This window comes from Phodopus roborovskii, unplaced genomic scaffold (genome assembly GCF_943737965.1).
Source record: "Phodopus roborovskii unplaced genomic scaffold, PHOROB, whole genome shotgun sequence".
Classification (NCBI taxonomy): domain Eukaryota; kingdom Metazoa; phylum Chordata; class Mammalia; order Rodentia; family Cricetidae; genus Phodopus; species Phodopus roborovskii.
In genome coordinates this window covers 22,310,460-22,380,699 of record NW_026125059.1, presented here as the reverse complement: position 1 = coordinate 22,380,699, position 70,240 = coordinate 22,310,460, and the positions used below count along the sequence as shown (strand labels likewise).

Genomic DNA, 70,240 nt, shown 5'->3' with positions numbered 1-70,240 from the left:
CTCTACTGGCACTGCACCACACTGTACATCCAGGCAAAACACCCATGCACATAAAATAAAAAAGTCCAAGTTTTTAAAAGAGGGGAGGGGGAATGGGAAGGTAATGAAGTGCACGTGTCTAGGAAGCAGAAGGGAAGGACAATTGGAAGGAGGAAGGAGACCAGTAAGAGGGACAAGGGACTGCACCGGGGAAGAGGAACAAATCCGAACAAAGGATAATGAATGACACAGAGTATGGAAAATGCCACAGTCCAGCCCATCGCTTTGTGTGCCAACTTTAAAAGTTGTTTTTCTAAAAAAGGGCCAAAACTTCCATTATGTCAAGTGAAGGAAGCCAAGTCCCCAAGTTCTACACTGCGTCATTCCTTGTCATACTGGGGAAGTTAGAGCTACGGAGGCCAGAGTGTGGCCAAGGCATAAGGCAAGAGGGAGGCTTGGACTCCAGTGCTAGGGGAGAGCGATCCTGTCTACATTTGTTGTGGCGGTCACATGGTCCTAACACTTTTGTCAGTCCTGCACTGCATTCTCCAAACAGAGACTTCCACTCAATATAAGTTAACAGGAAAGCAACCTCTCCTGGGTGCTGCCGGTGGAGGATTATTTTTTACTACAATTTTAGGACTGCCTTCGTCACTGTTAGCTAGTTCTTTCCTCACCTCCCACAGGACATGAAATCTCATCCGTTGGCATTTTCCCGTCTGCTCTGGTTACCCCTTCTCTCTGGGGACAGTCCAGCTCCTGCTCCATTGGGAATGATGATAAAACATACTTTGCCATTAGCACTTCGCTCAGGATGTCGGGCTAACTGGTAATCGCAGGGTGGTGGTGCGCAGACCTTAGTGTGAGGAAGGAAAGGGAAAGGCAGACCTACAGAGTACACAGGCCAAGGAAGGACACTGGAGGCTGTCACAGAAGTGGGCAGTGTCCAACAGGGAGGAACTTGTGACAAAAACACTCTGGATTGATCTCACAGCTTGGCTTCTGGCTGGCTCTGGGTGTAGGCCAGTCTCCTTCTGAGCTTAAAATTTCCACTCTTGCTAATCTGTCCAGTCCCTGCTCACAAAAGGGGCTCATAGCCCTCTAGCTCACATCCTGTCCTAATGGACGCTACTGACACCCAGCTCGGCATCCACTTTACAGCTGTGAGTCTCATCTGACCCAAGGGAAGGAGGATTATCCTTCCTTTCCATAGGGGTAGAGAGGCCCAGGAAGGTTACAAGATTGTCCAAAGTCACCCTTTGAAGACTATGGTCTAAACAACTTCCATTGCTTATGCTCTGCTGCCCCCTACTGGAATAATCGCATATACATTAAATTATACCAAGTATTCACCTATGTGCTAGAAGCAATTCAGAAGTGGTCTGGGCCCATGGAAAAGACGGACTCACATAAATGACTTAGTTACAGTTAGATGAGCTCTGTGAAGTACAAGGTATAGGGCATGGAATAGGGAGTGTAGCCTTACAATAAAGAAGTTCAGGGGATCTCGCATGAAGTGGAGTCCATAGAAAGAAATTATTGGCTGACAACCGGGGGTGGGGACTAAGGAGTTATCAAGGGTGCTGCTCAGGGCTCAGGGATGAACAGGGAAGGTGGAATACTGTCACTAAGGTCACAGTGCTTAAAAGGAGACGGGACAGCAGGGCGGTGATGGTGCTCGCCTTAATCCCAGCACGCGGGAAGCAGAGGCAGGGGGATCTCTGTGTGTTCAGAGTCCAGCCTGGTCTACAGAGTGAGTTCCAGGACAGCGAGGGCTACAAAAGAAACTTTGTCTTGGGGGAAAAAAACAGAGATGAGATTTGATCAAGTACAGTGGTTTGGCTTTGTTGAAGTTTGGGAATTTCACAAGGAAAGGAAAGCAAAGGAACAGTGTCTGGGCTGTGTGATCTGTGCTGTAGAATGAGATGATATACACTAGAACCAGGGGGAACAGAACTTGGGAGCTGTTGGGTGTGCAGAGAGAAAGCAGATGGTATTTGAAACGGTGGCAGTGGATGGGCACACAGAATAGGAACCCCGAGAAACCTCTGCATTTACATTGAAGAGATTAAAACCAGTGTTGGAGAGCCAGAGGGAGGTCCCAGAGGGCCAAGGGGGAACATGTGGTCAACAGCTTAACAAAATGGTGTGGGGCCGGCGGGATGGCTCAGCAGCTGCAGGTGCTTGCTGCCAAACCTGAGGACCTGAGGTTCAACCCACGAGGTAGAAGGAGAGACCTGACTTCCACAAGGTGTTCTCTGACCTGCAACTCATGCTATGGTATGTTCACATGCATAGTTAAATAATTAAATGTTTTCAAGTGTAGAAGAGCCAGTTTGGGGCAGGGGGGGTTCAAGGACAGCAAGACACAATGAAGTTCTTTCTTCACAGGCACTTAAGGGTCTGGGTCTAGACAGCATCATGAGCTTATGGGCTCTGCATTCACACAGGGCCCCACGCCATTTAAATGCTCTGCTCTGACCATTTGAAATTCTTAGCATTGAACTCATTTTGTAGTCAACAATGGCCACCTTCTGATCCTCCTGCCTCTCCCTCCCAAGTGCTAGGATTACATTACAGGGGTATGTTTTAATTTGTTTTTTCTCTTTTTTAGTTTTTCGAGACAGGGTTTCTCTGTGTAACCACTATGGCTATCCTGAAACTTGCATTGTTTGCTTTGCAGATCAGGCTGGCCTGGAACTCATGGAGAGCCACCTGCCTCTTTCTCCCAAGTGCTGGGATTAAAGGTGTGTGTCCCCAACGCTCAGTCAGAGGTATGTTTTAACAAGTGGCTCTGAGTTCTCATTTTGCATTGGGGCTTGTAAATCATGTACCAGGCCCTGAAAGGAGGCAAATGCAAGGCAGAGAGAGACCCAGGCATGATGGCACGTGCCTGTAACGGAGAATTGCAAGTCTGAGAGTCTGTCTCAAAAACAAAAACCAAAACTTGTCCTATTTGTATTTTTTTTCCATTAATTGAGAATATATGCCTAAGTGAGCCAGTCAGTTACTAGTCTGGGCTAACTGAGACCCTATTTCAAAAAGAAGGAAAGGAGGGAGGAAGGAAGGAATTCACGAACTAAGAACACACAACGGGAACTGGAGAGATGGCTCAGTGGTTAAGAGCATTGGCAGCTCTTCCAGAGGACCTGACTTTGAGTACAGTACCCACCTGGTGGCTCACAGTCATCTTTAACCCTACTTCCAGATGGATTGATGCCCCCTTTTGGTCCCCTCAGGCCCTGTACACACGTGGTGCACATTCATTAAATGAAGGCACATAAAATGAAAACAGATCAATTTTTTTCTTTTTAGTTGACAGTGAAAGTTCTGCCTGTCTCCCTGTCCTCTAGCTGCCAGATCCCTGGCAGGAGGCCATTACAGCCGTCAGTTCCAGAAGCACCTTCCCATGTTTTACATACAAACAATCACAGAAACCACGGTGTCTTGGCACCGGTGCACACTGCGGTGTGCTACACTTAGGACTCTGCCTGTGGTTTTCTTCCTTTCAGTATTACACTTCAGCACAAGCAGCAGCTGCAGGCCATGCTGCCTGCACCCAGGAGGCTGAGGCAGGAGGATAAAACATGCGAGTCCACCCTGGGCTGCTGTTAGAGTTTGCTCTCTATCCCTGTGATGAATACCATGCCTTAAAGCATGCTCCTGGGAGGGAAAGAGTTCATTTGGCCTGCAGTTCTGATTACAGTCAATCATTAAGGCAGGAGCTGATGTAGAAATCATGGATGGCTGCTGCTGACTGGCTCGATCCTCATGGCGTGCTCAGTTTTGCTTTATGGTGCCACTCAGGACAGCCAGCCCAGGGATGGCACTGCCCCCCCCCCCAGTGCACTGGCCGCCCCACATCCATCATTAATCCTGAAAACGCCCTGCAGGTTTGCCTTCAGACCAATCTGATGGAGACATTTTCTCTCACCCAGGGGTTAACCAGGCCCTGCCTTGCTTAGCTTCTAAGATCACACAGCCGTTCAGAGTGGTACAGCTGTAGACTGGAGATGTTTCCACAACTTAGGTTTCTATTTCCCAGAGAACTCCAGCTTGTGTCCAGTTGACAAAAACCAACCAATAAGCTGCATAGTAAGACCTTGTTTAAAAAATACTAATGCTACCTTAAAAAAAAAATTCCTAATTAACCAAGTACTTCCTCTTATTAAAATGGGCACACAGAGCCCATTGTGTGTGCTCTGCCTTGGTGATGGTTTTCAGGGGAAAACGTCAGCAGGAATTACCTCCAAACCACTTGGGGCTACATCTGCAAACAGAGATGGGGGACTGAAATGGGTGGGGCTCTTCTAGGCCCTGGGTGGTTAAGCCTTTCTTTTTCCCCATGCTTTTGTCCACCGTGATTTGTCAATGAAAAGTTCAGTCGTTCAGTGATTGATGTGTGTTACATGGAAACTGGTTTTTAAAATCATTATGTTTGTACATCCTCATCTGAAAGGCCACCTCCTTTCCGGCACATTTCTTTGAGCTCCTGAGCTCCTGGGTTTCCTCAGGCAGAACGACGTCAGAGGCCTTGGATGTTCCTAAGCTGTAATTATTTGTCCTGTCTTAAGTGTGCTTGTTCTCGGCCCTTCCATCTGAAGGCTGTCCCGTTGTTCTGCTTCCTTCCAGTGAGCACCAGTGCACCTGCCTTCCAGGTCACAGTCTGTGCCCCATCAAGCCAGATTTGCCTACCCGTCCTCAATAAGCCAATTTTAAAAAGCCAAATTAATAGTGGAAAGCAGAAAAAAGCACAAGGGCAGTGTTCAATATGGTCGCCCTGGGAGATTTGAGTGGTTGTACCGGCTCTATGCCCATCTTCTCCCTCCCTCCCTCTCTCTCTCTCCCCCCTTCTCTCTACACTATTAATGGCTTATTGAGGACAGGTGGCCAGGTCTGTCTTGCTGGGGCATAGGCTGTGGCCTTAAGCCTGGTAACACCTGTTTAAGACAGTTTGTAGAATTTTGCAAGTACTAATGAACAAACAAAGGAGTAAGGGTTGAGGGCATGCACTTTGTGTTGGACACTTGGCTTCTGTGCTGTTTGCTTTCTAGATATGATCGGGTAAGTCCTTTCCCTCTCGGGAGAATTCAACACACAGCAGAGCTGTACGGGTCGAGTGATACAATATAGGTACGTTACCTCACACCTAACATGCTAAGCCCTCTTTAGCTTGTAGCAGGAATTCAAAGGAAGGAAGACGAAGGAGAGAAGGCTTCCAGACATGGACTATCATCCAACTAACCTTCATCTGTTTCCTTTCACATTCCTACTAAGAGCTTCACTTTTGTGGCTCAGCAGTTAGGAGCATTGGCTGCTCCGGCAGAGGATCTGGGTTCAGTTCCCAACACCAACATCCGGTGGCTCACAACCATCTGCAACTCCAGTTCTAGAGACACTAATGACCTCTGGCTTCCATGGGCATTGGGCATGCACATGGTGCATATACATACATGTAAGCATAACACTCATTCATATTCATAAAATCAATAAACCTTTTACAATAAAATACCTCGATTATTTCTCGTGACACTTCCCTCCTCCCTCCTCCCTCCTTCCTCCTTCCCTTCCTCCCTCCCCCCTCCCCACTTCCATTCCCCCCTCCCTTCCCCTCCCCACTTCCATTCCCCCCTCCCTTCCCCTCCCCACTCTCCTTCCTCCCTCCCCCCTCCCCACTTCCATTCCCCCCTCCCTTCCCCTCCCCACTTCCATTCCCCCCTCCCTTCCCCTCCCCACTCCCCTTCTTCCCTCCCCCCTCCCCACTTCCCTTCCTCCCTCCCTCCTCCCTCCCCACTTCCCTTCCTCCCTCCTCCCTCCCCACTTCCCTTCCTCCCCCTCCCCCCACTTTCCTTCCTCCCCCCTCCCTCCCCACTTCCCTTCCTCCCTCCCCCCCACTTCCCTTTCTCTCTCCCCCCCCACTTCCCTTCCTCCCTCCCTCCTCCCTCCTCCCTCCCCACTTCCCTTCCTCCCTCCCTCCCCACTTCCCTCCCTCCCCCTCCCTCCCCACTTCCCTTCCTCTCTCCCTCCCCCCCCACTTCCCTTCCTCCCTCCCCCCTCCCTCCCCACTCCCCTTCCCTTCCTCCCTGTCTGTTTTCTCATTTTGGCGGTACCTTCTTAATATCTTTAGCTGGTTCCTCTCTGTTTTCTTAATTTCTAATAACAGTTGCTTTAGGACTCATTCACTATAACTTTTCCCTCTCTCTGAATGTACTTATTCCCTTAAACATTTCTTCTGGACCCTTGGCTTAAAACCTTTTTACTTTTGGACTCTCCAAGGCCACACTTCACTGGACTTTTCTCCCGAGCTGATACCTGTATAGAAGGGGGCTGTGCCACATCGGCTTATTATTTAACAGCTGTCTCCCTCTTCACACGCCCCAGATAGGGCTCTTCAAGGAATCGTCTTTGTATCAAATAATGGCAGCTGCATTCCAGTGGCTTGGGTCAATTCTCTGTATTGTGACTCTTCTCTCCTACTTCATATCCAAAGCTTTGTCAGCTCCACTTTCAAAATCCTTAAAGAGCCCAGTTACATCTCACTGTGTACACAAGGATCCTGATCCAAGACCTCGCCATCTTGTGTCTGCATTATTGTGATAGCGAGCTCGCTGGCCTTCCTGCTTCTGGCCTTCCCAGCTATTCTCTGCCTAGTAAAGCCAGTGATTCTGTTAAGATCTAAGCCATAAGTTGTCTCATCCATTCTCAGAAACTTCCAGGAGAGCAGTCTTAGGATCCTCACCTTTCCACCACAGCTGCTCTGGCCTCCGCAACTTCTTACCCTAGAACGTTATGCTTACTGTCCCCTCTGCCACAATAATGGCTCCATGCCTCATCCCTTTGTTCTTTCAAAACCCTCATTATCTTCTTACAAAGGTCCTCTCTAGTCACCCTACCATAATTCCACAAAAGGCACAAACACACCCCTCAAATTTCAGGTCCTAACACCCTGTTTTTCTCAACAATTACTACTATATAAATACTTTAATGATTGTCTGTCACCCCTGTTTTAATATAAGTTCTATGAAAGCAGAGGTTTTTTGTTTTTAATTTTTATTAAATATTTAGGGGGAGCATGCATGTGTCACAATATGTGCGTGGAGGCCAGAAGACAAGTTACAGGGCTGAGTTCTCTCCCTTCATCCTGTAGGTCCCAGGAATTGAACTCAGGCTCCACAGGCTTGGCAGCAGACACTTGTGCCCACTGGGCCATCTGGTTGCCCCCAGAGTTTTGTCTGATTTGTTTACTGCTTTTGGAAGAGCATTCAATACAAAGTTCGTATTCAATAAATATTTACTGAACTAAGAAAATACTTTTCAACTTATGTCTCTCCTTTATTTAGAACTCTTTGGTGTTTCCCAAAACAGAATTCCTAAACCCTTTGGTCTCAAGAACCCTTTATACTCTCAAAAAGCATTAAGGACCCTAAGAAGATATATACTTGCGTGTGTGTGTGTGTGTGTGTGTGTGTATGTGTGTGTGTGTGTGTGTACATACATATATATACATATATATGTAGTGTGTGTGTGTGAGAGAGATTATCTCAAGAATTAAACTGGGAAGTTTAAAAATGAGCATCTCCATCCATTTGTGGTGATGATATGGGGCTTTGGGCTAGCTTAGCAGTATAACACTTATCTAGCCTGTGGAGCCCTTGACCTCGTCTCTAGCACCACAAAAATCAGCAAATAAATAGCAATCAAATGCCACAAATAAGCTCTATAATAATTTCCTAAATAAAACATAGCAAGAGGACTGGTGTTATTTACATTCTTTAAAATCTGTTGAAAACTTTGTCTTAGTAGGAGTTAACTGTATTTCCATGCCTGCTCCCATGTTGAATCAACAATGATAAGCCTAGAAGCTTCTAGACTAGTACTCAGCACTCTCATGAGAGAGTGTGAATCTAGACATTCATATACAACTGCCTTTGTGCTATCATTTCCCTCCTACTCCACGCGGCAAGTTCCTGCCCGGCTCACTCCTGCCACCTCTACACAATTCATTTCCTCCCTCCCCCCCCCCCCCATAATACTCTTCTCTTCTCTCTCAAGAATATATTGTCTAGATTCGTGTCTCTTTCCACAGTTAACTTTCTCCCTCCAGACAGCTAACTACATACCCAAATAATCTTTATTTTCCCAGCCCCCATTGCAGCATCTGGGACTCAAATGCTATGTAATAAATGCATGCTGAATGGAGAACTAATAGAGGAGAGAGGGAGAAGAGGGGTCTTTTCTCCTCGTAGTAACAGAAAACAGTATTTCTGCATAAAACTACAGATTTCAGAGTGGTAAATATGATGTAATCAAGTACATTACAGATAGGTGAACACATCAAAAATCTCATAATAAAATCATATTTTGTGTGACAATTACATACTAAGTTTTGTTTTTGGTTTTTTTAAAAGGTTGATTTAGGCATGGTGGCACAACCTTTAATCTCAGCACTTGGAAGGCAAGCAGATCTCTGTGAGTTCAAGACCAGCCTGGTCTATCTACATAGTGAGTTCCAGTCCCAGGTTAGCCAGAAATACACAGACAAGACCAGGTCTAAAAGAAAATTATCATACCGGGGATATGGCTGAGTTAGTAGAACGCTTGCCTAAGGAGCACAAAGCCCTGGGTTCCATCCTTAGCACCTGTAATCCTAGTAGGAAATGAAGAGCATCTTACTACACACTGAAATTGAGGCCAGTCTGGGCTGCATGGGACCCTGGCTCAAAGAAGGAAATTAACAATTTCAAAGTTGTCCTAACACTTACTCAGTTGGCCACATTGTTCATAAAGTGAATCGAATCTGAACTATTATGTGGCTTTCCATATTTAAAGTTTAGGTGACAGGTGGTGGTGGGGTGGGGGTTGGAGCAGACAGGACGCCAGAGTCATGTTACAAAGAAGGAACACAAGGCTCTGGAGATGAAGTGGCATTGCCTTAAGGCACACTGAAATCAGCAACCTGGCCCAGCCTTGAATCCAGGTGTCGGACTTGAAATGAAGTACCTTTAGTTATTCCATACCCATCTTGGTTGTGAGAGGCTCGGAAGTCTAGCGTTCCAATGGATACAATGAAGTTTTCTAAGCCACCTCTGGCTTCTGTACAGACTTCGTCATACTTCTACCTTGCTCTTGCTAGTAAGACCATCTTAGGAATTCATGATATACAACCATTTGCTCTCCCCCCCCAATTTAAGACTTATTCTATTTTTAATCATTTGTGTATGTGCACAAGGGTTCAGGTACCCACGGAACCCAGAGGCTCCCCCCGGAGCTGAAATTATAGGCAGTTGTGAGCAACCCAACGTGAATGATGGAAACCAAACCCCGGTCCCCTGGGAGAACAGCACAGGTGCTTTTAGCCACTGAGTCATTCTCCCGTGTGTGTCCATTTATTCTTATTGGCTCCTTCTCCTCACTCACCACTCACTGCCATCCACACCCCTCCATCATGGTAGAACATTCAGTTTGGGGTTAGCTCCTGGACATTTGGCCTTAAACAAAGGAAGCCATATCCTTTCCTTCCCCGGGTGTCTTATTTTCTCCTGGAACACAGCCCTCCCAAACCTTCCCAATATGAGCAATTCATTTCTTCCTTCAGTGTTTCTGCAATGCTTTGGTTTCATCTCTGCCATAACTTACATAACCTTGTTTTTTTTTTTTTTTTTTTTTTTTTTTTTTTTTCCTGTCTCCTCCCTAGATTGTAAGTTGCTCAACGCTATTTGCCTGTTTTCAACCTCCTTGCACTCCTGAGACTGCCAACTCCTCCTCTCTCGGAAACCTTTCTCCCTTTCCCATGACGCAGATGCAGATGTTTAGCTCTTTGGGAGGGCATGGGTGTATGGGGTGTATGTGTGGGAGGCTGCACTTGCTCATACGGACACCTTGCCTGCCAGAGGTTGGCATTGGGATGTCACCCTCAATCACATCTACATTTCATTTATTTACTTTTTCTGAGACAGGGTTCCTCACCACTTTAGCTAGGCTTGCTGGCCAATGGGGCCCTGCTGTCTACCTTTTTCTACACCCCCACAGTCCCAGTGCTAAGGTTACAGACACAACCAACTTTTACAGGAGTGCGATGGATCCAGACTCAGGTCTCCTGCTTATATGGCGAAGCTTTGTCCACCAAGCTCCCAGCTTCGGCCCTGTGTGTTTCAGTCCTTATCACTCCGGGCTCTTCTATAGTCTCTTCTTTAAATGGATCCCAAAGGGGCCTTGGACCTTTGCTCTGTTCTGCTCCCCCTTTCAGTTTCCCCTGCCACACTTACCTGAAAGGTCACAAAATATCCCTTCTTCTCAACCATTCCTATGCCCACCCCATCACAGTCTCCAGAACCTAACTCCCAGCTCCTTGTCTCTCTCTCACACACACACACACACACACACGCACGCACGCACGCACGCACGCACGCACACACACACACACACACGCACACACACACACAAGCTAATCCTTCTCATGAGAACTCCAGTTCTATGAAGATGCCACTGTTTGTCTTCCGCATTGGCAGTCACCCCAAACTCCTTTCCCCCTTCCTCCTCGGATGCCCTTTGCCATGCCCTATCCCCTGCCATGCTAGCAAACAAAATGTGTTTTGAGGACAGATTGCTCGAGCTGCACCCTTATGAATCATATATGTTTGGCAAACTCATTCAGAGTTTCCTCCTTATCCTAAATTGGTTTACAATAACAACCTGTTTCACAGGGCTTGTCTATGAGGACTGGGGAGATACAGTAAGTGAAGCTTACTTAGCCCAGTGCCTGGTACGTAGTAGGCAGTCATTAAACAGTAACCATTGTGATCCGAGTGTCCTTTTATGGGGACTATTGAAGTTCTCTCCCAATCTTCTTGTCATTCTTTACCTTGGGAGGAGACTAACATGAAACATTTATTAAATGCCAAGGAGCAACTGTATACAGCAGTTCAGTACATCATTTTGTAAGTGAGATGAGCCAATGCTTGAACATAGGTCTGACTCTCCTATGTCCTGCTCCATACCGCCAAACTACCAAACAACCATAATTTACACACTATCCTGCTCAAGAAACCCTCTAGCCACCATCTCCATATGGGAAGAACCCAGACACCCCAACTCTTACTCGCTGCCTTCGCCGTTTCTGACTTCCCAGCAGTTCTCTGTAGAAACCTTACAGGGACACACAGGTACTCTACAGAAACCACCGCAACCCCATGCTGTACATCCTCCACTCCTCCCTTGTCTAATCGCAGCCTTTCCTTCAGGGCCTTGCTCGGAAAGAGTTTCTTCTCCTCCCACCTACCTTTCTCGGGTCCCCTTGAGCCTGGATCCCCGGACTCTTTTCTGATATTAGGTAGGCAGCGCCCTGTTTTTCTCAGTGCTTATATTTTCTTATTAGGTGCGACACCTTTTTTGCTTTTGTAGCCCCAGTAGCCCAGACCACTGTGTGTCCCATTAATGTGGAACAATTAGGGGTAAAGGAGAGAGAGCTCCCCAGCTTCCCCTCCCAACCCCAAGCACTGCCCAGGTCTGTTCCTTTTGCTTCTTAGCACCACCCCTCGAGGGAAGCCCCTGAGACCCCCTTCTCCTTGAGCTCATTCTCTTCGACCCAGATTGTCTCCCCAGCCCCTTCTCCAGTGTCACCCTCAGCCTTTCTCCTCCAGTGCTAGCCTAGGGCTGCAGACCCCAGGCCGGTCAGGGCCACCCCAGGGCCAGCTTTATTTATCTGGTCTCTTTGCCCTCCCTCGGGGTTGCCCTCTTTGCACCCGGCGCCTGGAGCTAGCGCCTCCCGCAGCCCCGCTGCCGCCGCCGCCCGCAGGTCCGGCTCGGGCGCTGCCCCCGCGCCCCCGGCCGCCCCTCGCCGGGGCGGGGCGCGCGGAGGCGGGGGCGCGCGGCGGCCGAGGCGGCGGCGGCGAAGGCAGGCAGGCGGGCCGGGCGCGCGTCCGCGGCGCCGTGACTCGGCGGCTCCGCAGCGGCTGCAGCGGGAGGACCCGGCCGGAGCCGCCGCCGCCGCCGCCGCCGCCATCGCAGCCGGGCGGCTGGGCCCCCGCCGCCGGGATGCCGAGGAGCCGGGGAGGCCGCGCTGTGCCGGGCCTGGCCGCGCGCTCGAGCGCCTGGCGGGCCCCGGGGCGGCTGCTGCCGCTGCTGCCCGCGCTCTGCTGCCTCGCGGCGGCGGCGGGGGCCGGGAAGCCGGCCGGGGCGGACGCGCCCTTCGCCGGGCAGGTGGGCAGGCGTGCGGGGCCGGGGTCTGGGCCGGGGTCGGGTGGGGGGCGGCACCGGCCGGGCCTCTCTCGGGAGGGGGTGCTGGCTCCAGGTCAGCGCTAGGACCGGGCGGGGCCCGCGGGCCGGGCTCCGTTCAGCACCGCGGACAGGGGCGGCGGGCGGGGGCGGAGCGGAGGGTCGGGATGGCCGCGGCGGCGGCGGCGGGGCGTGTGGCCTGCAAGGCTGTGTGTGAGGGAAACCGTACGACGCCTCAGAGTAAATAGTAAGCGCAGCCAGTGTGTTGTGGGCTGGAGAAGAAGCCGAGGATGTTGGAGCTGGAGAAGGGGGAGGGAGGAGGGCGAGGACCGATCGGATCGCTCGCTGTCTTGATGGCTGAAGGGCCGTCGGGATAGACTAGATCGGCTTGGCCTCACCGGGCAGGACCGAGGCCAACCGACAGTAGGGGGTGGGGGGTAGCAAGAAGGCGCATTTCGGCCCAATGCAGGAAGTTTGTAACAATCGGAGGTGCTCAGCCAGCCCGGGAGGCGGTGAGCTGCTCATCACTGGCATGTGAAGTCGGAGCTCCAAGAGGGGATTGGATGGATGCATGCATAATGCCTGCATGGATACATGCATAATAATAGTCGTGCACTGTGGGCCAGGCTTGGCGCTACATTTGATAGGAATTAGCTCATTTAATCCCAGTATGTATTTTGTGAGGTATCTGGAGCACCTGTCCCCATTTTACAGACGAGGAAAGAGACCCTGAGAGCTTAAGTAATTTGCCCAAGGTCATAGAGCTAGTGAGTTGACTCTAGTCTCTTCATGTTTAAACCAGGGCATTATATCACACGGTGTCAGGGGCAGTTGTACTAATTTCTCTGCTCTCTCACAAACTAGAAGCCTGAAATTCTAATAAATAATGTGGAAATAGTGTCAATGTTGCTGGAGGAAATTAGTGATTGCCTGAATTATTCTGAGAGGAGTGTTTGCTAAGCAGGAATTCTGTTTAGAAGAATCTGCCAGAACAGCAGTTTTTTTTTTAACTGGGCAAGAGACTCAAGGGATCATAAATTCTCTGAAATTTTCTGCTAATTTGTATTTACATGTGAAAGTGTATGGTTTTCTAGGAGAAAATCCCTAGAATTTTTTTAGCTCTCCAAAGAAGATATGTTGAAAGAAAATTAGAATGTGTGAAAGAATCCTTTGTCTCAACCAATAGTTGGCCTCCTAAGGGTTTATAATTGTTACCTGACTTTGTGTGAAAACTTTCTCTAGTTTGTTTGTGGCTTTGGCTCTATCACACATCAAAGTGATGTGATTCATGGGTTTCCACGGTAGCAGAAGTAGGATTCTTCCGGACTGCCCGAATGTGTGCAGGGCCAGTAGGAAGGGCCCTACCCTGGAGATAGGGTATGTGGGCTCTCATCTAACCTTGGCCCCTGGAGGTTTGTGGCTTTAATCCATCTTTTTGCTGTGGCTCTCATCATCTGAGAGATGAAGCTGAATGAGCTCAGGTTGGAGACCTTTTATGCCTGTGGTATTTTTCGAATTAAGAGAAGACAGTTTGTCAGGGTTTGAAGGGAAGGTTACATTTGCTCAGTGCTTATCCTTACCAACCTTACAGGCATCCATTCATTATTCCACTCTCAAACCCTTCTCCGTTTTCAACTTAAGCTTCTTCCATCAAGACGGCCACACACACACACACACACACACACACACACACACATTCTCCCCCCCCCCCCATCACATTTATCCCAGGTTATTTTTGTTGTTCTCTGTGGATAACAGGAGGAGCTCATTTTTTCAACCTGACCACTGTCTCCAGATGTGGTATTCTCTTCAAGATAAAGGATAATTTCTTCTTTGATTTTTCTGGTCCTGTCCTGTTGCATCCTTTTGTTAGATACCCTGATCTACGCATATCAGACCACAGCTTTGGGGAATACCCACAAGAGCACCCTGGTCCCTTTCACAGGCTAAAACTGATAGCCCGGAACATAACACCTTGCTGTGGATTATGTCCATCGGACTGATTGACGTATATTTCTCCACATTGATGCCCCCCCCTCGGTGTAGCACTTCCCTGCCCGAAAGGGTTTAATATGTGCTGCAGTCCTGGAATTTTCTCTTTGCTCTACTTTTTCTGGATCACTTATAAAAAATTAAGTCAGACAGGTCCCCGTATGGTCTCTTGGGGCTCTTTGCACTCCTTCTCGTCTTCCATTCAGAGAAGTGACTGGCTGTTTCCATCTGGTCTTTCTTATCCCTAAGTGCATTCCTGGGCCTTGATGAAGACATGGCCATTCCAGTCCATTTAAAATATCTGTCCAAAACTTTTAGAAATTATTGAGATTATTTGCACCTAATTACCCCTTCACTGAACACTCCTGGGTGACATGACTGAAACGTTATAGAAATATCATTGCTTTTTAGCCCACAGATAATATTGCCCACTCTTCTGTCTGTCTTGAGGCCCCTGGAGTCTGACCCGTCCCCACCTCTCCATTAGTAAGCCTCCTTTCCCACTGTCCGTAGATAATGCATCCTGACTCCAGATAAGCACACCCCTAAGACAGGCTGCCAGGGTTCCCTGGACATGGCCCCGTGTTGTACCTCCACCCGTTTCGTCAGAGATCTTTCCTTAAGGTTCCGGCTCATACCTGCCTCTCTAGGAAACCCCTCCCTTACCCCAGCATCATTTATTCCTCTCAGGGGAACATTTAGTGGCACTCCTCAGCCAGGGTGTCATTTAATTTTTGAAAACATTCGCACATTGTTTGGAAAGGAAGTTTCTTCCTGACCAAAATTTGACACAATCCTTAACCTTAAATATTTACCATTAAGCATTGTGTTCTTATGTCCAAGGGTTATACTCCCTGAAATAGGCACCCATGGACACAAAGGTTTCAAGGTCCCTTCCAAAAAACTGTTTTTAGGGAATAGAGATATGGTCAGCTGGTAAAGTGCTTGCTGTGTAGCCTGAGCCCAGAATTCAACCCCCAGTACCCATGTAAGAAGCCTGGGGAGGAGGGAACTGGGCCCCTGGGGGCTCAATAGCTATTCACCTAATTCTAGTTGGTGAGCCTCAGGTTCCAGTGAGAGACCCTGCCTCAAAGGAAAACAAAACAAAAAACAAAGACAAGATGGTGGCTCATGAGGAACAACACCTGAGATTGATCTATGCCTTCCACATGCGCATCTAACACACACAGAGAAGGAGAGGTACCACACACACGCTCACATGCACATCTAACACACACACAGACACACACACATGCTCACATGCACTTCTAACACACACACACACACACACACAGAGGTACCACACACATGCACCTCTCTCTCTCTCTCTCTCTTTTACACACACACACACACAGGAGGAGAGATACCATACACACACACACATGCTCACATGCACTTCTAACACACACACACACACACACAGAGAGAGAGGTACCACACACATGCACCTCTCTCTCTCTTTTACACACACACACACAGGAGGAGAGATACCATACACACACACATACTCACATGCACTTCTAACACACACACACACAGAGGTATCACACACACATACTCACATGCACACATACACAAAGAACTTAAAGGATGCATTGCCTGGGCTTCCTTCCCTAGAACTGGAGTCTATTCCTCTGTTGTAAGCAGTAGCATCACAATTCACCTTTGAGATCTGTCATACCTCCTTACAGGGAATGTCATCCAATAATGGTGACCTACAGGGAAGAGGGACTGAGGGCAGTGGCCATCACTGTAGCAATCACCAAATACACCACAGCTCTTCACTGCTATTTCTTCAAGTGTCTTAAATCAGGTGTCCAAGGACACAAACCTTAATTGCCAATGATTCAGACCAGAACTGGTCCCTGGCCTCCTGGCTTCTAAATTGAAAGTGTTTTTCTTTACTGCCTTTGGCTTTTGATTTCATATCTCTGTTCTTTCATTACCAAGCGAAAAATTGATTCAATCTGTTTTTGCTTTTGCTTTCTTGAGTGCTTCTTTTGTACTTTGTATGTGGGGTGAGGGAGGGGCGCTACCAAGTGTCGAATTGGCTCCTTGCCTTTGGTTTATTTTAAAGCACCCCTTTCTTTTAGTGCTAGCTGGGGAGAATCCCCATCTTCTGTTCTGTCCTTCCAACTATAATTTGATTTTGAGGAAAATCAGAGCAGATAAAAATGAGGTAAGTCGGTGAGCCTTGGCTGCATGAGTACGACTCTGAGATTCAGGCTCTAATGGGGTCCTGCCCATGAGACTGGTTTTGAGTGATGTGCTCTGAGCAGATGGAGAGCACTTTCTGGTTTGCACCTGGAGTCCAGGAAGTAAAAAGCCCTGAATGGGTCTGAGGCTGAGATAGCCCTATTAGGAAGCCCTGACAAATTCCCAAGTCCCCGATGGAAGCTTCCAGTACCTTTGTAGCCTCACGTACATCCCTCTCCTGTCTGGGGGAAAAAGAGGCCATTAAAAGTTCTCTCGGCGACACGAGCTAAACTCGTCCTACATCTTCTTGTGTTACTGTGGATTTTCCTAGTGTTCTACCAGCCTTAGGGTGTGTGAGGAGCTTCGAACTTTCCAGACCTTATCATGTATGTGTGGTCCTGGCAACGGCCTCATGAAGGAGCCAAGGAAGGAGCTCCCTTCAAGGATGAGTAAACAGCGGCTCAGAGAGATGACAGGGCTTCCTGTCAGCTCCTCCAGGGATCCGCCCACAGCTAATAAACAATAAGGAGGAGACCAGAGCTGGATTCTCTGTCCTTGCGTTCAGTGCTTCCCCCCACCCCATGCACAAATTGCCCTGACTGTGGATTACTGGGGCAGCCATTTCCCACTTTCAAGCATGGCCCACGCCAGACTCTGAAAGGTGATAGTTTGAAAATCAGTAAATTATACTGCTGGAAGTGAACCCTAATTGTATCAAGACAGTCGTGTTAGCAATTGCTTAGCCTTGCAGATAATATGGAATTGTGTGGACTTCCAATGAGGAGGAAACCATTATCCCCTCAGTGCCCACCCAGCACAGTCTGACACCTACCATGAGAAATGCTTTTCCTCTTGTCTGTGTGTCTCAGACATAGTCTCTGGACAGTGCTTGGTATTTAAGTATTGAGCAGTTCTCTTGAAGAATGCAGTGGACTAGAATATGTATGTATGTATGTAATGTATGTATTATATATGGTATATGTATATTATTAAAATATATACATACATATGTTTTTTTTTTTTTTTTTTTTTTTTTTTTTGAGGAACGGCTTTGCTATGGAGCCCAGACTACTGGCCTTGAACTTTCAGTGATCACCCTGCCTCAGCCTCCCCAGCTCTGGGATTACACTCAGCTTTTTCCTAGAGGCAAAAAAGAAAAAAAAAAAAATCAGGTGTAGGAAAGCCCTAAGGGGGGAGGGCATGAAACAGCTCAGCTGAGCTTGGGGCAGTCAGAGGATGATTCTGGAGAAAATGGCAACAGAAAGGAATCTCAGACAGAGCAGAAGAGTGGAGAATGATGGGTCAGCAACCCAGGCAGGGAAAATGGGGAACCATGGCTCCCCCGCTTAGGAAACACTGGATAACTGGATATATCTGGGGCATCAAGTTACTTGTTTGCTTCCAGTAAGTGTGTGGAAGAGGCTGGAGAGGGAAGCTGTGAGCAGACTATAAGATTGGCTTTGGCCCCGAGGCTAAGGGGCCTTGTTAAAGGCACCTGAGTGGAGAAATGGCTGTGAGGAGGCTGAGGGGCCGGGATGTGCTCGCTCGCCCCTGAGCTGCCCTGAGTACTGGTTGTAGCTCTGGGCTTTTCAAGCTTACTTAGCAGGACTTAGGCCTGGATGACTGTGGTAGGAAATGGTATATGGATAAAGCTATGACCTCTGGCCCTGCCCCCACCCTTACTGAAGGGTTTTGTTTTTTCATTTGTTTATTTTGCAGTGCTAGAGCTTGATCCCAGGTACTTATTATCCTTGTACTGTGAGCTACTCCAGGATTCATTTCACTCAAGTTCTGATAAGCTTTATAACACAAACTTGTTTTAAAAATCATCTTTGATCCATACTTTAATAATATGTATGACAATAGCAAAGTCTGTGTGTGTGTGTGTGTATGTGTGTGTGTGTGTGTGTGCAGGTGTGGATGTGGCTTGGATATCTGTGTGCCCATAAGTATATAGATAGATAACATTTTATGAAAGGTTATGCATATAGCTCTAAAAAAGTAGAGAAAACCAGACATTGTTATTCAACATTTACTGGCAATGAATACTTTATAAATTCAGTCCTGCACCACACACATTTATGTGTCCCCAAAACAAGAGTTCTTTCACCTTCTTCTCTCCCTGCCTAATAGTAACCAACCCCAGCCAGTCTGGTGCTGGCTCTCTACACAGCTATCTTAGGCTAAACTTATTTAACTTTAAAACCTCCCCACCTGAGCATCCCCTTGCCCACTTCTAACCCTCTATGAAGGAGTAAGAAGGATGATTAAAAAAACAAATCTAGCCCGGCATTGGGGGTGCATACCTTTAATCCCAGCACTCGGGAGAGAAACAGAGGCAGGAAGATCTCTGTGAGTTCAAGTCCAGCCTGGTCTACAGAGCAAGTTCCAGGACAGGCTCCAAAGCTACACAGAAAAAACCCTGTCTTGAAAAAAATAACAGAAAAAAATCTATATGGCTCTAGCTGTGTAGAGTGGCACACACCTTTAAATCCCATCACCTGGGAGGCAGAGGCAGGCAGATAATTCTTTCTGAATGCTTAAAACCTTTAGTAATAACAAAATTTTTAATGCACGCCAATAAGACCTTTTTGTTCCCACCCTCCTCTTGCATAAATGACTTCAAGGACAATGGGTAACCCATTATTACTAAATTGCTACTAATTTTTTTAAAAGATTTATGTTTGTTTTTTGTGTATGGGTTTTTTGCCTGCATGATGGATGTCTGTGTACCATAGGCATGCAGTGCCTTCTGTAGTCAGAAGAGGGCACTATATTCCTTGGAGCTGGAGATACAGAGATACAGAGCAGTCATGTGGATGCTGGGAATTGAATCTGGGTTCTCTGGAAGAGTAACTAGCGCTCTTAACCACCGAGCCATCTCTGCAGCCCCAACTGCTACTCATTTTTATTAGGGAAACATTTCAAACACACACAAAAGTAGGAAGAACAATATGGTGAGCCCCTTGTGCCCAGCGCCCGCCACTCTGCTTTTCCTGGCCTCTGAGGCCCTCTGAGGCCCATCCACTTCCTTTTTATTCCATGATTCTCTCAATGGTTGCTGGACTCCAACCACCTTGGCACACTTTCTACTTTTCTAGTCTACAAACTCCTTCTCTTTTAGAAATTGAATGGAATCAGTTTCCTGAATTGATCACATTTTTTAGCTTTCACTGGTCTCATCTGAGATGTTATAAACTTGGGAGGTCACCCCTGGCATCACAGCCAATGTTTCTGACTAGCACTTTCCCGGCACTTTGTCCTGGACTTTCATTCCACTTACAAATTGAAATAAGTGTTTAATACTTCCATGTCTATCTCCCAACACCAGGCTGGGAGCTCACAAGCAAGAGTTCAGTGGGGATGACGGGCATGTAAAGCTTTGTTGATGCTGTAGTATGAGACAGACCCTGAGGGATCTGATGGTGCCACTAGGAGCACGGACCGAGTCCACTACACCTGGGACAGACTGCATCCTCGATGCAAGGCACATTTTGAAAGATATCTAGTAGTTCATCAGAAAAAGGCCAGAATACAAACAAATGTGGTATTCTCTCATGAAAGCAAGGCTTAGTCTACAGGATGTGTTCGAGCAACATGATAGATCAATCAGAGCTAGAGGGTAGGTCTTTGGGGAAGTCTGGATTTAGACTTTGCAACTGGCATTAAGGAAATAGAGGATGGACTCCACACTCAACTCACCTGAGCTCAACCAATGGAGACTTACATACTAGCTAGAGGTTATCTAGCTCGGCCATTTTCCCATTGAAGAAACAGCTTTAACCACTAGTCTTTGTCTCCTCTCCCTTGTTCCTTAACTCATCAGGAAGCAGAGGGAACCAGGAAGGCAAAGGAGAGAGTAAGGAAGACCAGGCTTCCTCCCTCCTCAGAGTGAATGAGAGAGTGGCCACACTCCTGGCCTTGGCCAGAGGCCTTCCCAGAATTAGAAAACGGATATCCCAGTGCCGATCCAAAACCCCAAATGTGCCACCTCCCCAAGCCTGGTGATTGTCTGGTTTGTGGTGGCCTCTTGGGAGTGGGCCAAGGACACTGTAGCGCTCCCGGGAATTCCCAAATTACTGTTAGTGCACTTATCACCCACTCAAGAGCCAATGGCAGCCAACAGGCAGCACTGCACCATTAAGGTGTTTGTCAAGAAGCTCAGCTGGGTGTTGTGGGTGATTCTGAGGGCCCTTTTTAGACTGGCTGGAACTGATGAAGGGAGAGAGAGAGTAAAACTAGAGTGGGGGTGTGGCACGCCAGAAAGATCCCTTCCTGGGAGGCAGGACATTGTGCTCCATTTCTGCCCCCCCCCATTTGCTTTGCATTTTTAAATAAGGGATTTCTCCTCCCTGCATCTCATTTTTCTCTTCAGCAAAACATTCCTGTGAAATTATGTGACCTAAACATTCAGTAGGACATTTTTTTAAAAAGCAGTTCTAACCCAGGGACCAGCAGCAAGGGCCCTCAGTTGCAAGGCTAGAGCAGAAAGGCTTTAGTGGGACAGGAATTCAAGGGAACAGACCCAGTGACCAAGATGATCCTGGAGAAGCCACCAGAGAGATTGGGACAGCAGAAGTGGGTGAGGGTGGTGGTCACTGTATTGCAGGGTGTGGGCACAAGAACACAGTGACACTGTCAAAACCAAAAGCTTTGTGTTCATGTATTCGTTTTTTACTGTTGCTACCACAAACTACCACCAATTTAGTTCAATAGAATAATCTAGCTGTTGTCCAGGCATTGTGGCACACGCTTTTAATCCTAGCACTTGGGAGGCAGAGGCAGGTGGATCTCTGTAAGTTTGATGGCAACCTGGTCTACAGAGAAAGTTCCAAGTGAGTCAGAGCTATGTAGTGAGACTTTGTCTCAATAATTACAATAATAATTATAAAGCTGATCATATAGCTCAGTTGTACAGTGTATGAAAGGCATTCAATTCCATTCCTAGCACCATGAAAATAAGTCTGGAAATCACAAGTCCCAAGTGGGTGTTATGGGACTGAAGTCAAGGTGTAGACATGGTTGCATTCTTCTGAAGGCTGCAGGAGAGACACTATGCCTCTCAGCTTCCCGGGGTTGCTTCATTTCCTGTTTCACCCTCTGCTTCTCTCATCCCATCTCTGACTGACTCTTCTGCCTCCTCCTCTAAGGGTTCTTGTGATCCCAAGGTACCCTCTTTGACACCCCAGGGTAATCTCCCTGTTGGAAGACCCTTGATCCCATGGAGCAGTCTGTTTTGCTACGTGACATTCACAGGCTTTGGGAACACTGAGGCCTCATAACAATTCTTTCATTGCCCTCTGTTACCAGATGAGGAACATGACACGGAGAGATGTTAGGTCATTTGCCTGAGCTAAGTTAGCAATATCCAGTATGTGGTGGGTATGAAGGTTCCAAGAGAAACTATCTTCAGATAGGACGCTGACCATCCCACGGATGTAAAGAGAATTTGTATAACTCTCTGGAGGATGCTTGCTAAGATCTACAGCCTCAAGCATGCTAGGGACATGTCCTGCCCCTGGGCCATTCCCCTAGCCCTCCTGCAGTACTCCTGAATTAGTATTCACATGGCCCACTCCTTTGCTTCTTTAATGTCAAATGTGTGGGACCTTCCCTGACCACATCCTATAAAATAGCATCCCAGAATCCTGTCTCCTCAGCCTGCATTACTCTTCGTCACACTTACTACTATTGATCCTCCAACTAGATGACAACTAGAAAGTAGCTGAAGTGTTTTGTTCTGTTATAGCCCTAGTACACAGAGCTGGTCTATAGTAAGTTGCTCAATAAATATCATTGGGGCTGGACTGATGGCTCAGCAGTTAAGAGCACTTACTGATTTTGCAGGGGACCCAGTTTCACTTTCCAGTGTCCACAAGGTGGCTCACCGTAACTCCAGTTTTCTAGGGTCTGACAACCCTTCTGACCTCTGTGGGCTCGTGGGCTCCTGCACATATGGGGTGCACACACACACACAAACACACACTGGGGAACACACAGATATGTACCTATGTACCTAAATATTTACATTTTAAAAAATAAAAAGTAAGTATTGAATGAATGAATGAATGAATGAATGGGCAGAAATAAGCTGATTTGATGTTTGGGAGGTAGGACCAATGCTTTTTTTTTTTTTTATAAAACACTGGCTATGAGTAGTAAGGAAGAGCAAGGAATCATGGGTCATATGAGGACGCTGGGAAAGTGATAGTGTGGTATTCTGGCATAGGAACTGTCTTCGTTGGAGTTTCTGTTGCTGTGATAAATACTGACTAAAAGCAACTTGAGGAAAGGGTTTGTTTTGCTTACACACTGATCACAATCAGTTATGAAGGGAAGTTAGGGCAGCAGCCTGGAGTTAGGCCATGCTGCTGACTGACTTGCCCCCACCCCCATAGCTTGCTCAGCCTGCTTTCTTACCCCACTCACAACCTACTCAGGGGTGGACCCACCTCCAGTGAGCTGGCCCTCCCACACCAACTGTTAATCAGGAAAATGCCCACTCCCAGCCCCAGACCTCCCTAAGGCGAATATGATGCAGCCACTTCCTCAATTGAAGTCCCTTCTTCCCATATGACTGTTGACTGTAGCTCCTGTCAAGTTAACAAAATCTAACAGCACAGGAGCCATGGCATCTGAGCACTTTACGTGTGTGAGAAGCAGAAAGTCCCAGGAAAGGGGAAGTCTGCTTGATCATGTGGAAAGATTAAATCCTGCTGCTTACTGGTCTTGTAACTCTGGGTAATCAACCAATCTGTCTAAACCTCAGTCTGCAATTGGGACTCACCATTCCTCCTTTGTGGGCTACTACCTTCTGAGTGCTGAGCACAATGTCAAGGGGAGAGTCCCACTCTGATAATAACATCTATGATATTATTGAAATTAGATCATCTCCACCCACCAAAAAGTTGTTTCTTCTAGAGTCAAGCTCTGTGTCCTACAGTCTCTCATTCTGTACTCTGCCCACAGGGCAGCTCTCCTTCATGGCATCTCATTTTCCTGGAAGCCCTTCTCCTCCAGCCTGAACATCTCTCGTGTATCCTTGCAGGACAGTCTCTGGTTTGCTTGCTTTCCTTTGGGGAGTTGCACTTTGTTTCCTTTACTTCATAGACAAACCCTTGAGACGGCACCCGAAACCCTCTTCATACTGAAGTCTATGCTTTGTTGACATGGCTCATATTGGCACCCAGGTTATGGATTTGATTGCCCAGACAGTGTGTGTATCTGTGTATATGTGTATTTGTGTGTGTGCAGATGTGTATGTGTATGTCAGAGGTCAGAGGCCAATTTAGGGTATTGTTCCTTAGGAGCTATCTATGTTGTTTTTTAAGACAGTTTCTTACTAGTCTGGTACCTGCCAATTAGGTGAGGTTGGTTGGCCGGCCATGGAGCCCTGATGACCCGCCTGGACCTTCCTTCCCAGTACTGGGATTAGAAGCATGCATCACCCTACCCAGAATTTGCACTTGGGTTCTAGGACTCTAACTCGAGTCTCCCTGCTTGCACTTCACTGACAGAGTGCCCTGTCTTCCCCCACCCCAGGTTCTTTTATCACAGTCTTTGATTCTCTCTTCCTCATTCCAATCCAGAGTTCCAAACCAGACACCTGATTGTCTGCTCCTTCTTGATAGATTTAACCACTAGCCTTTCTGACAATGCCAGCAGACGGGCCCCTGATCATCCTTCCAAGTCTCTCCTTCAGCTGGACCATCCCAGTTGATGTGATAATGCTCTCGAATGCCCCAGGGACCATCTGATGTAATTGATGCAGCTTCTGCCTCCTCGCAAGGCCATCATGGCTTTCCAAGTGTACTCCTTAGCCTCAGCAGTGATCTCCTCTTTCCACCCCCATCGATACTTCTAATCTCACCACCGCCTCTGCTGTCTGCCGCTCTCTTTTCTCTTAGGGCTACCTCTCTCTCCTTATCCTCTGTTTCCTCTTTCCCTGTCATTCATTACTCAGCTCTGGCTCCTCAGGGACTGAAACCCCACTCTGTGGCCAGCAGACCAATCACACTGTTCTGTCTATGATCTCCATATCGTTGGTTCAGCCCAGCTATTTCGGTCGGCTGTACCTGCAATTCTTCTCACTTTCCTCTGGGTTTTACACCTCTTTTGGCGCTTAGAAGGTGTCAGACATCTTAAAGTTAGTTAACTGCTGTCAAGGTTAGACTTCTGACATGGCTGATGATTGATTAATGGGTCAAGGTGTCAAAAAGATGGGAAGCCAAAGCATAACTGATAAATTTCAGCAAATACTTTGTTTTCTACCTTTACTAGATACCAGGATTTATGCTGCATGTCTTCGTGCATTACTTATTAAGCCTTCTCAAGATGGATTCCTTTCCTTGGTACTCAGACAGTGCCTCCCAGGCCAACTGTTCATTCATTTACTCATTCATGAACCTGGTGACTATTGAATCAGACACTGTGCTAAATACTGTAACAGGTTTAAAGAAAATGACAGCCTCTATTCCCCAGGAACTCAATGTGGCTGGAGAAAACAAATGCAATCAGTGAACAGGTGTGATGCATTGCAGTAACTACATTTAGCAGTGTATACAAATTACTTCAGCAATAATAAGGCAACCTAGCTCTACCAAGGGTTTTTTAAGGAAAGTAAATTTGAAGTAGGCCTTGAAGTTTGCTACCGTGTATCAAGAGAATGAAATTTGTAGCCATCAGGAAGAGCATGGAGGAAGTATTAAAAGAAAGAATGTTTGGGTGTGTCTTCAGTGTGATCAGGGGCTTCTTCCTAGAGAAAGCAGAGGAGCCCTTGGGTGGAAGAGATGAGGTAAGCAGCGGATTTGGGAGTTCACTAGTCTCTGATCCATGCCCCTTAGCAGAGAGAATACAGCACAGAGATTTAGTGCTTGATTTAACCTGGGAATAGATGTTAAGGCAGGTGAATGGCTAAGTGACTTGGCCACTTCCCTGACATTTGTACCTAACAGTGTTGAGCTTTATGGCTGGTCCTGGGCCAAGCCTCCAGTCCTAAGTGATTCTTTGTTATTTGACACTTTGAGAATAGATCACTATGCGCTACCTCCCTCCTTCCAACCTCCTCACCTACTCTCACCCAAAGTTCTAGTCATTTTTACACATTTCCCAGACTGTAGCACCCATATCTGCTGGATAATTCAAATTTTGTCTCCACCCGGATGTCTTCCATGACCTCTCCTTTCTTTTTATCCTTCTGCCTCCTGTGGACAAGACAGCTCCCTTTTCCCCGACAGAATCCCCTCCATATCTGTTCTAGGATGCTGTGTCTATCACAGGTCAGTTTGTGACCTCCTTCGTCATCACTCTACCCCCAAAACCTTATGCAGTGCCTAGCATGTTCAATGTCTGTCGAATGGACATAATGAATAACTAAAGCATGTCCAACCCTGTCCCAGGTACTGGATATATAAAGATGGAGGGAGCCTTCCCACAAAGAGCTTAGAGTCTGGTAGATGATGATATGCAGTGGTTGGGGCTCCATCATATCTGCAATGGGGGTTTAGTGAGCACGGAGGAAAGAGAACTCACTTAGCCTGGGAAGTCTTCCAGGGGTAGTAATTTATGGATTGAACATTAAAATATGAAAGGTTTTTGCCAAACTAAGAGTACTCGGCAGAGAGAAGCGTATGTGCAGAGGCATAAAAGAGAATCGGTGTTGGGGGACTATGAGTATTGACACTCTACAGCGTCATTCTGAAGGCAAAACATGTTTTAGACACCAGCATGAGAGGAATAAAGTTGTCACTCTTGCGGATGTTCCAAGACTATTTATTATTCTGGCAATTTGGCTTTTAATCCGTTTTATCACAAGGCAGTGAAGATGTTATAGACATCTTTGGTGAAAAGTAAAGAGTAATTTACTTATAGTTTTCTGGCAGCTACCTTCTAAAAGTGGTTTGATTGACGTACAATAAGGGACACAGACACAATGAAGCTGTATAGAAACAAAACCCAAAGGCTCTTGGGCTCAGTTGGTAGAGTGCTTGCCCAGCACGCATGAAGCTGTGGGTTTGATCCCTAGTACCCAATAAAACCGGGCATGCCTGCAATCCTAGCACACGTTGGAGGGAGGAGGATGAAAAAGTTCATAGTCATCATTGACTACATAAAGTCCAAAGCCGGCCTGGTGTAGGTGTACCTGACAAGGGGTAGTACCATTTCCCAAGGTGCCTCCCTACACTCACTCATCAGAACTCACGATGACCTTCTGAAGGTGGGCAGAGAGTTGGGTTTTGTGGCTGCGAGCCTGGCATTGGGGGTGTTCCTGACACATTAAGAATGTAGAAGTTCCACTCATTTTCCAGTAGACGGCACAGGGACCCTCGGTGCTGTCGTTTCTTTGGGTTCCCACGCCCTCTCACCTTTGGGGTGGGGTAGGCTCCTTTACCTTGCTGTCTTGCCATCTCACTGCTCACTTGACCTTCACTCAAACCCCTTTTAGTCTCTTGCCCCTTTCACTCTCTCTCCTTTTTAATTTGTAGTGTTTGAGATTGAACCCAGGGTCTTTGTGCTCACTAGTTAAGAGCCCAAACACCGAGTCACATCCTCAGCCATTTTTTCCCTTTTTAGAAAATGACTCCATGAAAAACAAAAACATGGAAAACAGAAAAGCATAAAAGAAGTCCTCTGTGATACTCTATAACCAAGAGGTATTCAGCTAGGTTGATTTTTATTGTTGTTGTTTAATTTTGGAGGGAGCTGAAGCTGTAGATGGATACAAGAAGCCATGGGTTCAATCCCCAGCGTGTGTATGTGCACACACACACACATGCATAGCATACGCATCTGCACACGCACACACTGTTGACATCAACTAAGACTTTCAAGAAGTTGACAAGACCAGGACGAAGAACCGACAGCCCTTTGCCTGACTCCCCAGCTGTTAGCATTTTACTGCATTTACTTCATCTAGCTATCTCTTTCTCTCTCTCAAAATATATTTGTGCATTTATTTTGGAGCCCATTAAGCACCAGTTGCAGATACCACACATTCTTATGTAAGCCTTCAATGTGTGTTTCTGAAAGGCAAGAAATTCTCTTACATAATAGATTTTTCTATGCATTTATTATTTATATATATAGAATATGTTGCTTTGCTTATTTATAATTGTTTATAATGGATTTCTTTGTGGGAAGATGGTTTAGCAATGAAGATTGTGCGTGAATTTATATATATATATATATATATATATATATATATATATATATTCTCTTGCCAACAGATATGGTGCAGTGTGACGCTATATCAGATTGACTTTGGGCACAATGTGTTTTAGGAGGGAAGGTTTCCACGGGCTATTCTACCTCTGTGAATTAGCTGTTCCTGTGCTCTTACATGTTAGGCTTGAGTCAGTGGGAAGCATCAAATGCATGAATGAAAAGGTCAGGGGAAAGCTCTGAATACTAAGTTAGAGTCACTCTGTAGCCAGTAGATATCCAATGAGAGCGAATCCATCAGAGTTTCCTGTTCTGGAGATTAATGTGACCATGTCTCAGGGTGGAATGGAGGAGGGAGCAATCAGAGTGTGGGTCCTAAGTACTTCAGGTAAAATGATCCCTGCGTTTAAGGGCAAATCTGTCCTTAGATGGAGCCTCCTCCAGCATAATGCAACATTTTCTCTCACATGTCTTTCAGAACTGGTTAAAATCCTATGGCTATCTGCTTCCGTATGAGTCACGGGCATCTGCGTTGCATTCAGGGAAGGCCTTACAGTCAGCAGTCTCCACTATGCAGCAGTTTTACGGGATCCCAGTCACCGGTGTGTTGGATCAGACAACGATCGAGTAAGATTTGTATAGGGCATTGTGCCTTTGAACTTCCTGGACTGTGTTCACATTTGTCATGGCCATCCTATGCCCATGCTACTGCCTCCTTAGGAGATAATACCAAAGAGTGCCCTTTCATGGTTCCTGTTCCGGTTCATTCTCCACGCCACTGCTGCTCCCCACCCCCACTTCTCTCTGATATTAACTTTATGCTGTGTAATTGGGGATACGTCGCTTAACTCTTCTAGGCCCGTTCCTTGTCAGTACAGTGAGGGAGTGGGTTATAGGTCTCTGTAGTCTTAGCATGTTCCAATAACTAAGAGCTCTCTCAGTCATCCTCTGGGGTACCCAAAGACGTGTGTGCATGGTTCACTTGACACAGAGAACTGTGGAGCTATCACAGGTTGGCAGTTCTTGCCCTCCTTTTCCCATTTACCAAACACCTGCTGGGTGCCTGTATGTGCCAGGCACTGTGCTTAGCCCCAGCCTCCTACTCAGCTGTTTTGTGAAAAACACAGTCATCTGGCCATGCCGTCCTAGGGCTCAGAAATACACCAACCCCAGGGAGATAGATGCTGAGGAGGCAGTAACAAAAATCCAGCCATGAGAATACTTCTCATCACTCAGGGACAGTGCAAAGAGGCTAGAAAGGAGAGGGTCCAAAGCCAGCCTGGAAGGAGTGGCCAGGGAGGTGGAGAAGACCGAGGGGAAGTGATGTCACAGCAGTGGAGATGGGCCGCCAGCTGGGTTAGCTGCTGAGTGGTCCAACAGAAAGGTGGCTGAAAGGCATTGCTGGGCTTAGGAATCCGGAGGTTGTGGGTAAGCTCAGGGGAATGGGGGAAACAGTCAGAGATGATGAGGAGAAGAGACAGGAGCAGCTGGGATGGCAGGAAGGGGAAAACTTTTGAGAAGCCTGAGAACAAAAGCAAGAAGAAGAAATAGGTGGTGGGTTGAAAAGGATACATTTTTATTTGTTTCTCATGGGAGAAGTTGTGCCAGCAAAGTAGCTCACTGGGTAAAGGTCCAGCCATTTGTTAGATTCCCCAGAATCCATGTAAAGGCAGAAGGAGAAAACCAGCTTCACAGAGTTGTTCCCGATGTTCTAATGCATGTGTGTATGCATACATACATACATACAGACAGACAGACACACACACACACACACACACACACACACACACACGTAAGGGCCTGGAGAAATGGCTCAGCATTTAAGAGTACTTACTACTTTTGCATAAGACCCAGGTTCAATTCCCAGCACCCACATGGTGGCTCATAACCTTCTATGACCCCAATTCTGGGGTCTGATACCTTCTTCTGACTTCCAAGGCCCCCTGCATGCCCCTGCTGCACAAACATACACTCAGACACATACATACCCATAAAAATGGAACACATATTTAAAATAGAAATAAATAGCGATTTTAAAAGATGAGAGTAGCTTGATAACATTTGGTTTGGTTTTGCTTTGATTGAGACAAGATCTACCTACATAGCCCAGGCTGTCCCCAAACTCATGATGTAGACCAGGCTGGCCTTGAACTCACAGAAATTCTCCTGCCTCCCAAGTACTGGGATTAAAGGTATCTTGCTTTATTATTCCTAGCCTGCTTTGTTTTGCTTTTTGTTTTTTTTAACAGCCACAGGCTGATAAGATGGCCCAGCAGGCAAAAGTGCTTGCCATACAACCTAACAACCTCCATTCAATTACTAGATTCCACATTGGAAGGGGGGAAAAAAAGTCTCCTAAGAGTGACATGTGTGGACACATACACACTAACAATAACAATAAATATGAATAATAATAAGAAAAATTCAAACTAAAAAGAAAATCTCTATGAAAGCCACTCGAGCTGTTTCAGCAGAGACATTCTGGAAGGCATAGAAAGAGAGATGAAGTTCCAAAGGGAGAGACGGGAGCCCACGTGAGGGCAGAAGCAGATGGCAGGGCTGGTTGAGGACACGGGAGAACTGGCAGAAGGCAGAATGGGAAATGCACACAATTGTGGCTTGAAAATCAGTTCATCCCTCAGACAAGTTACTCTGGGATGGAATTATCTCTGGGGGATTCAGAGTGCTGGGTTTGGCTATCAAATCCTGAGTCCGTTATTCCAAGCTGCAAAACTCTCAAAAGTTGGTGATCCGTAATTCTATCCAAACATTCCCCGGTCCTTCCGTCTCTTACTGTGATATTGTGAAATTTGGAGGCAGCACATCCGAGGGCTCCTGGGAGGCTGTGAGCAGCATCTTTGGTCTGGGGCCTTTCTGGTGAGTGCCTCATAGCTCCTAGCCTCCTTCTCAAGCCGGTGTTATTTTGAGGCATTTGTGCAGGCTTCAAGGCAGTGCATCCTGGGCCAGGAGCACTGATGTCTCTGCTGAGGCACCACCTGGCCTTGAATTTTACTCTGTTCCAGAAAGCCCCAGGCCTGCTGGACAGGGTTCAGACCACAGCAGGTGGATGGGAAAAGAGAAGACACAGGGAAGCAGCTGAGGAAAGAGGTAACATTGCCTGACCGCACGTCTGCCCGCACCTCTTTTAGGGAGACCGGAGCAGTATTCAGGACACACAGGAAGGAAAAGGCTGTTCACACTGAGCCCAAGCCTGGAGTGGGATGGGTGGGATTCAGAGGGCTCCGCCTTAGCTCTGTGACTCTGCGCTCAGCCCCTGCCATTGGGCTCTCGGGTCTGGCTCAGCCTTGCAGTAGCAGGGATGGCTCTTGCTTCTTTCTCCAGGGCATATGGGTAAAAAGGAAGCTTGATTCACAATTTCAAGTACGATTTTTGAGTGCTTACCTTGGGAAGTGTCACACATTTATTCCTTCACATAGCTCCTCTAACTCAACTTTGTGCTAACTAAACTGCATTTATAGTCCTCCAAGTTAGTGAAGTTGCAGCCCTGCCTCACTGACTTCTGTGTTCCCAGTGACCCAGTTCACCCACGCAATCCTGACGACCCGAGTTCGAGCCCTGGAACCCATGTCAAGGTGGAAGAGACCATGTCCCATGTACCATCCTCTGGGTTCCATATTTGCCATCACACACAGCACTCCTCAATACATCATGTACATGAAAAAGTAATAAAGGAATAGTTAAATTTTTAAAATAAAAATTCTGTCAGGCAGTGGTGATGCACACCTTTAATCCCAGCACTCAGGAGGCAGAGGCAGGCAGATCTCTGTGAGTTTGAGATAGCCTGGTCTACAAGAGCTAGTTCCAAGACAGGCTCCAAAGCCACAGAGAAACCCTGTCTTGAAAAACCAAAACAAATAAATAAATAAAATAAAAATTCTAAAAGCAGTCCAGGTGTAACTGTGTCTGCTTGTAAGCCTAACACGTGGGCGATGAAGGCAGAAGGATCATGAGTTTGAAGCTAGCCTGGGCTACCTAACAAGATCCCATCCCATATCAAAGAACTCTAAGAGAACACGAATGTGTGGGAACTGCAAATGTTTACATGGATGTGTGCTGTTGCTGTCATGGCAATCCATTACTGCTGTGAGTGTAGGTCACTCTCTGAGTGGAGCACAGCAAGATGAGTAAGGCCTAGTTCATTCCCTCTAGGGGCTTTTCATATATGGTTCACACGGCCGTCTTCTTTTCTCCATTGCCAATGGCAACTGCCTTTAACAGCTGTGAGTGAGGTCAGACATTTTCCCTTCCTGTGATGCCAAGCTATAGTTCAGCAGGTCGGTTGTTAGGGCCAGTGCAAATCATAAAATACAGGGTGGTCTGGCCCTAGTCAGTTGTGGCTTTTAAAATCTCCTACCTGGGCCCCAGTGATGTCCCAGGCTTGTTCCCTGGTGTGCCTTTACCTGACAATAAACAAGTGTATCAAGATTTACTGAGTTCCAAGCACTAGACTAGCTTTGGGCCACAATGACAAATGTAATATGGTTCCTCAAAGAATCTGCTACGATTAGAAGCAACAAATCAGTATCTAAAACCACAATATAATGTAATAAGGGATACAGAGTTACATTTTACATCCTGTATCTGCTCAGAGATTTCTTTTCCTTTGAGTCAGGTTCTCGCTGTGTAGACTAGGCTGGCCCAGAAATCACTGTGTAGACAGACTAGGCTGGCCTGAAACTTTTGATCTTCTTGCCTCAGCCTCCTAAGTCCTGTTTTTACAGGATACCTGGGTATTGAGCCACGTCTTTTTGTTTGTTTGTTTGTTTGATTGTTTGTTTAATGTGCATTGGTGTTTTACCTACATGTGTCTATGTGAGAGTGTTGAGTCCCCTGGAGCTAGAGCTACAGACAGTTGTGAGCTGCCATATGGGTGCTGGGAACTGAACCCAGGTCCTCTAGAAGAGCAGTCAGTGCTTATAACTTCTGAGCCATCTCTCCAGATCCTTGAGCCACTTCTTAAACACCTGTAGTGAAAGGCATTTACTGTCTGTCATGCTCTTCTGTTGTAGTGTTGAAGAGTTCTGATTCATTAATTTATTTCATCCGTCCATCGTCAGTTAAAAAATCATTATTGACCCCCTTCGATGTGAGGCAGTGCCAGCCCTGGGGATACAGGCAACTCCCCTATCCTCGTCCAGCTCAGAATATGGTGAGGAAAATAAAGAGTAAACTTCGGGGAGTGAGAACTGCTGGAAGGAAACATTAAGCAAGTTAAGCTGTGTTGGGATCTCATTGTTTTAGATCAGTTCATCAGGGAAGCTCTCTCTGAAGGGGAGAGACTGGAATGAAGTGAAGAAACAAACTACATGAAGACAAAGGACTACAAGCAAAACAGAGAGCAAAGGCAAAGACTCTAGAGCAGGGATGGTTACCATACAGAACAGTAAGACACCACTGTGGTAACCACCACTGTGGCTGACAGTCTTGCTGACTACAGAAGGGTAACAAGCTGCTGGATACATGGGCAAGGACTAGACCATGTGGAGCACTGTAGACTGAGCTGGGGATTAGAATTTTATTGCAGTTATGGTGCTGCTAAGCAAACTGGGGTTCGTGTTGATTTCATCCCTTGCCTGGGATCCTCACTTGGTAGAACTAGAACTTACAGGTGTCTCCTGACTCCAGGGTCTTAAGTGTTTCTTACACTCAAGTGTTTCTCCTCGGGAGAGAATGAATTAATGAATCAATCCATCTATCAAATTCCTCCTGAGGGCATGCAGAGTGAAGGTCCCAGAATCTAAGCTGAGAATGTGCACTGCCATTCTGACTAGAGTTGTAGACTGGACAATGCCTTCCCAGAGTGTTCAGTGACCACAATACCTATGTGTGTGTGTGTGTGTGTGTGTGTGTGTGTGTGTGTGTGTGTGTGTGTGTGTGTGTGTGCCTTCTCTCTGCCCAGGTGGATGAAGAAGCCTCGGTGTGGTGTCCCTGATCATCCCCACTTGAGCAGGAGGCGGAGGAACAAGCGCTATGCCCTGACTGGACAGAAGTGGAGACAGAAGCATATCACGTACAGGTGCTGCAGCCCCTTGCATGCTCCCTGCTTTTGATCCCCAGATCACTCTGTTTTTCCCGCCCAAGTTTCTGAGGTTCACGTGGCAGGTGTCTCGGGGTGAGGTTGGGGGAGTTAGGACAAAGGCCAGGCATGTGGACATCAGGACCAGTGCTGAGAGCCTGTGACCCTGTCTTCCTTGTGACCTCCATGAGTGACTCTGGCTTCAGGTTTGCTGGCTTGCCTGGTCCTTTGGGAATTAGCTGTGTTCTGTCTAGACACCTACAGTTTTTAGTTACTGGACACTGGGTATGGATTGTTTGTAGGATTCTGCTGTATAAAGACCCGAGGCAGAGCTCACTGTTCATGCTTAAAAACTGCCCTGCCTCTGCTGGATTCCCAATTTCAGCCTGTCAGACTTCACCCAAGATGCTCAGTGCAGAGTCTCCGCTGTTTCTGAAGGGGAGTATGGGATGGAGACATGGGAAAGCCAGGGCAGAGCAGATTCTGTCTCCAAGCCCCACAGTGGCTGACACAAGGATCGTGAAACCCAGCACAGCAGAGCCAGACACCAGGGCTCACAGAGGCTTGGGCAGGGACCAGGCTAGGAAAGGCTCCAATGCGCTGCGCTTGGCACCTACCCCAGCTGCTGACAGACCAGCAATAGCTAGTTCTTTTTCACTTAAAGGCCTCTGGACTATTTGAGTATGTTTGTGACTTTTACAAATGTATATATTTTCTGTATCAGGAGAGAAAGAGTTAAATTTAAAGGAGTCTACCTATCAGTTTTTTACTGCACATTGGATGGAATCCCTTATGCAACACAAGCCTTGTCAGGGATAAAACCTCTGATGAAAACAAAGCTATTCTGATGGGGGTGGGGGACGTCCTCCCTATTTAGCCTGGTCTTCAGCCCCCACAGCATCTCAGTAGAATTCTAGGACTTGCAATGTGCAGACCACTGGACCATGCTGGCTCTGACATCCCTTTCAGAGCCACTGGTCTCTGATTCTGTCTTTTTTTCTAATGATCCTTCTCTCTTTCACCAGCATTCACAACTATACCCCGAAGGTGGGTGAGCTGGACACACGGAAAGCTATTCGTCAGGCTTTTGATGTGTGGCAGAAGGTAACTCCTCTGACTTTTGAAGAGGTGCCGTACCATGAGATCAAAAGTGACCGGAAGGAGGCAGACATCATGATCTTCTTTGCTTCTGGTTTCCATGGTGACAGCTCCCCATTTGATGGGGAAGGAGGATTTCTTGCCCATGCCTACTTTCCTGGCCCAGGGATTGGAGGAGACACTCACTTCGATTCAGATGAGCCCTGGACACTAGGCAATGCCAACCATGATGGTAAGGGCATGAGAAGATGGGCGAGGGAGCCAGTGCTGGGATGTTTAGTTGTCAGGGAAAGATGTACCAAGGATACACTTGAAAGCACCATTAAGGAGAGAACTACTTTCCAGAACTTCTTGTTTAAAAACTAAGGACTCCAGAAAGTGAGAACTGTGATCTCTGTTAACATTCAACACTTGACCCTGATCCACCAGGACCAGGGACATAAAGATGGGTGAGACCACCTAGAAGTTGGTCCAATCAGGCAGGATTGAACCATGAACAAGAAAATGGTATGTCAGAGGCTGAAGAAAGAGGTTAGAAGGCTTTAAAATAGAACTGGAGACCTGATGGGTTCTGGTCCCAAAGTTACTCTAGGTCATGGCCCAACCTTTCTAGCATCCTCAGGTAACTTGCCCTGTACTACTGTGATTCTGCAGATATCCGCAGAGCAGCAGTCAGTATCAGGCAGGGTAGCCGCTCATCATTAAAGAGCTCATCCATATGAGCTAAGACACTTGCTTAACAAATGGGAATGGACACAATTTTGTGCCCATTTAAATTTTTTGTATTACATTCGTTTATTTGTATGTCTTTATGTGTGTCAGTGTGCATGTGCACAGCTCTCATGTGGAGATCAGAAGACAACTTGGGGAAGTCAATTTTCTCCTCCCACTGTGTAGGTGAATCTCAGGAATCAGACTCAGGTGGTCATTCTTGGTGGCAGAACTTCTTTACCTAGAGCCATCTTACTGGTCCAATAATCTATTTATTAGACTTATTTAGTTAATTATTATTTGTGGGGTGAGTGTGTACCATAGAGAGTTCAGAGGACAACTTGTGGGAGTCCTTTCTCTCCACCAGGTGGGACGTAGGACTTGAACTTGGGTCATCAGCCTTGGTAGCAAGTGTCTTTATCCACTGAGCTGTCATGCCAACCGTTATGTCCATTTTCTAAGATGAAGAGCTCGGGACTCAAATGTATAACTGGTAGGTGGCAATGCTAGGGCTCAAATCCAAGTTCAACATTACCCTATGAAAGGGCTAAGGATGTAGCTCAATTGGTAGAATGTTTGCCTAGCATTCATAAAGTCCTGGGTTCAATCCCAGCATAAGCAAGGAGTGGTGGTACATACCTGTAATCCCCAGTATCCAGGAAGTGGAGATGAGTGACAGATTAAGTAATCTCTAAGGTCTCTTCCAATGTTGGTGTGACATGGTGTAAATCCTGCAAAGACCAAGGGGTATGTGAATATTTAATTAAGGGAGTAGGCAGAGTCTGCCCTCTGAAACCCAGAGTCGGGTGACTATATAAATAACCCTGGCATAAGGCAGACTCTACTGAAGGCTGTAGCACATATACCAAGAAAATGCAACAAGAGTCAGCCTTCAGATCATAGTAGATAGTAATTAATAGATGTTAAGGTTCTAAGGTCCATACCGAGTACCTTCCACACATCATGCCATAAGTAGGTATTATCATCCCCATTTTACAGATAGGCAAACAAAATCATAGAGAAACATTATGCTATCTAAGGCCCCAGAGTTAGTAAGTAGTTAAACAAGGCTTTGAATTTGGATATTATAACCTGGAGCCCATACCCTCAGCTACCATGCTGAGTAATAGGTTTTCTGTACCCCCAATAGGTTTCTCCACCAACACAGTTAAGTCAGATCAAGCTGAATTGAAAAAGTACAACAGCAGGTTTATTTGAGCAAAGCAGCTTCTGGGTGGATTATCTAGTCCCAGAGACCAAGGCCAGAGAAGTCACATACCCAAACTAAAGCAGGGAGATTATATAGCTTTTAGGCACTTGTCTGCCACAAGTTGGGTTTGTGTCCAAGTATGGTCAAAAGTTGAAGGTTTAAGCTGCGAGTTGGGCTGCTGGTGGCAACAGGGGAGGAAGTTGCAATAGTCACCAAGAAGGCTGAACTGGTTTTTGGGTGCCTTTTCTTTGTTGGAGATTCTCTGAGAAGGCAGGGTTTGGAGAGAGAGAGTCAGGAATGGGGCTTCCCAGATCAAGCAGGAGTGAGGTGAAAGTCCCAACTGAACACTGAGCTTCCATGGATCTCAAACCACAGGGCCTATGAGAACCACCTAGAAACTTAAGAACGCAGAGTCCAGTCTTAAGAGACATCTCTGTCCTCGAAGTTTCCCTACCCAGCCTGATCACGAGAACCACCAGGTCTCTTTAGAAACATGATTCCTGTCCCTGGAGGTCCCCATCCTTAGGCTGGATCAAGTTTGGGAAACAGAGAACACCTGCTCCGCCTTGGCACAGCTTATGGGCATAAGCAGACTCTTGTCAGTCCCTTCCTCCAGAAGCCATGTCGGTGTAGGTAGATGGGCTTCTCCCTTGAAGACACTCCAGACCACCATGTGAATTGGGGCTCCCTCCTCTCAGCATCTCTCCAATACTGGTCCCTAGGAGGAGGTTTGGCCAAGGTACCACCCAGGCAGTTAGGAGACAGTTAATTCCTTTGCTTCTTCCCTCTTCAGATTTTTGTTCTGTTTCCTGCGAAGCTCCATTTCCTCTGGCTTGGCGTCATCTCTCTTACGTCCTGCATAACTTTCCTGGCCCTTTGTGTACCCTTTATCTTATTCTTATTTTTGGAGTAGTGCCAACAAGTGACTGACGACTGATAAGGAGTCAGGGAGAAGTAATTTATCATTTTCAGGCCTGTAATGTGCCAGGCACCATTAACTAAAAGGGTTTTAGTTTTAGTTCTGGTAAACACACCTGAATTTTCTTTGTGGGAGGGGTGTTGAGACAGGGTTTCTCTGTAACCCTGGCTCTCCTGGCACTCACTCTGTAGACCAGGTTAGCCTCAAACTCACATATATCCACCTGCCTCTACCTCCCAAGTGCTGGAATTAAAAGTGTATGCCACCACTGCCCAGTTCAAAATTGAATTTTCAAAGGGTTATTTTCCTATGGAGGTGCTAAGAAGAAATGCCCTTGCCTCCCTTTCTGCCAAGCCCCAGGGTCTCCACAGTCATGCCCACTCCCTGCTTTTGAGGAGCTTACTAGGTTCAGCCTCCAGTCCTAAGAACTAGTGTGTGTGGCATGTGGGAAGGCCCTTGAGCCTGTAAATGGACACCATTGAAACACCCCTCCCACCTGATTACCCCGTCTTTAATGAACAACCTCCAGTTCCAAGAGAACTAATGTCTTCTCTGGACAGGAGTCGGGACGATGCTCTGAAAAGCCAAAGATGAACCGGGTACCACTTACAAGTACAGTAGTAGATCCCTGGCTGGTGGGGGTAAGCTGGTGAGCACCATCCCAAGATGGGTTACAGCAGGAGGAAAGGAACCACAATTTATTGAGCACTTGGATGGTGTGTCATTTGATTTCCACATCGACTCAGTGAGGGAGGGAGCAGGTATAGCTGGTATTTTCATGTCCCGCCAAGTCCCACTGCCCTTCAGCCCCAAATAAGCACTCAGACGCTATATTAATTATAAAAACTGTTGGCTGATGGCTAGGGCTTCTTACTAGCTAGCTCTGTCTTAATTATTAACCCATAATTACTAATCTATGTATTTCTACATGGCCTTATCTTACCAGAGAACTCCTGGCATGTCCAATCCTCCTGGTCTCTACATGGTGTCTCCTGTGGTGCCCTCTCTGCCTACCTTTCCTAGAATTCTCCTCATCTCTTAGCCCCACCTATCCTCCTGCCCCTATTGACCAAATAGTGTCTTATTCTTCAACCAATAAGAGAAACATATATACAGAAGGCCATCCCCCATCAAGCAGGTTCTCCTGGGACTTTCATCTGATTTCTGGCTTTCTTTCATTATTGAACATTTGCAAACTCTCTAGAGGAGGGAGCCTAAGGAGGATCACTGTCCTCTGCTCCAGTGGCCAACACTGTTGTTCCTACTGTGCCTAACTCTTCCACTTTTAATTTGTTTTCCACTGAGATTTTGTTTTGTTTTATCTTTATTTTATGTGTATGAGTGTTTTGCCTACATGAGTGTACCACAAGCAGTATCCTTGGAGGCCGGAAGAGGGTGTCAGATCTTATGGAGTCACAGATGGTTGTGGGCTGTCATGTGGGTGTCCTCTATACGAGCAACAAGTGCTCTTAACCACTGAGCTCTCTCTTTAGCCCCATGGCTGATGTATTTTAAAGAAAGAAAGACCCAGGTATTATAGCATTTTAGATATGACTACTTTAGCATGTCCCTCTAACAAAGACTGAATTTTAATATAACCACAAAATCATTATCAAACTCAACAAGGTTAACAACTTCTTAAAAATCTAATGCCCAGAGCTCTGTTAAAGTGTTCAAGCATAGAGGCCTGAGTTTGACTCCCAGAACTCATGCAATAAAGCCAGTCATGGTGTCATATGCTTGCAAGCCCAGCACTGGAGAGGCAGAATCAGGCAGATGCCTGGGGCTTACTAGCTACACAGCCTAGCCTAGTAAGGAAGCTCCAGCTCCAAGGAGAGAACCTGTCCCAAAACACAAAATGCAACAATGCCAAGTTGACTTCTGACCTCCACATACCCTCACACACTTATAGATGCTCACATAAATACAAACACACACACACACACACACACACACACACACACACACACACAGCTCCCCAGACTGCCACTGAATTGTACATATGGTTCTCATTCCCTACTCCACTGAAGTGTACAAAGGGGCAAGCTAGCCGCTAGCCCCTCACACCATTTTCATTAAACTTTGTCCCCATTTCTTTCAAATGAGTCAACCAGTGAAGTCAGCAGATACCCACTTGGCTCTGCCAGGAGGGACCCAGCCCAGGGTTCCTTTCTAGAGGAAGGTGACAAGCCAGGAAGAGCTTTCATGACCATACCATGCTTCACAGAACAGAGCCTTTCCACTTAGCTTACTAACTCATCCTCCACAGGGGACCTAGGTGAGGTACTGAAAAAGTCACACAGCTGGAAGGCAGCAGAGCCAGATGTGAAGGTGAGATACCATATCTCTAACAGTCCCCCAAAGGGTCTGCAGCAGGGGATCCAGGGACAGTACATGGAACACTAGAGTAGTTTGGGCATTGTTCCCTCCTGGGTGCTGTCTCCTTACTGTGTCAAACTCAGGCAGCTGAGCCATTTTTTTTTTTCTAGGACTACTGCCCCCAAGAAGCTCAGTCTTGAGGTGGAATACACACTCATGGCTGTAATGAATGAAGGTTGAACAGTGGTCAGCACCTAAAGCTGACTGATACTAAGATGCTGGCAGGATGGAGAAGGCGACATGCTCAGCCAGCTGGGAGAGCCAGGCTGGTTTCCGGGGAGATGAGCACTGGGGTGAACTTTAAAGAAAGGAGGGTACTGTAGGGGCCATTGCTGATGAGCACGCAAAGCTGAAATGTCTTGGGGTGGGTGCTATTGGAATCATGAGAACAGGAATCTGCAACAAGGAAAGTTCATCCTAAAAGAGGCCAGGTCCACTGGAGAAGCCAAGCAGACTTTCATGCTACAGGGCCCAGAGACTTCTGGAACACACACACTTGGAGATGCTGGTCCTCTCACACAGTGGTAATGAGTAATGATCCATCTGTACCAGGCCCTGGTGTGGCAGTTTGTTTCTCTTGACTCATTAATCCTTGTCCCTGTTCTTAGGACGGCAGCCATTATTCTCTTCACTGCAGAGAAAGGGCTCTTAAAATGCCACGCCACTAGGGCATGGCAGAGCTGCAGAAACCATGATCTGATCACTCTGCTCCTACCTCCCACCCTTTGGGGGAGTGAAGACCCTAAGAACTTCCTCTTCGTGAGGCACTGGGCTCTTTTCCATAGCTGGCCCTTACTTTGTCCCTCTGTTCCCTTACAAGTTCAGTGTGGCTGCCCTCCCCTCCCCTCCTCTCCTCAAGTTCTCCAGGTTCTGTGCAGTAGGATGCTGGCTTCTCGGTGCTTCTTTGCCTTTTAGTCCTGGGAAGAAACTTACAGGCCTCTTTGCTTCAAGGAGTTCACTGTTTACAGAATGGGCACAAGCCAAGGGCAATGGCTGAGGGTGCTCAGGGGCTCCCTGTCCTCCTGCTGAGGTCCCTGTGGATGGTCCCAAGGAGAGACCTGGTCAGGAGAGAGTTCCTGAACAGCTTGTTCAGGTAGAGCAGCAGGCTAGGAGCAGAGCCAGGACAGGCTGCAGGAAGCTGAACTGCCTTCTGCCGGCTCCAGCAGCCACCTTTGGAGTGAAGCTAAAAGATGAGCTCATTGCTTCCCTGCTGCTGAAGGGACCAGGACCTGAGGAAGGAGCTGGGGGCAACCTGGCTTTCTCCTGTCAGCCTGCCTTTCTCAGCAGAAGGCCAGCCCAGGCTTTTGGCCAACCTTGCAATGATCTTGCCCAGCCCCCTTTCCTCTCCATTGCTCAAAGGTGGCTTCATGGATGACATGTTGGTATCAGTGGAGAGCCAGACATGTAGAATTCTCCTCTTTCCCCAAGACTTGATTCAAAAGGCCAGACAACTCTCATCCTCATCCAACTCTCCCAGGGCCTTGATGGGCTGGGGTAGGACAACTCTGCCAAGGGATACTAGACTCAGAGTGGGCAGTAAGGTTCCTCACCTCTGGTGGCCTCCCTGGACTGTGAGGTGGCAGAAAGGTACTGAGACATGCCTAGTATTGGGAGATAAGAGGTAGGTCTCAGGGGTAAACAAATGCCAGAGGTGTAAGTAGGAGTCTATAACTGTGCAGAGAGGAGCCAGATACAATGCCCTGCCCAACTGCTTGGCCAATTTCTTTCCCAATACTACAGTTACTTGATATATACAAATTCAGGCCTTGACCTACCCACAGATTAAAATGGAAATTGAAGGGAGCTAGCTTTAAGAAAATCTGGTTGCTGAAGCCCCACCAACCTTTTTAGCTAATTCTGGCCTAGCTCATGTCTTTTCTGTTATAGCAACAGAGCAACCACCACCCCTGGTACCATGCAATTTTTTTTTTTTTTTTTTTTTTTTTTTTTGGTTTTTGAGACAGGGTTTCTCTGTGGCTTTGGTGGGCTGTCCTGGAACTAGCTTTTATAGATCAGGCTGGGTCTCAAACTCACAGAGATCCACCTGCCTCTGCCTCCCCAGTGCTGGGATTAAAGGCGTGCACCACTACCGCCCGGCTTCTATGCCATGCATCTAACACCTGTTAGTTATTCAGTCTTCTCCCAACTGATGAGTTGGGGCCAGCTTGTCCTTTCTACGAATAAGGACATTGAGCTTGCAGGTGTGGAGTGGAGGTGACCTATCCCATCTCAGGGTGCTCACAACTGCCACACCTCGCTGCCCCTGTTTCATGTTCAGGGTCCCGTGTCCCTCTTTCAGCAGCAGATCTCGACCTGTCCTTGACTCCACACTAGATTTTGGTCAGTAGTTCCAGGACTAGGGTCCTGCTGTGCCCCCCCCCCCGCCTGCCCTATTCACACCAAGCTGCCCCACACTGAGCCCTGTTCACACCAGCCACCCCAAGGACTTTGTCTTGTGTTGCCATGGCCCACCAGCACCCCAGCACCTGCATCCCACCTTCTGAACTGACCCCACTGATCTACCTGCCTCTGGGCTCCTTTGCCTCTGATCCTCTCTCCAGTGGTAACCAGGGTGACTTCATCATGCCCCCTCCTTTCCTGATATCCCTGCACACACCCCCAATGGCCAAGAAACTGATCCAAATTACTTTGTAAGGCATCACAGAGCCCTGCCTGCCGGCCTGGCTGACCTCATCTCTCTCTGGCCCTCCCTTCATGCTTTGTTCTAGAGCCAAGTGGAATGAACTGCTTGTCCCTGGACCTGGTTTATAGCGGTACCTCTGCCAGGAATGGCACTCCACCCTCTTCCTCCCTAACCCTGAATTCTGCAGACCAATGCTTTACCTTTCAAGGCTCAGCTTAAGTCTCATGGGTGGTGTCCTTCCTGAACACCTTCCTCCAATCCAAATGGGATTTAGTAACACAGACATGTAGCCCCAGCCGAGGCAGGATGGTTTCAAGTTCAAGAACTCTCAATCAAAAACTAAAAGAGGTCTTGGGAGACTGTTCACTGGGCTATGCAAGTCCCAAAGGTACCTTGAAAAAGTTCTCAGTCTTTGTACCCGAGGGCCTGGATACTGTACAGCCTTTGCAATTGCTGCATGTACCCCTCTGTACCAGGTACATAGGCAAAAGGTTGTGTTTGATTTCTCTATGTCCCCAGTGTCCAACAGAAGGTCAGGGGCAGAAGTAGGGGATATGCTAAGTGTTTGTTATGCTGAGTAATGAACTGATTAATACTAAGTGGGTGCCCTGGGTACCTCTATGCCCCTCTCTACAGGCAATGACCTCTTCCTGGTGGCTGTGCATGAACTGGGCCATGCATTGGGACTGGAGCACTCTAATGACCCAAGTGCCATCATGGCACCCTTCTACCAATACATGGAGACGCACAACTTCAAACTGCCCCAGGATGACCTCCAGGGTATCCAGAAGATTTACGGTGTGTGTAGTTTGTGTGTGTGTGTGTGTGTGTGTGTGTGTGTGTGTGTGTGTGTGTGAAAGACTATTGTTAATGTGAGCATGTGCTGTGGCGAGCATGGGGGCCACTGTTGTTAATGTGAGTGTGTGTTGTGGTGGGTGTGGGGTCAGGAACTTTGCCATTGTTAGCATTGCTGCTGTGTCCCTGTGCTGACTTTGATGAGGTCCCCCAGCACACTAGGAAACCTAAGGGAGGGAATCTGAGCTGTGATGGGAAAGGCAAATTGAGGTGAGGCCCACTCATTCCCTCTTTTCTACCCTTTCTCACCCACCTTCCTGTCACCTCCCGTTCTCCGTGACTCCCCTTTACCAAATGGGGACCAGGCACACTCCAGGATGCCTCTAACCTAGGAAAGTCACACATCTGCCTGAATAATGATAATAAGTATTATATGTGATCTTAGGGGGAATGAGAAGCTAGATTTCTGCCCTCCTAAGACATGAAACCCTGCCATGTACAAGGCCCACCGGCATGGAGGGTCTAGTCAGGTTGGTTAAAATGGGTGACCAGTTCATTGGAGCAACGATGGTCAACACAGCGCAGGAGTTGGGGCCCCCTCTGGAGGAGGTACAGCAATCAGGACCCTGGATCACAGCCCATGGTGAAGCAGCAGGGGGCAGGGTGGGTAGCAAGTATCAGAAGTTATTTCAAAGGTGGAATGGGCAGGATCTGCTGACAGATCAGATTGGGGACGAGGGAAGGGAGGAACAGGTCAGCCTAATACCATGAGTTCTGACTTTGCTATGGGTGTGGCTCAGCTGGTAGAGTGCTCACCTAGCATACATACATGAAGCCCTACATTTGATCTACAGAACCACATGAGCCAGGCATGGTAGCATACACCTGTAACCCCAACCTTCCAGAGGTAGAGTCAAGAGGATCTGAAGTTCAGATTCACCCCCTTTGCTACAAAAGGTATTTGAGGCCAGCCAGAGGGACATGAGATCCTATCTTTAAAAGGGGGGCGCTCTGCTATTTTTAATTGTGGAGTAAAAGGATTTCTCAGTCTGCAGCCCACAGACCAAGGCTGGGATATTCACTTGAGGTCTTCAGTGTACAGTACATAGTTACTGGTTACAAATAACTAGTATATCAATTGCAAATTGAAAGGTATCATAGTTAAACTTCCAGTCCTCAATAGCCATGTGTGCATGTAGCCAGAGGCAACTATAACTACTGTAGATATGGGACATTTCAGTCACCACAGCATGTCAGAGAACAGCTCTGGGGGTCTTGAAAGCCAGGCACCCAGATGAGCCCTTGGAACAGTGACTCTCAACTGGCTTGCCCTTGGCAATCAGCTTAGGATGCTCATAAAACAAACAGACAAACAAACAAAACCACTGACACCCAGCCCTTACCTGAGTGAGCCCATCTGGGAGCTCCCTGAAGAACTGGCGTTGTAGAACTCCCCTAGGTGATCCGCATGAGCTGCCCAAGCTAAGAGGTTTGACAAAGGGAAGGAAGAAAAGAGCCCCTTAAGGTACACAGTCTTTGGAGCATGGAGGACTCCTCTAACAATGGAGGCTAATAGAGAGGCCCCAAAAAGCAGACAAACCAAGAGCAGGGCTCTGGGAAAGGAGGAACATGGTTCAAGGCAAGTGTTTCCAGATCCTTGCTGTCTAATGTATGGGCCTCAGGCCAGTGACATGAACTTCACCTGAGACCTTGAAGACATACATACTGTCTCTGGCTCCAGCCCAGGCCCTCTGAGTCACAACCTGCATACCAAGATGATTCACTCCATCAACAAAGTTGATAACTGTTGGTTTCCGAAAACAGAGGTCACTGGTGAACTTGGCAAGCAGTTTGGGTGGAAAATGGAGCTGATGCTCTATTGAAGTTGGCTGAAGAATGAAAGTGGTTAGAGATTAGAGTTCAGCCTGTGTGAAGGAGGGCAGCAAAGGAGGGTGTGGGACACTGGCCCTCAGGAAGGACAAGTTTCTTTTAAAGAGGGAAAGATGCCAGCCTTAGGGATGGGGAAGTGAAAGTCCCTATCTAATGGCTGTTCCCATCTATTTTCTCCAAGACTGAGGAGTTAAGTCAGGAAGAGGGGACAGGAAGTCTGAAGGGACAGACTTGACCTGGAACTGCCTATGTAGTGATGGGACAATGGTAGATGACAGCAGGAAAGAGCTGGGCCCTCTCTAAGACGTAGCCCCTCTCTCCAGGACCCCCAGCTGAACCCCTGGAGCCCACAAGGCCCCTCCCTACACTCCCGGTCCGCAGGATCCACTCACCATCTGAGAGGAAACATGAAAGGCAGCCCAGGCCCCCTCGGCCACCTCTGGGGGACCGACCATCCACTCCAGGTGCCAAGCCCAACATCTGTGATGGCAACTTCAACACAGTGGCTCTCTTCCGGGGCGAGATGTTTGTGTTTAAGGTAAGGTTGGTGGATCAGTGCCACCCAGGGTGTACCTTCCTCCACAATGGAGCTGGGCGGGCTTCTGTTCTATCTTCTCTAGGCTGCTGCGGGGCCTGGACAGGAGCTGGTCTAGTGTCCAGGACACATAGTCTCTTTCTGGTACTGATGGGTCAATCAGCTTGGTTGACAAGGTGACAAGGAAAGACTGATGAGCTGACAGCTTCCAAGAAGCCAATCAGTGCTCAAGAAAATGCTGGAGCTGGCTTTTGGTCTATGACCTTGGATAAGTCACCTTCCTTCTCCAGATTTCAGCTATCCAACCTGGGGTAGTCATTCCTCTGACAAAGGACATGTGAAGATTAATGGCTAGGAAGATGCAGAGCGGGCCCTGGTCAGGGTTGGCAGAGTCTACAACTCCTGCCAGAGCATGAGTGACAGGGACTAGTCAGGCTTTATCATGTTCCTTGTCCTGAGCCTGTTACATGAGCCAAGGACTGTCTGAGAATGATGCATGGCAGGCTAGGTCCTTGGGTAAACAGACTCTGAGATAGAGTCTGGGATGAGAGATTCCTAGTTAAGGACCTTTAGGATCAACAGATGTGTGTAGGAGGGGCAGGAAGCCAGTCAGGACAGAGGAAGAAGGTGAGGAGACACAGACCTTGTGCCAACTCAGTCTCTCATGGGAAGTTCTGGTGCTAGAATGGTCCATCAGAGTCATTCCATATTGGATGCAAAATGAAGCTGAAGCCATCACAAAAGAACTGAAAGCTGTCTGCTGGTACACTTTCTTCACCAAGTGGTGGCTGGACAATGGGTTTCCATGACACTGGGTGGCAGAGGAAGGCTACCCCGTCTGTCCTCCTTCCTAAGGTCTCCCCAAGCCACGTCCAGTTCTGCCTCTCACTGAGTGCCTGTCTATAGGCATGGCCTTTGGCCTTCCTTAAGACTGTGTGTGTCAGATTGACTTGACAGAGTTGTGCAAGTCAGCATAAAGTATTTTACAAACTGGATCTGAAAGTGCTTTGTGAAACACCTGAAAAATGCTGGGGCGATGGACACCTCAGTGGTTAAGAGCACTCACTGCTCTTGCAGAGGACTTGTGTTCAGTTCCCAGTATACACATGCTGGTCCACAACTGCCTCTGACTTTAGCTCCAGAGAATCCAGTATCCTCTTTTGATGCCTGCAGGCTCATGCACACACATACATGAATACATTCAGGCACACACCCATATACATAAGTGAATTTTATGTATGTCTGTACTATCTTCTGTGAGCCATATTCCTACTGCAGTACTCGTATTTCCTTGAGCCTCCCAATCAAGTGTTCACAGGCAAGAGTGGATTTTATCCTTCCCTGGCTCCCACACTGGCTCCCACAGACCGAATCCCGCCCAACTGATATGTATCAATGACTTTCTGCTGCCCTCCCGTGGCCACTCCAGGCCTTGGCAGTAGTCGCCTTTCTAGCTTTTCCACACCTCTCCCACACCCATCTGCTGCATGTCTCATAGTCCTTGGACAGCAGGAGGTTTAAATGAAGTTACATCCTGTCTTCTAAGAGTTGGAAGCAGCAGATGGACCAGCTCAATGGGAGGTTGTGAGGCTGAGCCCCAGGCTTGGTGTTGGGTTGCTGGGCCTGAGCCCTGGGGCTGAGATCACTGAATTCAGAGGTAAAACTTGCCACCTACCTTTCTCGCCACCCCCCCTCCAGGATCGCTGGTTCTGGCGCCTGCGCAATAATCGGGTGCAGGAGGGCTACCCCATGCAGATTGAGCAGTTCTGGAAGGGCCTGCCTGCCCGCATAGATGCAGCCTATGAAAGGGCTGATGGAAGATTTGTCTTCTTCAAAGGTAACATGGGGCACTTCTATGCCCTTTTTGAGGCTTCCCTTTTTCCCTTCTAAGCCAGAAGAGGTGGGGTAGGCAGCAGATGCCCTCCATAGATGGACACTGACCTCTGAAAGGTCAGATCCCCACAGGTAGGAAGTAGGTCATCTGGGAAAACCAAGTCAAGAAAGTACCGACATTAACAGGTTTTAAAAAAAAAATCCATGCACATTGTGTACAGGGTAGGACAAAGATGCCCATCCAGCACTTGCCGGAAGGTCATTCTTAAAGTTCTGTAAGAGTCCAGACAGCTGGCCACACAGGACAGATTGGGGGGAGGGGCGTAGCTAACATGCCCAGCCTGGGCTAGCCCACTTGTGAGCTGTTTCACATTGGAATCTTGACTTGGCCTTACCTAAGCTGGATAAGATACAGATAGTGAAATGCAAGGCAAGCACACAGGAAACTGAACAACGTGGCTGAATGTAGTGGAGTGCGGAAGCCAGTCCAAGGGCTCAGAAACTCACCTTACAGTCACAGAGGCCTCACCTTGGAGAGCTAGAAGGGTCCTATGAGAGCAATTACTGAAGAGTTATGGCTGTCAGGCCAAGGCTGGGAACTCACTGCAGGTTTCTGAGTAGCACAGAACCATGGGGAAAGTGGCATGCAGGGAGGCAGGGAGGGTAACTCAGAGGACAACGATGCCCATGAGGCTCAAGCCAGAGGGGGTCAGCACAGCTAGAGAACGGGGGACACTGTGAGAAGACTCAGGGTCTCATGAGTGTGGAGTACTGAGAAGGAAGGGAAGAGGCTCAGAAGTGATGCCAGCGCTTCTTAGGGACACTGGGAGAAAGACAGCTGATGAAAAAGAAGCCATTCTGGTAGGATGGTCAGTTCCGAAAACCCAATTTTGAGTAGCCAGGGACCATGGTAGCTCATAGGATATGACGGGGTGGGGCTTAGGTCCAATGTGTCTGGAGCTATATCCTCAGAGTTAGGTGTGTATAGAGCAGATAGGGAGAGTGAGGCTCTTAGAGAGCCCTGAGTGGATGTGTACAGAGTGGCTGAAGTCCTGAGTAGATGTGTATTGTCAAGTAGATGTGCCATGTCAAGGACCCAGGAACTAGGACCGATGGGAAACTGTCAACCTTCCCCATATGGGTCAGGCTTAGAACTGGTAAAGCCTTATTGTGGCCCAGGTGAGAATGTCTATGAACAGTTGGCCAGTGTGTGCACAAACTAGCACCTGCAGCTTCCTCCATCCTGAGGCTGCTCGCCTATGGAGACTTCCACCGGCGCTAACTCCTTATGCTGAGGTTCTGCGTTGTTGTGGTAGAACATACACGCCCTACCTGAGCCCAGCTGTAGGAAGTAGTAGTGAATGACATAACAGGTGTGATCATCAAAAATGAAAGAGGGCCAAGACAAGCGGTTAGGCAAGTATGGTGGCTACACCTATAATCCCAGCACTTGGGAGGCAGGGGCACGAGACTCGCTGAAGTCTGAGGCCAGCCTGATCGACATAATTCATTCCAGGCTAGCCAAGGATAAAAATAAAGACTGTGTCTCGAAAAGGAACAACAAAACCAGGACAGTGGGACAGAGAGCCTGTGTAGCATGATGCACATTCCCAAAAATCTACAATTGGCTTCCCACTCCTCAAATTTGCTGGGCAGGGGGCTGGGCGGCTCCTGAAGGCTGACTCTGTACTCTTCCTGTAGGTGACAAGTACTGGGTGTTCAAAGAGGTCACAGTGGAACCTGGGTACCCCCACAGCTTGGGAGAGTTGGGCAGCTGCCTGCCCCGTGAAGGAATCGATACAGCTCTGCGCTGGGAACCTGTGGGCAAAACCTACTTTTTCAAAGGTGAACGGTACTGGCGCTACAGCGAGGAGCGGCGAGCCACAGACCCTGGCTACCCCAAGCCTATCACCGTGTGGAAGGGCATCCCGCAGGCTCCACAAGGGGCCTTCATCAGCAAGGAAGGATGTAAGGGCCAAGCTGAGGTGGGAATGGGGAGTTAATTTTAGCAGTTCTCAGGGCCCACACATATGTTCTGGGTATCCAGAATTCAGTAATGTAACTTGATAACAGACAACTGCCCCAAATGGACCATGTGCACATAGTCAATTAACTTGCAGTGATGGATAGGGGTAGTTCAAAGGTGCTTTTTCACAGGGTTTGATGGCTAGGCTGGCAATCACTCACCATGTGCCATCAGGCAGCTCCCAGCCTGTCTCCCTGCCAGAGTAGAAACTTCTCAAAGGAGGCTCAGGCTTTACCAGAGTCAAACACCCATGACTGCCTATTGCTTTGGCTAAAAATACTGACACCCGAACAGGGCTGACTGGGTTCACAGACCCCATCTACGACTCCTACGTTTGGGCAAGCCATCGAGCTTTTCTCATTCTGCTATCCGTGAAGTGGGAATGATCACAGCACTTACCTGCGGGCTGTGTGATAAAAGATTGATAAGTAAGTTACAGAGAGCACTTAGCATAATGCCTACCACATGGTCTATGCCATGTGAAAGTTGTAGCTGTCTTATCATCTCATTAGTGTTTCAGTTGTGTAAGGTGACTACTGTCATTCGCTGCATGGTAATTACTGAGAGCCAGTTTGTGTGGCAGGGGTTCAGGACAAAAACAGTGAGCCTTGCACAGTTCTCAGTGCAGTGACAGAAAATAACATCACAACAAAGCAAGCCTCAGAGACAGGTGACATCAAAGACTTTGACCAATGAAAGTCCTGGGGAGCCAGCCAATGAAGAGAGTCTCAATGAGCTGCTTTGCTGTCTGTCGACTGGCTGGGTTGCTAAGGCTGTTGCTTGGAGCCTTCAGGGAGATGCCTAGGGAGTTATTGGAGTTTCCTGGCCTGCTGCCTGCCTCCTTTCCTCCCAGCCATCAAAGCCACTAGAATGTCCTAAGAACTTGTATCTGTGTTACAAAGTGGTATATGTCAAACCCTCCCCACACCCCCAAAATATATCTGTAATTGTGGAGCCATGGTGTCTGCCACTGACATGAAATTTTACTCAGTTCCCATTGGCTTGGGGCAAGAGTTAGACTGAGGCACTAGAGCAGTGGAGATTGCACTGCACAACCCTTAAACTGAGGCTTGATCTGACCCGTATAGGAAGCCTGGGGGCACAGAGTGACAGAGCTGTTTCCAGACTAAGGATCATCCAGCCCAGGCAGTATAAATTAAAGCATTTGCTAGGTCTACTCAAAAATCCCTTAGTGGTTTCCTAGCACCTTTAAACCAACAGGTGGGATGCTGCTCCGTGTCCTGGGGACCCGTCTCTGCTGTGTTAGTTACTGTGCAATCAGTGGGACACTGCGTTCACCCAGCTTCCTCCGTTCCAGCAAGCCACTCCCTCCACCTACCCTGCCACTTGGAGCTTCTCTCTTGCACACTGGCACATCACCCTAAGTCCATGTCACTCCAGAGTAGGTGCTAGGGGGCGTCTGGGAGTGGTGGTACTGAGTCCTTCCCATTTCTGCAGATTACACCTACTTCTACAAAGGCCGGGACTACTGGAAGTTTGACAACCAGAAACTGAGTGTGGAGCCAGGCTACCCACGCAACATCCTGCGTGACTGGATGGGCTGCAAGCAGAAGGAGGTAGAGCGGCGGAAGGAGCGGAGGCTGCCCCAGGATGATGTGGACATCATGGTGACCATCGATGATGTGCCAGGCTCCGTGAATGCCGTGGCTGTGGTTGTCCCCTGCACCCTGTCCCTCTGCCTCCTGGTGCTGCTCTATACTATCTTCCAGTTCAAAAACAAGGCGGGTCCTCAGCCCGTCACCTACTATAAGCGGCCAGTCCAGGAGTGGGTATGAGCAGCCCAGAGACCTCTCTGTCTACCCAGTCTGGCCAGCCAGGCCCTTCCTCACCAGGGTCTGAGGGGCAGCTCTAGCCACTGCCCACCGAGGCCAGCAGGGCCCTAGGCCAGGTTCGTGTGTAGCTGAAGTGGTGGGTGCATTGGTCTAGGCTGAGTGCGGGGGCAGGGAGTGATGGTGGCTGTGCCCCAGGTTGGGTAGCTGGCACCCAGTTGTCAGCCTTCTGGTCTGGGTACACCACTCTCAAGGGAATAGGCCAGGCCCTGTCAGGAGGCAAGGATCATGCCAGGAGGTGCCCCTGAGGTCACTGCAAGGTACCGAAGCTCCAGGCCTGGCTGAGACCCAGCCCTCTGAGGCAAGCCAGCACTAGCTCTCACCGCCCCCCTTCCCCGAGATGCCACCAATCCCAGTCCCCTCTGCCAACACCTGCTGGTCAGATGTCCCCTCACCCTTACCCCACTATCCTCCAAGGCTGCCGTGCCCCTGCTGCCAACACAGTGGGCAAAAGCCTGGGTTCCCCTGCTAGCCAATAGCAGACTCCTCAGGAAACCTGATCCACTTGTCAGGTCTCCCCTGAGACCCAGGATTTAGGGTCACATGCTGCAGGCAAGGCTGTGGCCCAGCTGGGTCTCACAAGGACCCTGCTGTCATGTCGTGAATATTTAAATGTCCTGTCACTACTGTTTTAAAGTCCCATTTTGCAAAGGCTACTTGAGGCTTTAGGTCAATTAGAGGTGACTGTCTTGGTGATGTGGCCAGTGTGATGGCCCTTCCCCAGGTATTAAGGACCACGGTGCTGCAAAGGCCACTCTAGCAGGCCCTGATACTAGCAGGGGTCCTGTTCAGGAGGCTCAACAGCTGGGCAGGAGCTGACCCTGGTTCTGGAGGCAGACCCAAGTTTGTGGCCATCCTCTACTCCCCTTCCATGAATGTTGTCCCCCACCCTGCTCCAGCCCGTCTTTTGTGGCGTGGGGGCTCAGCCTGACTAGTTATGTGAAGCAGAGATGGCTCTAGAGCCACCATTGTCATAGCCTCAGAGTAAAGGACCAGGGCAGCCTTTTAAATACTCCATGCGCATCCCCGGTGACTCAATCTCTTGGCCTGGAGATGGTGTGGTGTTTGGGCTCCAGTCTTAACCGGGGCAGCCCAGCTCACTGGGCCCTTCTTCCTACCCTGCTCACTCCCTCCCCCCCCCCACTTTTCTTTTTGTTTTGTTTTTTAACTTGATTCTTCTTCACATCTGACAGGAGTTCCCAGGTTTGAGCTTGACTTGCTCCAGTCTGGCAGCCATGCTTGTCATTAGGCAAGACCAATGGGTTCAGTGATGCTCACTGGCTTTCTGCCGAAGTCCAAAAGCAGTAAGAGGCAACCTTCAGGGTGCTAGTGGGTCGCCAATACCAACCCTGCCCTCTGAGCCTGCATGGGCCTTGCCCTGCCCTGTGGCCTCTGGGATTTGGGTCAGCTTACCCTGTAGCACAGACAGGGGCTCCTGCTGCCCTGGGAGCTGTTGAGTAAAATCTGTCCCAGAAGCATCTATATGGGTCCACTGTGTCCCACCACCATCATCCTGTCTTTTCTCATTTCGGCCAAGGGCAGGCTCCCTGGGGCAGGCGGGGAACAACTGCAGAGATTTAGTGATTCATAGGTTTGTACAGTGTTTTATACTTTGCGAAGCACTTTATTAGCTCACACCTGCCCACTCACGTGAAGGCCCTGAGAGGCTGAGGGTAACACTCATCTTGCCCTTGGATGAAGCACAGGGAGGTCTTATCTGCCCCTGCCATCCAGCAGCCCTGGCTGGGTCTGTGTTCCCATCTGTGGGCCCTACAGGGTCTGAGATAAATGTCTTTTCTATTCCTGTCTTCTGGGCCTCCCTCCCCCAACTCTTGGTCGTCTCCTCAGGTTGGTGCTCTCACTTTCCGAAAGCTCTAGGCCCCGCAGGCTCCCTGTTGGCTCCTGGTTCTCCAAGACCAGTTGAGAAGGAGCAGGAGATGGCGGCAGGCAGCCCAGGCTGCAGATATGTGGGATGCAGGGCCGGGCCCAGAGGGCTCAGCCTAGAGGCTTCCAATCTTGGATTCTTCTGCCTGCAGTCATCTGTTTGTCCATCACCCCAGGCCAGAGCAGTCAGAGGGGCAAAGCACCGGGCCCCCAGAGCTCAGCTTCCCCTCAGCCTGGGTGACATTACAGCATCTCAGTGTCGGTCACATTTTAAACTGATCAGCCTTTGTATAATGTTTTTTAAATCATTTCTAAATAAAACAGAAATACAGTGTCTTTTCCCTGGGGTGTGGGAACAAAGACCAGGGCCTAAGTGCCCTTAAGAAGCTTCGGGGAGAAAAGGGTGCGCTGGGGTATTCTGCACTTGTCTCATGCATCTGCTAACCAGCAATCAGATGTGCCCCCCCCCCAGGTACGTCAGGAGTATGGGAGGGTCACTGCAAGCTTCTCTGGAGACCAGGCACACAGGGCCATGACCTGGGACACATGCAGCAGCTCAGTCAGGTCTATCGAGGGGGAGACCAGAGTTCAATTGCAGCAGCTTCCTGCCAGGAGACCTGCACCTGGTCCTGGTCCTTCTGGTTCAGGAAGGCTGCCCCAGGACAGAGCTGGAAAAGGGCTGGGGGTGGGTGATCTGGTTTAGGGGCTGGTGAGGAGAACACGTCTGAGGTTCCCTTCGGATCCCTGAAGTCGCCCTGTGCCATCTTTCTTGAATTTCTGCCCAGAATGAGGAAGACAGGAATTCATGGGGTGAGGGACAAAAGCCAGGCCAGGCCCTAGAGGGCACGGAGGCCAGGGGTAACCTGGTCAGTACCAGGATGTGCAGGCGATTAGAAAGCGCACATCATCCAGCGGTCCCCATGGGCCCGGCTCAGGCTGAGGCTGCTGCGGACCCTCTGGCGCTGGAAGCTGGGGCTGCGCGGGCTCCGGGCCTTCCTGGCCACCACTCAGGAGAGCGCCCATGATCTGTAACAGAAGCCCATCAGGCACCAGGCCAGAGCAGGTAACACCCCACCCACCACCAACACCCTACCCGGCCCTCACCTCAGGCAGCGAAGTGAAAGCGGATGTGCCCGAAGCGCGCAGCCTGGGGAGCCCGGCCTGGGAGGAGCAGCGTTATGACGCAGCGGAGTCCTAGAAAAGCCTTCGCACGCCAGGGGCGGGCCCACTGAGCTCGGGAGAGGTTGCGCGACTGGCCAGCCACGCCCAGGACCCCAAGGCTCCGCCCCAACGCCCAGCAGAGCCCTGTTGGAGCCAACCACAGGAGGCGGCCTGGCCTCCAAGGTAGCTAGCTACTCCATCTTCCTCAAGGTCAGACAGGGATATAATACACTAAAACTGTGTGCCTGTGGCCTCACAGGGTGTTCGCCCGCGTAGGGAGATTAGTGATTCTCATTCTATGGCAGAAGATGGGTTACAATGTAATCCCAGAGGGCGTCACAACTTCCTCTTGTTCACCTTTTCTTAGATGGGGTTTCACTGTGTATACTTTGTCCTAGAACTCATGTAGCCAGGCAGGCTGGATCTCACAGATCCACTTGCCTTTCCTCTGGGACTAAAAGTGTGCCCCATCACACTCTTAGGTCTCCCATCTCACTGAGGCAAAGAAAGCATGTCAATCCCACCCGACCTCCCCATGACCCCGGGAAGAGCTGGGCAAGGTGTACCAAACAATGAGCGAGCAGCACACTGAGCGTGGTGGGAGGCAGTTCTTTAATGGGGTGGTCACAAGATAGCAGACTCTCATCCTGGAGCCACAAGAGAAAGGCAGCATGACACAGCAAGCCTTTCTATGACAATAGTCGGGAGATGGCACAGGTGAAGGAGGGTTGGGTACTCAGCCATTCATCTCTGGTAAGCTCTCTGCCATGCCCTGCTGCCAGCACTTGGTACATAGCTCAGGCATGGAAAATAAGCCAAAGTCCAGAGGCAGGAGCCCACACAACAGCGTGGAAGATGACTCATGTGAGGCTGCAGAGAGAAAAGTGTATTATCAGTAGCTGTTTTACAGGATACATGCTGCCCCACCCACAGACCTGTTCTAGTTCAGTAATTGAAAAGCCACACTTGGAACCACACCTGTCCCTACCAAGGTTCCGGGTTTAACTAAATCCTGTATACCAAGGTCTAGCCTAAAAACTCTCCATGTTTGAAAAGTAAAATCAATTCTTTCCTCATCGGGCCACCTTCCTCCAATTTATTCAATTACTGATCATGACCTCAAGCTCTGAACGTAAGAGATAGAAGCAAGGAAGGTCAGTGAGAACAAGATGTACCTAGACTAGCATCTCAGAGGCCAGGCTGAGGCCAAAACTTTGGTCTCCTTTTCCAAAACTCCCTATTACAGAGGATGCAAAGGCCACAGATACTAGACTGGAAACAGATCTGCTCTACAAGGATTAAGTGAAATCACTCTTATTGGAGGTAGCAATCACTTCCTGATAATGAGACTGAAATATTTATTGTATATGCAGGCATGCACAGAGGTTGATGTCACATGTCTTTCACAGCTGCTTCTCCAATTATTTTTTGAGACAGGGTTTCTCAATGAACCTGGAGCTCATCACTTCTGCTAGACTGACTGGCCAGTGAGCCCTAGTACTGGAGTTATAGACATGTGGCACAGAACCCAGATTTTATGTGGGTGCTGGGAATACTGCTTGCACAGCAAGGACTTTACCCACTCACTACTACCTCCCCATGCCAATCTGGCATCTTCATTGTGAAGTCTTAGGTATCTAAAACCATATCCAAAAACCAAAGGAAACTGACTAATGAAGTTTCCCTTCCTCTCCATACCCTTTCCTTTCTATTGTCTAACAGCATAGACAAGGACTGCCAGGAACACACTGACCAATGGCTAGCTGCTCTGCTTCACTTTAATATGGTTTCTATAGTTGACAACAATTTGCTGTAGTTTTTTTGATAGGTATCAATTATTAAGTTACAGAAACTTCTTTTCAGTTGTTACTAAGTTTTTGTTCTTTAATGACTGTCACTGTCTCCTTACAAAATTCCATGTTCCAAACAAAGGACAGGGTGTGTTCTGATCCCATTAATTCTGTCTGGCACGTAAAACGCTGTTGAACAACTTCTCAGGCTGGATGTAGCTCAACAGTACAGTGTTTGCCTAGAGTGTATTAACTCTCAATTGTTCACCAGCTCTGATAGCAAAGAGTACCAAAATGTCCTCACATAGCCAGGTGTGGTGGCACACACCTTTAGTCACAGCAACTCACCAACACACCATCTTTTAAAGAATCAAACAGTGTTGGGCCATATTCCATACCTACAGTCAGAACCTCAGAGAGTACACTAAGAATTTACATAAACAAGCAACCCAACATCCATGAAAGCCCAAACAAAAATCTCAGGCTAACAACCCAAACTTCCTGATACTGGAATTTAAAACCCTCAGCCTTGGGAAAACGTTTATCCTTCACATACTTAAGTGTTTTCCCATCTCTCTAGCTGTATGAGGGTCTTCCTCACTCTCTTCTCCATGTGTAAGCATCTCCTCATCCCCTGAAACAGACTAAATATCACTCATGAAACTTCTATAATCCCCCAAAACTTCCCACCAGTTTCACAGCTGCCCATATGGGGACAGTTAAGGAACTGTGTGTTTCTCATTTAACAGCTAAAAGTTGCGTACAGCAACTTTATCTCCCACCTACACTGTGAACCCCTCAGGGACAGGATATAGAACTACACTCCGTGATTCACCCCATGCAGCTTTGTCCATGGGCATCAGGGCAAACAAAGGCAACAGGATAAAGGGAAAGTCCTTCCATGGTAAGCAAAGGGTCTGTTTTCTTGTCACTTTCGAGTTTTTATCCTCACAGAGGTGTAGTTGAGCATGGTATGACTTAGGAAAGGTCCCTAGCAGTCTGAGAGGAAGGAGGCCAAACTACCCAGCATCTGCTCCTGCTGCTCTTCCAGAGAAGAGTCAAGTCTTGGTCCAGCCTCCCGAGTGATGAAAGTGAGCAACCACACCCAGCCAGGCTGGCTTTGTAATCCACAGAAGCCCAGACCAGTGGTTCTCAACCTCTCTAATGCCGTGACCCTTTAATATTCCCCATGTTGTAGTGACCCCCCAAACCATAAAATTATTTTCGTTACTATTTCGGAAATGTACCTTTGCTACTGTTATGAATCATAATGCAATTATCTTATATATAAGATATCTGATACACAACCCTGGGAAAGGGTCATTCAACCTCCAAAGGGGTTGAGACCCACAGGTTAAGAACCACTGGTCTGTCCTGGAGAGGTGGCTCAGAGGTTAAGAACACTGGCTGCTCTTCCAGAGGTCCTGAATTCAAGTGCCACCAGCTCACAACCATCGGTAATGAGAGCCATGTGGTAATACTGCGAGTCTTTAATCCCAGTACTTGGGAGGCAGACGCAAGTGAATCTCAGTGCATTCAAGGTCAGCCTGGTCTATAGAGCAAGTTCCGGGGCACCCAGGACTATTACACAGAGAAACCCTATATCAAGAAGCAACAACAACAACAGATAATAAAAAATTAAAAAAGAAAAACACAACCCCAAACATACAAAGAAAAACCAACCCCAAAAAACCACTGGTTTAAACCATGATTTCAATATAAAATACACCTGCAGCCTACTTAAGAGCATCTTTAGCAATCTGGGGTCCTCTCAGTGATTAAGAGGAGCCTCTCACCTTCCCTAGCCAACCACTCACAGGCAAATACAAACTGCAAAACATGGCCAGTGATCAAGTGAGATGGACCACAGGAAAGGTCTGCATAGAAAGCCCAGTGTCCAAGAAAGACTGAGTATGAACAGATGCCAAGGAATATTTGTAGCTCTAAGTCAGTATGCACACACACTCTCACATTTGGAGAAAACTCCCAAACACAACATGGCTGTTTTCAAGAATGCATCTTCTTCCTCTCCCCTCAAAGACAAAGTGAGCCGGGCATGGTGGCACATGCCTTTAATCCTAGCACTTGGGAGGCAGGGGCAGTGTAGATCTCTGAGTTCCTGGCTAGTCTGATCTACAGAGCAAGTTCCAGGACAGCCAGGATTACACAAAGAAACCCTGTCTCAAAACAAAACAAAAGAGTATCAAGAAACAAAAACAAAACAGGGGAAGTTACCTGTCAATGAGGGAGTCCCGCATGCTGGTGGCAATCGTACTAGGCTTGGCCTCATTTAGCTTGAAGACGCTCTCCACCACTGACAGCTCTGTGCTGGTTGTGTCCAGACCACAGAAAGCACACCAATCGTTCACTACCATCCCAGCAGCAATCACCTCGCTCCCTCGGTTCACAGTGCCTGCCTGCAGAGGGTGTGAGCTCAGCATAAGTCATGACACCAAAAGCAAATTCTCTTACCTCAAGTAAGCACTCTTTTCCCAAAGTTGTTCCATGTCTCAAAGCCCAATACCTTTTTTTTTTTTTTTTTTTTTTTTTTTTTTTTTGGTTTTCTGAGACAGGGTTTCTCTGTGGCTATGGAGCCTGTCCTGGAATGAGCTCTTGTAAACCAGGCTGGTCTAGAACTCAAGATATGACTGCCTCTGCCTCCCCAGTGCTGGGATCAAAGGTGTGCCCCACCACTGCCCGGTCCCCAGTCCCAAATTAAGGAAGGTAATGATCCAGATTACCAAGGACTGACGTAAGGGACTGCATCTAGCTGACAGAAGTCAGAGTACTTACCACAAGGGGAACCTGAAGAAGGGATGAGAGCTCATCCTGGTCCTCGATTGAAGTCTTGGGGTGCACCAGACCGCCTTGATTACTGAAGACACAGTAGCTCCCTACTAACACCTGGTCAGCAACTGTCTGTCTGAAGACCTCCACCTTGAGCACATCAGCCAGGATTTCTTCTGTCTCCTGCTGGCCAAAGGTACTGTGCCCAGGATCCAGAACATGTAGGCCAAGTATCCAGGGGTTCTCTAAGCAACCCAGACTCGGTTTCCCGAGTCCCTTTTTACTAAACATCTGCACATGGAAGCCTCACAGAGCAAGACTTGGGTGTGACTAAGAGTCTAGGCTCAGCCTGGAGCCCCTAAAACCTAAGCAAGCCCTGAAAAACATGAGTTTTGGCTCCATGTCACCCTTTCACTAATACACACCCTACTCAACTGTCAACCATCATAGCCCATGGCTCAAGACTGAATAGGCCAATCTCCCCAATCCTGAAGAATTAATGCCCTCCCCAGCTTGATAACGACACACAAAGGTCTTACTATTCCTATGAGAGTAAGAAACTTGAATGCTGAGATAACTAAGAAAATACACAAATGAAAACCTCAATTCCTGCCTTGGGAGAATAATGGTTAACCACTAGCTAGGCTAGTCCTGTAACTTCCAGACCAAGCTGCCACCTCACCCTGTCCAAGTCTGGGTGGACCAAGGCCACATAGTCATTGCAGGTGGTAACATTGCCAAGGGCTGAGAGGCGCTCCTCCACCCGCCGTATCTGCACCGAATCTGGAAGGCTGTTGCGGATATGCTGCAGCTCCTGGTCCGTGGTGTTGTTGGGTACCAATAGCCCATGCCTGTTCCCTGGAGGGAGCAAAATTGTAAGGTGGGATAAAGATAAACCATGAACATAGGAAATGCTTCCTGGGATATCTCCCATTCTAGCCCAATTAGCTTTCCTAGGAGAGCTGTAAGCCGAAGGCCTAACCTGCAGATCCATATATGACCATATATGAACCATGGGTCCCCTGAACAGGCCTCAGATGGCCAGGAATCTATCCCAACAGACATCACCTATCTCATCATTATCAACTGGCAGTCAGGGGAGGTCAAGACTAGCAAGGAAGGCACTTGGTATTACATTTTGCTAACATTACACACCTACCTGAATAGCTAAACATTTTCAAAGATCACCAAGTGATAGCAATAATACATGGAACAAACTAAAACTATGCTCTGACAGGACCATACAATGGCCAGCACAGATAATTACTGGCGTCATCATCTACTAAACTGCCACATACCCTGTGACTATTTCATTCCATTCATAGGTATTATATAGCCCAAAGAGTACTTACACATATGCTCATATTTACAGAGTAACTATTCCTAAAACACCAAACTAAAAATTACCTAGATACTTGTTATCATTACAAAGACTTCTGCCTAGACTTAAGAACCACAGTTCTGAACTTCAAGTTACTTTTCATTAAAACAGAACAAAGACCAGGCTAAAAAATCTCCCCTTATCATGTTAGAATTTGATTCATATCCGAAGAGCACGGTTAAAGGTCAGGATTTTTATTATTATAGGTCAGAGTACTGAAGCAAATAAGAAATGATGTAGCGTCATCACACATGCTTAACGCTTAGAAATTTTTTTGAAGTACATAAAAGTATGAATAATCCCAACATGCAGAAACCCCCCCCCCAAAAAAAAAGGGTGTGTGTGACACCAATGGCACAGAGCCAGGTTAAATGCTTATCCATGCTGGCACACACACGCTAATCCCAAAACTTGGGTAATGGATGCAGGAGTATCAGGAGTTCTAGGCCATTCCCATGGAAGGATCAAAAACCAAAACTGAAAGTTGGAGTCTATTCAACAGTGCTTACAGGTCAAAGTGTAAGGGTTCCATTCAAGAGATGTTAGAGAATGTAAGATGTAAACGTAGCTGAATAGTATGACCTGGGAATCTTAATTATTTCGATGAGGCAGAAATTAATGCTCAAAAACATGAAGCAACTTGTCCATAACCAAAGGCAGGAGAGATGAAATTCAGTCATCTAGGAGTGGAACTTGGTGAGTGAGTCACATAGCTCTGAGTGTCAGCTTCCTCAACAGACAGACTAGAGTAATCCCTACTTTCCAGCATCGCTGTGGATAAAAAATGCGACTAAGAAGGGAGGCACTTAATGCTACTTTGGTACGACTATTCTCAGGAAGTCTGCAGTCAGACTGAGTCCCACCCACCCCTGAAAGAGTCCGGAGTCCACCGAGATCGCAAGCCTGGAGATCCCGAGATCGCAAGCCTGGAGATCCCCAGATCACTGGGGTAAGCTCCAGGAGTTAATGATTCATTCCCCTGGGCGTCTTCCACCTGTCTTACCTACACACATGCGCCCGATGATTCGGCAGCCGGCGATGGATGCATGCACCACAGGGATGGTTTCTGAGAGCTCGCCCTCGAACACACTGTGGAAACATGGAGTCACTGGTTACTGGGGCCCCTCACTCTGCCGGACCTCCCGCTCTCGGCATCCCTTCCCTTCCAGCCACCACAGGACCAGGAGCTCGGGCCTCACCTGTAGAAGTTCTCTGACCCTCCGATAGCCACCAGGCAGTAGGTGTTGGTGAGCTTGGCAAAACAACCGACCTCACAGTTGTTCTCGAACGACGCTCTGACCGCCATGGGAGCCTGGGGGTGCGCGACTGCGGGTTCTGGGACGACGGACCCTCTCAGGAGCCGGGTCAACCCACCTCGCTCCCGCAGGCCCCGCCCTCCCGGACCTCGGGTCGCGCTCCCGGGACCCCTCCTGGCTCTCCTGCCCCAAACCCTCCCGCCTCGGGGCCGGGAATCGACGCCGGCCGCCCTGCGCCCCAGCTCACCGAAGGACTCCAATGTCCACACGCTGCAACAACTTCTCCCGTAACTAGCTTTCCGTTTCCGCCTCCTCCCAAGCGGGCTTCCGGGAGCACGCGGGAGCCAAGCCAAGCATGCGGCCTCTCTAAACCCACCCTTTGGGAGGACTCTATGGTTGCTAGCGCTTTGGCTCGGCCCCGCCCAACCCCGCCTCCGGATCCTTTTCTTGCTTTCGTGGTGATTTCTCCCCCCATTGGGTCTTTTTTTTTTTTTTTTTTTTTTTAGATCTGAGACTGAGCAGATGAGAATGTCGAGGGAAAGAGTAGCCAGTGCTGTCTGGCTGAAGATGGATTGATTAAGGACGTATTTACCGAATAAATACATAATAAATACCGAATAACCCTGCCCAGAGAAGGGGCAGGTTTGGGAAAGGAGATGATCCCAGCCTGGCCATGCTGATGGAAATGCCAGTCTGGGGCACATGCAACAGGCAGGGGCTGAGGATCGATTTGGGGCAATGATCACCCAGGAGAGTGTCCGGTAGGGAGAAACAAGACCAAGATAAAGTGGTTGGAGGAGGCATGCTGAGAGCCGTAAGAAACAGGCTGAAGAAGACATTGGAGAGAGAGGGAGATGTGTGACGCTGGGTGTTTGGGGAGACTAAAGAAGGGGTCTAGGGTGGGTTCTGATTTGCTTCCTTGATGTGTTCTTACACATATCACACACACACACACACACACTCACACCAGCAGCCATCATCTGTCCTGGGGATAGTGGTGTAGCCCTTTTTCATAGGTAAACTTGGCTCAGGGTGTCTCAGAATGCCACAGCAAAGAAGGAAGACCCCCTTACCTCTCAGACCCTCTTTATGCCTTTCATTCTTCTCCAAGGAACCCTGCGAATCCAACCCCATCTTGTAATCCCACAACTTAGAAGACATCAGGTTGCTACTGGCTCTAACCATATCTGCCTTTATTGATTTGTACCATGCCTTGTCTCAGGCAGGTGGTGAGTTCAGGAGAAAGCCCCATGGCCAGCTGCAGCCTGAGCTTCGAGAGACATTCAGCAAGTGGCTTGTGTATGTGTGTCTAAGTGTCCATCCTCAGGTTCTGCCATCTTCCCCAGCTCGCCCCAGACTTGCTCATTGAGCCCTCTTTCCATCTTACTCTAACTCTCTTCTCCATCTGCTCTGTCGCTAACCTCATCCTTCAGGAGCTGCCTCAAAGTCAGCTTCCCTCTGATAGACTCTCCTGGTCACTCCACCATCTCCATGACCTTCCGTCCCTAGTACACTTTTCCATTTGATACAGCTCTGCCTCATTTTCCGTAGTTTATGCATTTAAGCAGCAGCCCTTGGGGTCTGCATCTAAGCAATCTTGCAGCTCTAAGGCATGTTCAGGTCAGGGCTTTATAAGCAGACTTGGGATGGGGGCCATATGTGTATTTATAGTTTGTGAATCTCAAGGGGGTTCTGCAGTGTTTACTGAATGCATGTATTTTCTGTGTCCATTCGTTTAGGCAGACAAGACTGAGTCCCTATAACTAAAGTTCTGTTTGAGTTAATCACATAGACCTATGTGAACTCACTGTGTGAATCTATGGGTATATCTAGTCACTGTTCTGTGTCTACTGTATGGGCACTCGGGGCATCCTTGTAGTGTTTGTATTTTATGTACAAACAAAATACATATTTAAAGCCAGGGGTCACTAGATTGGCAGAGTTCCCTACCCTGTCATTTACTTGGATCTGCCTCCAACTTAACCATCCAAACTCTGGACTTAAGCTCCCACATTTATAAAAAATGGGAAGAATATCTTCCAGACTCTTTGGCCTCTGGGGCAGAAAGAACATGAGGAAAGAAACGTCATCCTTTGGAAGGTGTCACAAGATGCACACATTGTGCTACCGCTGTGGCTCTAAAGCCTACCACCTCCAGAGGTTGACCAGTGCAAGAGAAAGTGTAATGGGGTGCCAAGGCCAAGAGATGAAACACCGCTGGGACTAGGTGGATGAGGCACCCAAACATTGTCTGTTTCAGATTCAGACATGGATTCCGGAAAAAAACAAAACAAAACAAAACAACCCAACAACATTGAAGCCCAAGAGGGCAGCTGTTGCGCATCCAGTTATTCTTGAGGGTTTCAATCAGCCATAAAGTAAATGTTCTTGTTTCAAAAACAAAACAACCAGGGGTGAAGAATAATACTTAATATAGCCATATGCCAATAAGAGCTCCATCTAGAGGATATGGAGAACGAGAATAACTGGTGTGCAGCGCCCAGCCCCAGTGACATACAGAAAGCATTCAGTAGCTCTGGGTTCTGTTTGTATGTATGCCTGCGCATGTGTGTGTAAGTCTGGAGCCCAGCGAGTATCTGACCTGAGCTACTAGATGCCTCCCTCCCTCATGCAGCACCCCAGCCTTATACTCTCATGCCACGGTCTCTGACCTGAACATGTCAACTCTCTGAGGATGGAGGGAGACTCTGTCCCTGCTAGGAGCAGAGTTAGGACTCAAAACGACTTCGGAGCTGCTTGAATTTGGACTTGTTGTACTTAGTGATGAGGTCCAGTTTGCTGTGGCCCAAGGTCAGCCGTTTCTCAGGTGCAAATAGGTCATTGCTACTACCATTTTGATGGCCACTTATGGGAGCTCCTGGGAGGCCTGGCTCAGGTCTCTGCCTGGCACTATGTAGTTGATGATACTTGGTGATGAGGTCCAGTTTGCTGTGGCCCAGAGTCAGCCGCTTCTCATCTGCAGAGCCTACTCTGGCCATATGAATTGGGTTTGGTTCTGGGGGACCATTGGGTCCAGGCCCCTCACTCCGGAATGGGCCAAACTTGGTGATCAGGTCCAGCTGACTGTGGCCTAGAGTCTGCCGTCGTTCATCTAGACTCTGCTTGTCAGGCCTGGCTGAAGAATTGGCATTAGGGGGTATTTTAGAGGCCTGGGTCTTGGGGTTTTGTGGCAGGAGGTCCAATTGGACATGGCTGTGGTTTAAGGACAGTTTCCTGTCCTCTAGACTCAGATCACCAGGTCTGAGAGAGCCTGACTCAAGGGCACCCTGGCCCAGGGACAGAAGATCCAGCTGGCTGTAGCTGTGGCTCAGGGACAATCTCCTATCATCTAGGGCCTGCTCACCATGCTGAAGGGAACCTGAATTGGGGGTAACTCTAGAACTGGGGCCTCCTGCTTCTCCTGCTTTAGGGAAGGGGACAATTCGATCTAGGTGGTCATGACTCTGGCTCAGAGATACCTTCTTCTCTTCTACTGTCTCCAGAGCTGTGCCAGGTACCCAGCGACCTCGTGGAAGGACAGGCTCTTGACTTGCTGGGAGCCCATTCTCTGGGAGCCGGGACAGTGCTGGGACACCCCTAGTAAAGTGGAGAAGGGGGCGGGAACATGGGAGCAGAGGTGACCCCACTGCCAGGGTCAAGGGACTGGTACTACAGTGGTTGAGGGCAGGAGAGGACTGGGACCATGGAGATGCCCCCAGCTTGCTCAGGTTGGCCCTGTAGGGTCCAGGAGTTGAGCTATGGTTAGGATCTGAAAGCTGACGGTACAGGGATGGTGGGCCACCGGCTTCATGGAGGGCAGGACCTGGGGACGAGGACCCCATCCCCAGGTCACTGCAGCCACCACCTCCTGGTAGAGCGAGATAGGAAGAACGGCCCAGAAAAGGTGAATGTTTGATACTGCTGAGGCTGTTACTGGAGGGTGAAGAGCCTGCAGCACTTGGAATTCCAGGTCCAAAGGCCAGGGTCACAGGGGGAGGACGAGGTACCCGGGAAGACAGTGGATCCTCGTTACCGCAGAAGCCTTCCACAGGCTGTGACTCGGCATATAGACATCGGAACTCCCGATCAAAGTCTTCCACAATGTGGCCCCTCAGCTGCAGCACCATGCTGGTGTGGGCCTGGCTGCAAAGCCAGGTGAAGCTGGGGACAGAGGGCTAGAGTCAGGAGTCAAAGCACAGAGTCCGGAGCTCAGCAGGGTCAAGGGTGAGAATCTATTTCCCATGTGCAATAGTTACTTTCTGTGCCAAGGCATTAAGTAGAGCGGACTCCCGTCTGCCCCTTGCTCTGCCTGGTCCCTAGCACACAGCAGGTGCCCAGGACATGTTTGAAGGAATGGATGGAAGAAATTCAAAGTGGGCAGACCTGAGGTGCCCTTACTAGATCATGGAGCAGCCCCCAGGCTTCCCTCCCTTTAATCACCTCACCTGTAACTGCCTGCCACCACCTGCTCACAGTCAATGATGACAAACTTCTCCAGGGCCTGCCCGGTAAATCGCCGACCCGCCTTGCTGCAGTACGTGTCTCCGCACGTGCTCCGCACACGCATATTCTGGGCCAAGAGCAGAGGGAGATGGGTGGGAGGGTGACCTTAAGGAAGTGGAGCTCAGGCAGGAGAGATGGCTCAGTAGTTAAGGGCACTCTTTGAGAGGACCTGAGTTCTAGTCCCAGCTCTTCAGTGAGGTGGCTCACCGCTCCCTCTGACTCCTGCACAAGGGCGGACTGACGCCCTCTGCTGGTCTCCATGAGCACCCACACTCACACATATACACCCATAATTTAAAATAATAAAGACAAATTGAAAAAAAGAAGAAGAAAGTGGTGCTTAGGCTATGCCAGTGACCTAAGGAGTCTAGTCCCACACAGTTAAAGGAACCATGTGTTCCATTCCTGCTGACCTCCCCCCACCATGCTCACTGACCACCAGCTGGCCCATCTACACTCACAATCCCCCCTCTTCCCATGGTTGAAGCTCTCAGCCCATACTGACCACAAGGTGCCCCCCATTGAGGTCCATCTTATAACACATCTCCAGGAAGTACTTCAGGTGCTCCTGAGCCAGGAGGAGGTAGACAGGGACACCTCGTCGGCTGGAGGCCTCCATAAGGTCACACAGAAGCTCCATGTCAGTGAATACGTCCATCACCACAGCCACCACCTGAAGGAGGTACGGAAAGTTCAGCCCCAGGCAAAGTTTGGGGTTGGAAACCAAGATGCAACACTGGAATCAGATTTTATTTTATTTGGATAGGGTCTCATTCTGTAACCCACTAATCGAAGCTGGCCTTGAGTTCACTCTGGTCTGAGCCCCATGATCACTGGGGTTAGAGAAATGTGTCACCGAGTCTGCCTTAACCTGGAGTTCTTAGCTTGGGCACAGGGAGAATTGACGGTCTTCTCTGGAGAATTGGAGAAGCCAGGAATCAGAAGAAGCAGACCCCAGTTTTCAGGTTGGTTCCCTGTACTGGCAACAGCTCTGCTCTGGTCTAGGGACTGTCTGAGGCTCTCCTACAAGGGAGAAAGCTGCAATCCAGTGCTGGGGATTTCTGTGTATTTTACCAAACCTCGGTTGCTTTGGAGGCTGCAGAAATGTGGTGCGATACCTTATAGTCACAGCCTCCTTTACTTGCGCCTGTGCTAAGTGCTTCCCATTGACTTGAGAGCTGAGGTGTGTGCCTCCAATACACAGCCTGCAGATGTCCCTTCTTCTCACTGTGTGTGTCTACTGTGAGATGTCCTTCACAGGGCCTAGGAGCAGGAGGGACAGAGACTACCACTGCAGCTTGGAGCCCAAAGGAAGTGGCTTCATATCCATATTCCTCTACTTCCTAGAAGTAGATGGTCTTAGGCTCACCTTGGGAGCCTCAGCTTCCTTGTCTGCTAGTGGAGTGTATCTCAGTTACAAGGGATAAATGTGAAAACGCTGGACTGCACACACCCTGGAAGCTCAATAACCATGCCTTCCCCCTTTCCTGCTGCCTTCTTAGCAAACAGAGAACACTGGGCTATGGGAAAAGAAAACACGTCTAAGGTCACTCTGGCCCAGTAGCCTGACTCTTAGCCCAGGGGCAGAAAAGTCTAATTGGAAGTGAGCAGGAGGAGCACTGGGGATTCTCCAGTAGGCAGCACAGGTCTGGCCAGTGTGGGGGGAGCAGGCTTGAAAGATCAAAGGGGGACAGTGATGACAACAGCAACAACCTCGCTAATTACCCCAATCAGGCTCAGCCCTCCTGTGCCTAGGGCACTGGCAAACTTGCTAGTGAGGCTTTGGAGGTGCAGATGGGATCCTGGCTCTTGGTCTCTGCAGCAGGAGTCTAACCTTATCTCAAACCCTACCAGGGGTTTTCATATCTACTCCCTCATCTGAGTAGGAGCCAGGGCTCCACCAGCGAAGCTACACTGCTATGAGGCTAGGGGCTTCCCAGGGGTGACTGCCCCTTCCTAGTGCCCCCAAGCTCAGTGGCTTCCACTCTTCAGTCCTCCTTAGTGCCAAACTAAGAGCTTTGCCTATGCCAAAACTCATGTGCTCACAGCCTTGCTTCAGGCCCAGCTGTTGGGGGTTGATAGGCAGCTGGGGATAAACTGAGCCATGCTGGGTTAAAGACAGAGACTTCTCCCCCCCCCCCCCCCCCGATCCAGGCTACCTCTCTAGGTAACTTCCTTCTAGCCCTTCTCTGGCCTCAACTTCTTCCTTCCTAAGTCAAGGTTGTAGCTCAAATGTTCACCATGGTTGAATTCTTAGTCTTTAGGGGTGGGGAGGCATAAAACTTTTTGAAGGTCTGGGAAGTACTTCAGAAGTTAAGAATAAGCACTGGCTACTCTTCCAGAGGACCCAGGTTCGATTCCCAGCACATATGGTAGCTCACAACAGTATGTAGTTCTGGTTGCAGGGGATTGGAAACCTTCCTCTAGCCTTCACTGACTGCAGATGTGCACATGGTGCACACACATACAGGCAGGCAAAACAGTCGTGAACACAATATAAAAACAAGTCTTAAACTGGGTAATGGTGGTACACACCTTTAATCCCAGCACTCAAGAGGCAGAAGCAGATGGATCTCTGTGAGTTTGAGGCCAGCCTGGTCTACAGAGCTAGTTCAAGGATAGCCAGGGCTGTGCCACAGAGAAATCCTGTCTCTAAAATAAATAAATAAATCGTCAACAAAAAAACTTTTTTGAGAATCTGATCAAGGCGATAGACTCCCTCCCAAGAAAGACAAGGACTCCTCCCCAAAATTTCCCATGCACTTCCAGGGGTGAAGTTCCAGAGCCCTATGTCCTGTTCTTTGCTTAATTAATGTTCATGAGTGCCAATAGAAAATAAAGTTCCCACCCATCCTCTAACAGCTGGGGATCTAGCAGAGGTCAGAGACTCTAGTCCCAGTACCCCACTTCAGCGTCTGTGTGGCTCAAACTTCCCCGTGAGCACTTCTGTGAAATGAAGGAAGAGGTGAGCTCCTTACCGTGTGGGCCTGGCTGAAGAGGAATCGCAGCAGGTCCTTGATGCTCTTGCCCTTGTCCCTCTGGAAATGAACCACCGCCTGGGTGGGGCTGAAACCTGTGGCCTGTGGCACTTCGGGCCAGCCCAGGTCCAGGTCTGGGGGATCTAAGTCAGAAGCCATGGGGAAGTAGGTGCCTGAGGTAACTTCGGAGAGCATGCTGAGGCGGTCATGCCCTACTGTCTCTGACCCCTGGGCCTCTTTGAGCTCGGGAACCCCGCGCACATGACTGGTCATGTAGTCCACGTCCAGGGCACTCAGGAAAGGCAGTTCCCGCTCTTCAGACACGACCTGCAGGTAGGCAGCCTCGCCCCTCTCTAGGAGGGCATCCGTAGCAAGTCTTGCAGCCTCGCTGTGCTGGAGCACCAGCGGGGAGCTCTCCCTCCACCAGGGCCGCTTTAGCTCCTCCACTCGGCTCCGCAGGGGTCCTGCCATGCCCTGGGTCCCTCCAGGCGCTAGGCTGCTCGATGTGTGCATTCACTTAGTGCCCTAGCCACCCGAGGCTCCATGGCTTGCACCTGGCTTGGCTGCTGTAGGAAGAAGATACTGCCTTCAGCTTGCCAGCCCGGTGTGTGTGGCAGGGCCCCCAAACTGTTGCCACCCTAAGTCGGAACCATGCTCCGCCCCATTGCCCCTGGCCTTGAGAACTTGTCGGGTCAGCCCCACCTGTCTGTCTGCTGTTGGGACTCGCCTGCTCAGGGAAGTGGCAGTGCCAGGCCCTTAAAGCATGCTGCTGGCTCTTCTCCAGGGACTCCTTACAGGGGAATACAGCCACAGCTGCAACCCTGACTCTCAGCGACCAGCCGAATTTAGCGCTCACACACACACACACAATGGGGGGGGGGTGTTCAGGGACACTCACATTCACACACATAGACCATAGTAGATGAGTGATTCAAGACACACAAGCAAATCAGCTAACACGCAGACAACTGACCAGCATGCAGATGTAGGTTATTATAGGTTCATACATGCATTTGACCAAACATAGGCCAAC

At 48.6% G+C, this 70,240-nt stretch overlaps 3 protein-coding genes across 5 annotated transcripts; 1 reads left to right on the top strand and 2 right to left on the bottom strand.

Annotated features, from left to right (window-relative positions):
• The first annotated feature begins 11,945 nt into the window (after positions 1-11,945).
• Mmp24 (matrix metallopeptidase 24) lies at positions 11,946-52,495 on the top strand. 3 transcript variants are annotated; one of them, XM_051188344.1, is made up of 9 exons: positions 11,946-12,177; positions 28,019-28,167; positions 33,461-33,577; positions 34,603-34,907; positions 43,175-43,336; positions 45,547-45,761; positions 47,457-47,595; positions 49,293-49,576; positions 51,076-51,272. In XM_051188344.1, the coding sequence occupies exons 1-9, from the start codon at positions 12,013-12,015 to the stop codon at positions 51,130-51,132; spliced, it is 1,593 nt and encodes a 530-aa protein (XP_051044301.1). In that variant the 5' UTR covers positions 11,946-12,012; the 3' UTR covers positions 51,133-51,272. The 3 variants fall into 3 exon arrangements, with proteins under 3 accessions (XP_051044301.1, XP_051044291.1, XP_051044294.1); XM_051188334.1 differs by having other exon boundaries at positions 11,959-12,177; positions 49,293-49,559; positions 51,076-52,495; XM_051188337.1 differs by lacking the exon at positions 11,946-12,177 and adding an exon at positions 12,373-12,439 and having other exon boundaries at positions 49,293-49,559; positions 51,076-52,495.
• Positions 52,496-55,107: 2,612 nt separating this feature from the next.
• Eif6 (eukaryotic translation initiation factor 6) lies at positions 55,108-61,847 on the bottom strand. Its single transcript, XM_051188325.1, has 6 exons — positions 61,670-61,847; positions 61,474-61,559; positions 59,772-59,947; positions 59,096-59,272; positions 58,538-58,719; positions 55,108-55,382 (listed from the first exon to the last, which is right to left on the bottom strand). The coding sequence occupies exons 1-6, from the start codon at positions 61,774-61,776 to the stop codon at positions 55,373-55,375; spliced, it is 738 nt and encodes a 245-aa protein (XP_051044282.1). The 5' UTR covers positions 61,777-61,847; the 3' UTR covers positions 55,108-55,372.
• A 2,565-nt stretch (positions 61,848-64,412) lies between these two features.
• On the bottom strand, positions 64,413-69,817 carry Fam83c (family with sequence similarity 83 member C). The gene is made up of 4 exons (XM_051188318.1): positions 69,208-69,817; positions 66,735-66,902; positions 66,172-66,296; positions 64,413-65,887 (listed from the first exon to the last, which is right to left on the bottom strand). Exons 1-4 carry the CDS (start codon positions 69,718-69,720, stop codon positions 64,456-64,458), a joined length of 2,238 nt encoding a protein of 745 aa, XP_051044275.1. The 5' UTR covers positions 69,721-69,817; the 3' UTR covers positions 64,413-64,455.
• Positions 69,818-70,240: the final 423 nt, after the last annotated feature.

Coding starts and splice junctions, on each gene's coding strand:
- Mmp24 (XM_051188334.1), top strand. CDS start 12,013: ATGCCGAGGAGCCGGGGAGGCCGCGCTGTGCCGGGCCTGGCCGCGCGC. Junction 43,337..45,546: donor GGGTATCCAGAAGATTTACG/GTGTGTGTAGTT, acceptor CCCTCTCTCCAG/GACCCCCAGCTGAACCCCTG. Junction 45,762..47,456: donor GCGAGATGTTTGTGTTTAAG/GTAAGGTTGGTG, acceptor CCCCCCCTCCAG/GATCGCTGGTTCTGGCGCCT.
- Eif6 (XM_051188325.1), bottom strand. CDS start 61,776: ATGGCGGTCAGAGCGTCGTTCGAGAACAACTGTGAGGTCGGTTGTTTT. Junction 59,948..61,473: donor CATCGGGCGCATGTGTGTAG/GTAAGACAGGTG, acceptor TGCTCCCTCCAG/GGAACAGGCATGGGCTATTG. Junction 58,720..59,095: donor TTCTTCAGGTTCCCCTTGTG/GTAAGTACTCTG, acceptor CACCCTCTGCAG/GCAGGCACTGTGAACCGAGG.
- Fam83c (XM_051188318.1), bottom strand. CDS start 69,720: ATGCACACATCGAGCAGCCTAGCGCCTGGAGGGACCCAGGGCATGGCA. Junction 66,297..66,734: donor TCAATGGGGGGCACCTTGTG/GTCAGTATGGGC, acceptor CTCTTGGCCCAG/AATATGCGTGTGCGGAGCAC. Junction 65,888..66,171: donor GTGGTGGCAGGCAGTTACAG/GTGAGGTGATTA, acceptor CTCTGTCCCCAG/CTTCACCTGGCTTTGCAGCC.